At 30.8% G+C, this 72,089-nt stretch overlaps 5 protein-coding genes across 9 annotated transcripts; 2 read left to right on the forward strand and 3 right to left on the reverse strand.

The window, feature by feature from the left end:
• The first annotated feature begins 2,660 nt into the window (after window positions 1–2,660).
• Window positions 2,661–2,981, forward strand: LOC137824707 (secreted RxLR effector protein 78-like). Its single transcript, XM_068630378.1, has one exon. The coding sequence runs from the start codon at window positions 2,661–2,663 to the stop codon at window positions 2,979–2,981; it is 321 nt and encodes a 106-aa protein (XP_068486479.1).
• A 19,544-nt stretch (window positions 2,982–22,525) lies between these two features.
• LOC137824106 (E3 ubiquitin-protein ligase PRT1) lies at window positions 22,526–31,554 on the reverse strand. Its single transcript, XM_068629563.1, has 7 exons — window positions 31,376–31,554; window positions 30,783–30,811; window positions 30,519–30,698; window positions 25,050–25,394; window positions 24,739–24,945; window positions 24,001–24,095; window positions 22,526–23,263 (listed from the first exon to the last, which is right to left on the reverse strand). Exons 1-7 carry the CDS (start codon window positions 31,459–31,461, stop codon window positions 22,949–22,951), a joined length of 1,257 nt encoding a protein of 418 aa, XP_068485664.1. The 5' UTR covers window positions 31,462–31,554; the 3' UTR covers window positions 22,526–22,948.
• A 3,409-nt stretch (window positions 31,555–34,963) lies between these two features.
• Window positions 34,964–37,730, reverse strand: LOC137824708 (uncharacterized). The gene is made up of 7 exons (XM_068630379.1): window positions 37,572–37,730; window positions 37,273–37,321; window positions 36,902–37,099; window positions 35,910–36,483; window positions 35,695–35,823; window positions 35,425–35,464; window positions 34,964–35,344 (listed from the first exon to the last, which is right to left on the reverse strand). The coding sequence occupies exons 1-7, from the start codon at window positions 37,728–37,730 to the stop codon at window positions 34,964–34,966; spliced, it is 1,530 nt and encodes a 509-aa protein (XP_068486480.1).
• A 7,733-nt stretch (window positions 37,731–45,463) lies between these two features.
• On the reverse strand, window positions 45,464–54,042 carry LOC137823483 (transcriptional corepressor LEUNIG_HOMOLOG-like). 4 transcript variants are annotated; one of them, XM_068628647.1, is made up of 19 exons: window positions 53,792–54,042; window positions 53,615–53,672; window positions 53,268–53,354; window positions 53,032–53,129; window positions 51,537–51,646; window positions 51,162–51,451; window positions 50,971–51,046; window positions 50,762–50,870; window positions 50,173–50,225; window positions 49,830–50,081; window positions 49,290–49,361; window positions 48,963–49,178; window positions 48,243–48,384; window positions 48,058–48,167; window positions 47,690–47,839; window positions 47,369–47,524; window positions 47,092–47,208; window positions 46,481–46,678; window positions 45,464–45,946 (listed from the first exon to the last, which is right to left on the reverse strand). In XM_068628647.1, exons 3-19 carry the CDS (start codon window positions 53,315–53,317, stop codon window positions 45,803–45,805), a joined length of 2,343 nt encoding a protein of 780 aa, XP_068484748.1. In that variant the 5' UTR covers window positions 53,318–53,354; window positions 53,615–53,672; window positions 53,792–54,042; the 3' UTR covers window positions 45,464–45,802. The 4 variants fall into 4 exon arrangements, with proteins under 4 accessions (XP_068484748.1, XP_068484747.1, XP_068484749.1 ...); XM_068628646.1 differs by having other exon boundaries at window positions 51,162–51,445; window positions 53,792–54,007; XM_068628648.1 differs by having other exon boundaries at window positions 51,162–51,445; window positions 53,838–54,003.
• Window positions 54,043–64,064: 10,022 nt separating this feature from the next.
• LOC137825695 (protein root UVB sensitive 4) lies at window positions 64,065–68,522 on the forward strand. Of its 2 annotated transcripts, none has more exons than XM_068631431.1 (10): window positions 64,065–64,731; window positions 65,438–65,584; window positions 65,791–65,937; window positions 66,388–66,450; window positions 66,546–66,622; window positions 66,727–66,832; window positions 67,131–67,233; window positions 67,326–67,474; window positions 67,565–67,630; window positions 68,087–68,522. In XM_068631431.1, exons 1-10 carry the CDS (start codon window positions 64,288–64,290, stop codon window positions 68,324–68,326), a joined length of 1,542 nt encoding a protein of 513 aa, XP_068487532.1. In that variant the 5' UTR covers window positions 64,065–64,287; the 3' UTR covers window positions 68,327–68,522. The 2 variants fall into 2 exon arrangements, with proteins under 2 accessions (XP_068487532.1, XP_068487533.1); XM_068631432.1 differs by having other exon boundaries at window positions 67,568–67,630.
• The last annotated feature ends 3,567 nt before the right edge of the window (window positions 68,523–72,089 follow it).

The raw sequence follows: 72,089 nt of genomic DNA on the forward strand, positions 1-72,089 counted from the left end.
AAAAGAAATATTTAAATTCATTACTTTATCGTTAATTATATTGTCATTTGGCGATGTCAGAACATTTACGTGACATAGGGCATCCCTACCAATAGTAGCAGTAATGCATGACTGGATTGTTTAGTACGTAAAAAAATAGAGAAAAATAAAATAGAATTCTTTTGAAAAATCATAAAATTTATCCTATTACCTTCTATTTAGTTTTTATTTTCTCTTCTACTTTAACACTTTATTTCTTAAATGTTTTTATTTTCATGTTTGCTATTTTTTTTATTTCGTATTTAGTAAGTTCATTCTCCTAATTTTATCTAGATTATTTTTTAAGGTTTATTAATGTTGATTGACGTAAATAGTAGAAGTTTGTTTTTTAATAAAATGATTTTAAAATTTTATAAATTATGATAATATCAGTCTGAAGATAGAATAGGATTTGGAAAATAATTTTGTTGTTTTGTAACGTATGCACGTGGATGGCATGATGTCACCTAAAGAGGGTGAGATTAATATTGTACTTACATTTCAATAATGGCTTCTGTCTTGGCATTAAATGATTAAGCTTTGCATGATGTAATTTTGAAATGCAAGCTCATTTTCAATTGAATAAAACTTTGGTTCGGGGTTGGTATTAATGGAATTTGAACAATAATTTTGAAACTAAAATAATATAGTTAAATTAAAGGTTATTTTAATATCTGATTTTTCTAATGGATTTTTTATCAATAACTTTATTATTAAAATAATATAATTAAGCAAAATTTTAATGTTTAATATTCATACAAAAGTCTTTAAAAGCTGACTCAATTACAATCACTTTTTTTTAAGAAACGATAATGTTGAGGCTGCTACAATAAGAAATTTAGGAAAAGAGTAAGATTTTTCGTTGAGATGGAATGAAGATGGTTTAATTGATAAATTATAAATGATATAGGCAAGAGAGAAAGAAAGTAAGGAAAAATAATGTCTCATGATCATGATGAAGATAATTAGTATGAATATCTTGTCATGAAGATAATTAGTATGAATATAAGAAAAATAGAGAAAACATTAAAACAAATATATTTAAATGATTTACTAGGAAAGGAGAAAACGGGTTTCATATGTATTTAAGAAACAAAGTGTGATCAACTAAGTGCAGATAGTTGCTATCTAATTTGGGGGACAAATGAGATAGGATGGGTAGAGAATGGGGTTGTCAACAATGTTGGAGGCTTGATCACAATGTGGAGTTATAATTTTAGTGTGATCGAAGGGAGTTTGAAGGTAGGTTTAACAGTAAATATCATAGTAATAAATGTGTATTGTTCTAGTTCGTTGGGTGAAAAGAGGAGGACTGGGATGATATTTGTGAGATTAGAAAGAACCATGTCTCAAAGGTGTGGTGTGTGGTTGAGATTTTAACTCCATTAGGTTCAAAGGGGAGAGAAAAGGTAAAAACTCATGTAGTATATATAGTAGGGAAACACGGAGCAGGTTGAATTGGTGGACATTCACATGGTTGGGAAAAGATATACGTGGTACAAACTAAATGGAATCGTTAAGAGCATAATTGATAAAATCTTAGTCTCACTTAAGTGGTTAGAGAGTTGTCCAGACAACAAACAATATGTGTTGGGTAGGTCTGTGTCAAATCATTATGTACTGGTACTTAAAGTTTTAAATAAAGACTGGGGACCTAAACCCTTTAGATCTTTGGATGTTTGGCAGAAGGATAATAACATGGTTTTTGTAGGGGAAAAGTGGAACAATTATGAGATACAAGGTCGTGGGTGGTATGTAATGAAAGAGAAGCTAAAAAAATTAAAATTTGACATAAAGGTGTGGAATAGAGAGGTTTTTGGAAATGTAAATCAGAAAGGTCAGGAAATGGAAATGAGGTTTTTGGAAATGTAAATCAGAAAGATCAGGAAATTGAAATGGAGATTCAGACATTAGAGGGGAGGGATAATTTAAATGTATTTGATGAGGATGGAAGAGATGAAATGAAGGCTTTATTGGCTGAATTAAGTAGAATCAAGTTTAAGATAAAGGACATTGCTAAACAAAAAGCTAGATATAAATGGCTAAGGCTAAGGGATCGTAAAACAAGATTTTTTCATTCAGTTATTAAATGGAGAAGAACATAGAATGGTATTAATGGCTTAAAAGTTAGCAATCAATGGCGTGAGGATTCAACAGTTATTAAAGGCAAAGTAAAAGAGTTTTTCAGTGAAAGATTTAGTATAAATGAATGGATGCAGGTACGGTTAGACGAAGTACATTTTGATACCATTTCCAAAGAGGATAATGAAGGATTGATAAGAAATATAACTGATGAGAAAATAAAAGAGATTGTTTGGGAGTGTGATAGTAGTAAAAGTCCAGGGCTGGATGGATTTAATTTTGGTACAATAAAATTTTGCTGAGAAATTATAAAGGGTGATATTATGAATGTTGTACAAGATTTTGCAAAAGGAATGGGTTGGCCAAAGGGGACAAATACATCATTTATATCTTTGATCCCTTAGGTTGATAATCCACATAACTTAAATGATTTTAGGTCAATTTCTTTAGTCGGATGCATGTATAAAATAGTCTCGAAGATACTATCAACTAGGATAAAAAAAGGTGCTTAATAAAGTAATAGATTATAGACAATCAACATTTTAGACGGTATAAGGCTCATGAATAGTGTTTTAGTGGCTAATGAGTCTATAGATGACTTGAAGAGAAAGAAAATAAGGGGAGTCTTCTTCAAAGTGGATTATGAGAAAGCTTACAATTCAGTTAGATGGAAATTCATATATTACATGTTAAAAAGGCTAGGATTTTGTGCAAAGTGGATAAAAGATTGTCTTGAATCATCAACAATATCTGTTTTGGTAAATGGAAGTCCAAAGGAGGAATTTGAACCACAAAAGGGGTTGAGGCAAGGGGATCCATTGGCCCCTTTCTTATTTCTAATAGTAGCTGAGGAATTGGCAGGGGTGGTGAGACAAGCATAAGGAAAATAGTTATTGGAAAGTATTGAAATTGGCGAGAGAAAGGTCAAAGTAAGTATGTTGCAATATGCAGACGATACACTATTTTTTTGTACAAATAATTTTAAGAGTTTATTTACTGTAAAGTCAATCATGTATTGCTTTGAGTTGGCTATAGGATTGAAAGTGAATTATTCTAAGAGTAGAATTAGAGGGGAAGGTGTTAGTTTTAGCAGATTAAATAGTTTTACATCTATCCTTAATGGTGAATTAATGAAAATTCCCTTTACTTATTTGGGGATGGAAGTGGGAGGAAATCATAAGAGTTGTAAATCTTGGGAAGGAGTGCTAGGGAAGGTAAAGAAAAGGTTGGACAAATGGAAAGGGAAGTGTTTATGTATGGGTGGTAGGATTTGTATGCTAAAGTCTGTATTAACTTCTATACCTTTATTTTAACTATCGATGTTTTATGTTCCCATGTCAGTGATGAAAGAGTTAAAAATGGTTCAACGGAAGTTTCTATGGGGTTGGGGTTCTGATGTGAGTTTATTTTAGAATTGGAAATGTTTATAGGATTTTCACTTAGATTATGATTTTTTATTAACAAAATATGGTGAAACTTAGTGCAGATTTCATTGTACATTAACTTAACCAAGTGGTTAAGTAAGTGTGCATGTTCTCTTCAAAAGAGGAAAGGAAAAATACAATATACTAAATGATGGATGATAAGTACGAAATTAAAGAGAAGATAATATAAATGGCGAAGTATAAAAGAGACATAACCAAAGAATGGAAGAACCTAAGCGACAATGAAAAAGGAAAACAAAGGAAAGAGTAAAGATGAAGGAAGCTTATGGAGGTGAAGAAGTGGGGTTGAATCAGGCCACTTGGGGGAGAGAGCTCCAAGATGAGTGAGGGAGGAGTCACCACTTGATGTGAGTTTAGAAATTGGAAAACAGAAACTGCAAAAAATAGAATTTATTGATTCTAGAACCAACAATTAAATTTTCATATAACTTTTCACAATTATGCAGAAAATGAAAGCAGTAAGTAGGAAGGGCCTTAAAACACACAAATATTTATATTGGTTCACTCAGAACTGAGCTACATCCAATCTCATCTCACACTAAGATGAATTTTACTAAAACACAAGAATACTTTTACAAAATATCACTCATAAACAGCTCTTAAACTCCACAAGAACTGAAAAACTCCCTGTAAAAATCTATTACAGCAAAGCACCTCTTCCAAGATACACTATCTTAGAAGCAAAACCACAGAAACTACAAAATAGTAAAGAGTATGGAATGAAAATACCTTTTTGCAGATTTAGAAGACTCAAAAGGTACCTCCAAACAGCAGCACACTTTGAAGAATCCTTGACCTCAAAAAGTGATGAAAGTAAAAGCACCAAGAACTTTCAAAGACTTAATTCTCTCAAAAAAAAATTTACTCATAATTCTCTCAAGCTTGAAAACAAGTATGTATGTGTATAGTGAAGAGAGATCTATTCAGAAATCAAACCTTCATTTTTATAGATTCAAAACTGCACCAGTTTTTAAAACAATTTTGAATTTTGTTAAAAATTTAATAGGTTAAAAAAAGAAAACAATAGGTTGATTTTTTCAAAAAAACACTCAGTTTCAAACAGATTTTGAATAAAAAAGAAATAGTTGAAACTGAAAATTTGGAAACAAAACTAACTCAAAACAGTTTTTAAGAGATAAACTCATAAAATAATTAAATCATTGTTTTTCCAAATAATCAATTGAAAAACTGTACTTATGAGGTAAGAAGAATTTTAAGCATTTGATACCAATTTCAATCAATTGAAAAATTTGCAGAATTTTAGGAAACAAAATTTTAATCAGGTGAAAAAAAATTTAATTGATTGAAAAACCTTATAGTTAACTAAAAACAATTTAACTAAGTAAAAATGATTTTGTACTTGAACCCTTCATCATATGCTTGAGGTAGAAGATAAATCAAGACACCCAAACACTAGACTAAGCTACCTAGATCTTTATGAGGCAACAAGTCTTCTCTTCAAGGATTATGGCTACATCAAACATATTTAGTTGAGTAGCTTGAGATATCCAACAGTCTCTACTGGTCAATAAGGAAGTGGTCAAGGAAGATGCTGAACATGGAAAAGATGATATACGGATTTGGAAGGAGGGAGAATCTGGGAGGTACACGGTAAAGTCAGCTTATACACTTTTAAGGATAGCAATATAATGTGAAGATAATTTAATCTTTGAACAGTTTTGGAAGATAAAGACCATCTCATTTTCATAGATAACTGCTTGGAGAGTGATATAAAATGCTTTAGTAACAGAAGATAATTTGTCTAAACGTTGTGTTGCTTTGCTAAATAATCAGTGTGTTATGTGTGGTGTAGAGGAAAAGTTAATAAATCATTTGTTTTAAATTGCAAAATTTCTTGGATTATATGGGGGATGTGTTATAATTGAGTATCTTTAAAAATGGATGTATCTTTAAAAATAGTTGAGTCAACCACCTAGAAGTTTTACTATTGCACATATGAAGGTTTCTTCGTGGATAATGGCAAAGGAACACATAACTGATTTTTCTTATTCGACTGGTGCATGGAACCTTTGGAATGTATGAGATATATTACAAAAGGTAATTTATAATTTAGGGTTTAGGGTTAGGGTTTAGTAGTAATGTTATGCTAAATAAAATGGATTTTTTTGAGTTGTCGTAAACAAGATCGTGTTGAACAAGATGCTTTGATGTCTCCAAATCCAAGAGGAAAGCTTGAAGACCTTGCTGCTGGGTGTGTGTGTGTTGTCTAGTTGTTTGAAACTTGTTAATAAATTCCTTAAGATGATCCAAGTTCATTTGATTATTTAACCTTTTGAAAAGATGAGTTTTCTAAAATGCTGTTAAAATTTCAGAGTTTGTTTTTTTAAACAACGGGTTGTTTTACCTTAGCAGTTTTTGAAAAGGTTTTGAAAAGCTTGACTTTGCCGTCAAGTCAATTCAACCTATTGTTTCGACAAAACGATCGATTGTTTTTCTAAAAACCTTAACAAAATTATATTAAGTGGTTTTAATATGTTTTAAATGATCCTAACTACCTTGGCTCCTTTATTAAATGCTTTTGACCACTTGGTGGGTCTATATAAAGGTGGTTTTACGCTCCTAATCTTGGAGTAAGGGAAAGAGTTTATCAATATAGTTTTTCCAAGATTTGAAAGAGCTTTAGATCATTCTTAAGTGTGTGGAATAGGATTGAGTTGTAATTCTGAACTTTATGCTTTGTAATACCCAGATGTATTCTATTCCCTTTTTCCTTGATTACTGTATTTATGTATTTATGTTGCCAAGGAGTGTTGTGTGTTCTTGAGGTGTTCAAGATCAACATTCTTGGTGTGGTTTGCAAAGGTAGTGTGTTTCTTGAGGGGTTTAAGGTCACTACTTTGGTCTGTGGTGTTTGTAATCTAGTTTTGCTTGCATAGTGGTTTACCCAGTGGTTTCTAGGGACTGAATGTAGTTCTTGGTGTAAGAGTGAATCAGTATAAATTGCTTGTGTACTTATCTCTTAACCTTAACTCTTTAAATTCTGTTTTTAAGTTGTTTAAGTTCTAACTAATATAAACAACCGATTGTTTTTCTGATATCATCTTAAAACAGTTTTGGGTTATAATAACCTTTGGTAAGAGAAGCACTTACCTAAGTGAGTTATTTGAACCCGTAAGAAGTCTTAGAGGTTTTTTTAGAAACTGCAGCAAAGTATCTTACATCCCATAATATATTTTCACACTCTTATATTCTTAAACACTTCCCACAGTTTTTCACAGACTTATAGGGTTTCGTGATTTTTATACACACAGTAGCTCTTTGCTCTTCATCTCTAATTCTTCTCCATATATTCTAATCTTCATCTCTCATTCGAAGCTACTTCATCTCTCAATTGAAGCTCCATCATCTGTTATATTCTAAAGTTTTAGGATTTAATTAGTAGTTTCTATCATTTATCATTTATCTTTAGTTGGGATTTAGTTAGTTAGAATTTAATTAGTAGTTCTATCATTTATCATTTATCTTTAGTTGGGATTTAGTTAGTTAGGATTTAATTAGTAGTTCTATCATTTATCTTTAGTTGGGATTTAATTAGTTAGGATTTAATTAACAATTTCTATCATTTATCTCTATCATTTGTAATCTTTAGTACTCTATAAATAGAGTATTGAACTATTATTTGAGATATGAATAATATATGCACCTTGTTTCCTTTTCTCTATTCTTTATCATTGTTATTGTTCTTGGTATAATCGGAAGCCACCTAAAGGTTCCCTTTGTCCAAAGCCTAATCATTCTTCGAAATCTCTTCTGAGAGGACTTAGACGCTTCTACAAATGATCATTCATATCAATTGGTATCAACTAGGACCTTCTAGTACTTTCAATGGCAGATTCAACACACTCCGCTCAAGCTGATAAGGAGATGAGAGATCAAATCTCCCAAAGGATGAATAATATGTTTATGGAACTCGCGACTACGTTGAAGGAAACCTTGACTCTTTCTATGAAAGACACCATATAAGATTTACTTACTCAATCTCGAGGTCAACGCTCCCGTAGACCCTCACATGACACAATGTCGCCCGGACCTCGACCGGGGTCTTCTTATGTTTGTGGCACGCAGTTGGCACACATCGACTTTCCTCGATTCAATGGCGAAAATGTTAACCAGTTGATTTATCAATGCGAAAATTATTTTCTCATTGACAAGACTCCAGAGGAATTCAAGGTATTGTTGGCACTCGTGCATTTAGAAGGCAAGGCCTTGCAATGGCATACCGCACTTATGAACTTTGATTTAGATATGGATGCACCTTCGTGGCCAGGATTCACCAAAAGTCTAAAAGATCGGTTTGGTGCAATTGGCGATGATCCCATGGTTGCGTTGATGTGTCTATGACAAAAGACTTCAGTTGATGCCTATCATGAAGAGTTCGATTCAATCATTACAAGATTGAAGTTAGCTAATGATCATATTCTCAGCTGCTTCCTTGGTGGCTTAAAGCAAGACATCCAAATGATGGTACGCATGTTCCAGCCTATGTCTCTACAACATGCATTTACTTTAGCCAGGACGTATGAAGCAGCCAATTCCAGCAAGTCGACGACCAAATTCCACAGGGGAGTCTTAGGTCTAGCCCCAGTGCCTCTATCATCGTCAGCTCCAATCAATGTGGTCCCCAAACCTAACTCCACACGCCACTTAATGCTGGAGTTCATAGCAGAACGCAGAGCCCAAGGCCTTTGTTATTTTTGTGATGAACCATACTCAATAGAGCATAGTAGGGTACACGAGAAATTACAACTTCACGTCATGGAGATGGAGGAAGAAGATGACGCACATGATAGTCCTCCCAGTGACACGACTAACTTATTGCAATGGAAGGAACCACAAATCTTAGTCAACGCATTAACAAGGGTGGCTAGGTTTAGAACTATGAGAATAACTGGATATCATCAAAAACGACCTTTACATATTCTCATTGATAGTGGAAACACTCATAATTTCTTAGATACCCAAATGGCTCAAAAATATGGGTGCATAATTGAGACGATTGCCCCTTTGAATGTCGTGGTAGCAGATAGGTCAAAGATCAAGATATCTTCCGTGATCAAAAATTTTTGTTGGGATTTAGTTAGTTAGATTTTAATTAGTAGTTCTATCATTTATCATTTATCTTTAGTTGGGATTTAATTAGTTAGGATTTAATTAACAGTTTCTATCATTTGTAATCTTTAGTACTCTATAAATAGAGCATTGAACTATTATTTGAGATATGAATAATATATGCACCTTGTTTCCTTTTCTCAATTCTCTATCATTGTTCTTGTTCCTGGTATAATCGAAAGCCACCTAAAGTTGTCCAAAGCCTAATCGTTCTTCGAAATCTCTTACAAGAGGACATAGACGCTTCTACACACAATCACTCATATCATCATCTCAATCAAAGCTTTTATTTAGTATTCGTTTTCATTTTTCCCCGATTTGGTTTCTTAAAATTGCTTTTCATTTTCCCCATTTCTCACGCCCTAGATCTCCAGTCTCCATTTTCTAAACTGTGGTGCATTTACTTGATGTTTAATCAGAATGAAAGAGTTTTAAGGGAAGTAGATATAGAACTAGCCAATGTTGTTTGAGTATAGAAGATCACAGCGAATGATTGATTTTGCCTTATTTTCTATTTTTTTTTTTTAAGTTTCTCTTTTAGCTTGTGTTTTGCAGACTATACCAATTATTCCCAAACCTGTCTTGAATAATTTGACCAGGAAGCCTATAATTGTGAAACTCAAGTGGAGAATGGAGTAAAGGATATGATGATTTGTTATGGATCATTTTCTCTATTGTTATTTTGTTTCAGTTTCCTAAGGTGGTCAAATACTGCATGGATTTCATTTTGCTTATTGTCTTCACTTGGTTTTTATTTTTTTCAGGATATCTAGTTTGTGTTAATTCGTATATGAACTTACAGGTATTCAAGTTAAATTTTGAAGTGTTTGTTCTTGTATAATAATTATATTTTCAACATCTTTGTTTAGTTGATATTATTTTATTTTATTTTTTATTATCTATGAATTTCAATTTTAATTTTAATTTTAGTTTCTCGTATATTTTTAGTTATTATTATCTGGTGTTGCTTTGGTTTTGTAATATAACTATAACTAAAGTAAAATAATAAAAAAGGCAATAAATTCACAATAGCCAATTCAAAATTTTGAACACCCATGCCAGTATCACAAACTTTACCAGTGACAATAGTTTTGGAGTCGTATGGTCCTATAAATGATAAGGAATGACATAGATAATAGTTGAAGCTTTATTTCATGTTTAGTTTTCTTAATAATAATGAATCTTTTTGTTAGACATTGGTGTGTTTCCTCTGCCACCATTCTTTGCTTCTGATTCCATTCATATTATTTAATATATAACTATTATAAACTAGATTGAATATGAACATTGCTGCCAAGTGACATTTTCTCTACTTACACCTTTCAATTGTGTCATTTGGGTTTTCTCACCAACTATTTCCCATTATAGCTTCATAGGTTAAACCTAATACAATTACTCTCATGCTTTCCTGATTCACTTCAATTCTACTACCTCGGTTCTCTTTTTTTTTTATTTCTTTGTTGTAGTGGTAGATTTAGACCCTTGTCAATATTAAACTGTTCTTTCAGTAGAGACAACTAAAGGTAAGGCTAACTTTCATGTAATGGTTATTTTCAACAATAATGCTTTTGTTTTTCTAGATGTAGTTTTGATTATTCTCATTGCATTTGAAGCATGTATAGGTTTTGCATCCCTATTGCACCACGTCCCTCATTCAATAAGTTTATATCCTGCTTTAACATTGGCTTAGTAGTTGTTTCATACACATTTCCCCTTCCATCATACTGAGGCCATGCTTCATATTACATGATCTGTAGACCTTATTTTCTATAGTTCCAAATCTCAAACCTGCTGGTCCATGCCATGGGGAAGCAGTAGTACCCCCTTAGGCTAGCTTCATCCTCCCAGCTACTATGAATCTGATCATGTATATAATTCTGCAGGTGCCAAGTTCTATAATACGGAGTATTGTGCTTAAAATACTATCATTTAGTTCATGCACCTCCAATGTTCTAGATGAATCCACACTTGTTTAGTTGAGCTTTAGTTGGTTTTTGGTGTAAAGCTTACCTAGATTAATTTAACATGTTTCCCTACACAAGCCAAAAGACCACTTTACTGCTCTCACATTTGAGGTTTCTGTTAGCTTTCAATTATCATTATAGTTTGAGTGTATTTTTGATCCAGAAGAAAGAGAGCCATTATTAACTGTAGGTTCATTGAGAAGTAAATTAGAATAAATATCTAGAGCTAGTGCTACTACATTGGTGTTCTCATTAGCCCTATTACAATGTCTCCATATGTAATGACTATATTGTCTCCATATGGAATTGCTGGTATATTTCACATAATTGAGTTTTTTGAAGTTGTCAATTTAATCAATTTTCTATAACTGGCGTGTTTTTTTTTTACTTGTGTCTATAACATGATTCTCTTTGTGACTTGTTTTTATTTGTGTGTTTAACTTGCCTCTCGCCACTAGATTACATGGATGTCGTTACCGATTTCCTATGATCCTTGCAGAGCCTTCTTCAAAATCTCAACAACAAAGAGAAAGGTATTCTTATTAAAAAAAAATTGTCTAGAATTATGAGCTCATCTTAAAGTGTCAGTACGTAAAATTTGGATTTTATTATTGCAGGACAACAGAGCTTATGTTTGAGAACTACAAGGCACCTACATTATTTTTGGTGAAGAATGTAGTTCGTGTGAGGCATCCAGATTTTTTTCCTGTAGTTTTCTTTAAAATTTGAACTTGGGTACTCGGTAAACAATGTTTGAAACTTGGTTTTCCAATGGGTTAGGGAAGGATGATAGGGTGATAGTTCTAAATGACATGAAGCCTAAAGTTTTCAAGGAAGCATGTGCTACTTAATTCAGTTTTAATGTGTAATCTCATACCATTTTTCTTCATTATCTAATTATTTTCTTGTGTCTATTAGGCCTTGCTTCATTTTATATACAAAGACACTCTAATGGAAGATGAAGAACTCTTTTTGTGGTAATCATGCTCCTATTTTTCAATATTAGAATCATTTCCGGCAAAGTTATTAGCTGCAGTGGAAATGTTTGACTTGTCAACATTTAAGCTCATGTGTGAATCAATATTTTGTAGTGACATATCTATATATTATGTTCCATATATTCTGGTTCTTGCAGATCGTTATCGTGCTACTGAGTTGAAGTCCATCTGTCAAAAATTTTGTGCTGAAAACTATGATGGTGAGATTTCCTATTTAACTACTCAAATTGAGTTTTCAGTTTAGAATTTTTTAGCCTAAAACATGGTTTCTGCATTATTTGTTAATGTTTGGAAGTTGATTCTCACATTCTTTCATCATTATCCGTTGCAGTTGTGAAGAAATCTGGTGGTTTGGAGTATCTCAGGAAAAATTGTTCGTTGGTGCGGGCAGAGCTGCTAAGTAATGCAGTAGGCTTGGACAAATTTATTGTGGCCGATAATAAGAAACAACCAACCTTAGAAAGAGGTGAAAGTTCAAAGGTTCACATTTCTAATGCTGATAACAACATCAATAATCCATTAGGGATTACTTTTAAGATTTTGAATTATCAAGGAAATTAATTGATTCTAAAGACAATGTACTCTTGATAAAAAAAACAAAAAAGATAGTGTATTACTTATAAGTACCATGTTTCTTCATTATATTATTTTGCTGGGTAGTTAGTTGTATTAAATATTAATTTCTACTTTCCTATTTAGCAAAAATAAATTGAATAAACTTGCAGTGGATTTAATACTTTTACTTTTTGATGCCAATTAAATGAGTTTACAATGTTTATGATATTCTCTATGAACTTAGATCCATGAAGGAACAAGAAAAAAAATCACAATTAGAGGTAGGTACAAAACTTTTGTCCTGCACGGAAACATTTTCTGAAAATATATAGGATTATTATGAGTCAAGTCTCGCACAATTATTTGAGGTTCAGAACAAACCCTACAATGTAAGACTTGACTTGATTATTTTCATTCAAAAATTATCTTGGCGATGATATATATAAGTGAGATGTATCACATACTAATTAAAATCTAAAACACAACCATGACAAGCTAGATTTAGCTTATGATATAAACATTTATATGCCTCGGTTTCATCAATACTTCATCTCAAAATATAGATTTTTTATTATAATATTACTCATGATATGAATAATAATAAAAATAATAGTAAAAAGAAAAATTGAAGCGTTATTTTGTTCAACATTTTTATTATTTGTCACATATTTTTTTATATATGCACCTCCTAGAAATAATAGGGGTTTTCAAATCGTCGGGAATAGTGGGGGTTTTCAAAACCACCGAGAATAGCACGAGTTTTCAAAACTGGCGGGAATAGCGAGGGTTTTCAAACTGCCAGGAATAACGAGAATTTTTAAACCGTTATTCCTTTAGAACTGCACCAAATGTTCTTTCAACTCCCTTGCAGCCCTTTGTCTTTAAGAAAAATGAATTGTGAATCAAAAGTTTCATAGGAAATGTCTTCCGATACTAGTTGTTTGGCACATCTAGGAACATATTCATTGTTAGATTGGCTAGATCAACTAACGACCAAAAACATCTTGCATATTAAATCAATAGCATAATACAACAGTAGACAAAGAGATAAACACATAGACAACACTAAATAATAAGGCACTACCTAGCTAAGGCTTTGATACACATTTGGGAACAAAGGAACCAGTCAAGCGTATGTGTAAAAAGGTCTTTTGATAGTGAGTAGTTGTCACAAATAAATATGACATCACAATTAATAGACAAACCATATTTAAAATTTCAAAATAAAATATAAAATATTCATTACATTCAAAATGACAAAAACTAAAATATCCAACAATAAATTCAAACATGCATATATGAGATGAGACTTAATTCTACTTCAGAACATTTAAACTACACAAGTATTTGAAAAATAACAATAAATCAAGGATTTCGATCCTGCAAAATAAATAAAATAAATCACTATCAATAAAAAAATTAATTAATAATATTTTAGAAATGTAAAATGTAATTATAGACATAGTATTGGAACAACTTAAATAATAACACAACTTACTGTATTTGAAAAAACATTTGAATTGTTAAATGTAGTCCATATTAGTAAAAAAAATTAATTAATAATATTTTAGAAATGTAAAATGTAATTATAGACATAGTGATGGAACAACTTAAATAATAACACAACTTACTGTATTTGAAGGAACATTTAAATTGTTAAATATAGTCATTTGACGTTTCATCTCTCTTTCAATTTCTTGCTTCATTGGGTCATGTTCAGTTTTCATAGAACGTTTTTTATCTTCAATTAATTGACCTTGAGATTGTAATTCACTTTGAAGTTGAATGTTAGCCTTTTCTTGCTTTTGGATTATGCTAGTCAAATTTTGCACTTTTAACTATAAACCATGTTCTCTTTTTTGTGCATTCTCCACTTTGTTGAACCAAGTGGTGTTCAAGCTTTGAAGAATCCAAACCCTTTGAAGGATATTGAAGGCTTGGTTGTGCTTGTTGTTGCTGAGCTGTCTTAGATAGGATCTGGGGTAGATTGTTTTGTAATCCACTCTTGATTGAATCCAAAGCATAGGCATTCTCAATCTTTTTAAAAGAAAAGTTTTTTTCAAACTAAGTGAAAAACAACCGATTGTTTTGTCGAAACAACCGATTGTTTTATACTTAGGTGTTTTGAGAAAAGATTGAAAACTGTTTTTCAAATGGTTGAGCTGTTAAAACCAAAACAACCAATTGTTTGTTTTGGTACCATAACAGAAAAATGGTTTTTGTTTTGACTGAGCTTTAAATGATTCTAACTGATTACGCTCCAGTCTTTAATGCTTTGACCAATCTTTAAAGGCAATTAATAGTTTGTTAAGATTTGATAACAAACAACAATCTTTGATATAAAACAGTAAAACAGTTTTGAAGTTTTTAACAAGATTCTGATTTTCAAAGAGTTGAGATTGCTTAGAGATTGAGATTGATCAAAGAGTGTGAGATAGGATTTGCTTCTGTAACAAGTGTAATCCTTGTATCTGTTGAACAAGTTTCTTCTGTGTGTTTGCTGAGAAGTGTTGTGTGTTCTTGAGGGGATCAATATCAGCATTCTTAGTGTTGGTGTGTTGGCCAAGAGAAGTGTGTGTCTTGAGGGGATCAAGGTCACTTTCTTAGTTGTGTTGTAAGTGATCTAGGTTTGATTGCTTAGTGGAATTCCTCAGTGGTTTCTGAGAAGACTGGATGTAGCTCTGGGTTTAGAGTGAACCAGTATAAATCTCTGTGTGCATTCTCTCTCTCCCTTAATTCTTTAAATTCAGTTTTAATATTTGCAAACTGGTATAAACAACCGATTGTTTCTGCGAAACAACCGATTGTTTTTCTGGTACTGTGCTTTTAGCTTTGTGTTTTGGCAAACTGAATTCCTTATCAACTGTTTCTTGAGATAAGTTCATTCTAGACTTAAAAGTTTTTGAAATCCCTTTTTAAACCATTCACCCCCCCCCCCCCTCTAGTTTAAAGCCATCCATTCTAACAATTGGCATCAAGAGCTTGGTTCTTGAAATTTATTCAAGTGTGATCCTAAAACTGTTTTTGATGGCTGACAGACTACCTTTTGGGGAAGGTGCTTCAATCAACAGACCACCTTTGTTTTGTGGTTTGAACTACCAATTTTGGAAAGTAATAATGAAAATCTTTATGGAATCACTTGACAAAGGAATTTGGGATGCAATTGAAAATGGTCCTTTTGTCAATAGCAATTGAAAATATTATGATCATGTAAAGAGAAAATTAAATTTGAATCCAAATTACTTTTACCCGTCAACTCTATATTTTCTATGTCGGTACCTACATGAAATTGTTTCCATGACACCATTTTTTTTTAATAAAAAGGTCCTTCACTTTAATTCATATTAATATTTCATTACCCATTTTTAGTGCTTTGAACATGTAACAAAAAGGAAGAATGGGCTTTGGATTTGGTTCTACTTTTATATTGTATAAACATAGTGGTCACTAAAAATAAATAGCTACCAAAATTATTTTAGAAAATTAAGAACCAACCTCATTATTGAGCATAAAATTCAAGCTAAGTCCATGAGCCCAAAGCTTTAGTGAGATATTTAAACATTGAAAAACAAAGTTGTTTGGCACCACATGCAATCGTAACATATAAAAAAAATTCAATGCATAATTAAACTATGGTCCTTAATAGGTGGTGAGGAAGAGTAGAAAATTCTTTAGTAAAGATGTTGTGATAATATATATATATATATATATATATATATATATATATATATATAACATTCCATGCAGGTTAACTTTAAGGAAAAATAGACAACACCTATTTTCTTAAAGCAGAGCTTAGAGGCCTTTTTAAATTCTCAAATTTGGTGAAAATAACTCAAATTTGCACCTGCACTTACTCTACACAAGATGAACAAAAAACCAAAGAAAAAACTAAGAAAAAGTTTGTGAAAACTGAGATCCAAGGAAGATAATAAGTGTTCACTTTGCATGAGGTTTTGAGGAACGTGCCACAAAGGTGGGTATGGCATGTAAGAACTCAAAGGTGGTAAATTAACTATTATTTAGTTAGAATACAAAGCTTGAAGATGATAATATATATCATAGTGGTTCATAAATTCAGTTCACTTAGTGAGATAAAAATAACTACGTACTTGATGCAACCATGTCTTACAAAACTTCAAAGATATAAAGTTCAAAGATAAACAATAATTACATAAGAGTAGCAAGTGTTCCAACATTCCCACTTATTATATCCCCATGTAAGTTATTTTCATGTTTTCTCATCTTTCAATAGTTAGCTTGATATATAACTAATGTTGTTCTGACATCATCCTATTTATCCTTTTTTAAGTGTTAACTAATGACAAAATGAGATCTTAAAACCTTCATTTCTAAAAGAAATATCATTTATATATAAAAAGACAAGAAAGAAATTTTTTTATGAACAAGTGTACCCTGAGCCAAAAGTATAAGACTAATCCCTGAAAATATTGAAATCTATTTAATTTCAGGAGTTACCCTCTCTCAACAAATATTATTTCATACTCACAAACTTAAGTATCTAATTCTTAACCACATGGTAAGCAATATTATCATTACAACAATATTTTCATTGAGTAAAAAATTGAGGTAGTAAAAGGAAAATTCTTAACTTCATAAATATGTATGATAAAATCCTTCAAAAAAAATAAATAATTACAAAAAATATGATTAAAAACTATAGATTTGTTACCTGTGTCCCAAATAGTGAGCTTCAACCTCTTACTACCAATTGTAAAAAAACTTTATCTTGAAATCCACACATATTCAAGAACCAACAACTCAGTATGTAACAGTGTGATGACACAACAAATTACTTTGCAATTCCTTATGATATGAAGCACTCAATCATATAGGAAGAATGAACTTCAAAGTCAAATGCCTCAAAATTATAATAAACCATAACCAATCTAGTGTAAAAGACAAATAAAAGACCATGAACAAATAAGGTTTAATATATCATCTCCATCCCTATATCTCTCTTTTGTCTTCTATTCTGCGGCACATTCCCTCCTTTTTCTACTCACACTACTCTACCAAGCACCACTTTTGATTCGACCCTTTAATATGTGTGTCCTACTCATTTTTTATTTTTACAATAGCTTCATTTTAAAATTAATATAGCTTAAACAAGTTGCAGAGATAGAGCTAATAAAGTGTATTTAAATATTTTTTTCAATTAAACCTATTACACCCTTAAATTGGGTTGTTAATTGATTTTCCAAACTAGTTCACAAAAGATTTCTAAAATATTTTTCTAATGGTCAAAAGAAACGATGCACGAGTAATGTAAAAAGATAAGGAACAATTTGTTTTTATAATGGTCATTCCTAACTTGTCTTATATTTAATTCTCCAATACAAACTATAAATGGTTCCACTAAACAGAAAAATGCTATAAGTATTTGTCACTATCATTTTTTGCTTACACAAGTACACAAAGCCTCTCCACATTATTTGTTAAATTCTCCTTGAGTTTAAGCACGAGTGTATAACATTTGTTTAGGCTAAGTACACAAAGTCTCTTTAGGCTATATAATAATAAAATATTATTTACAAGGTTTCACACAAGTGGATATTGTTGATCAAGAGTGATCATGTGCTTTGAAGAATCCAAATCCAAGGTGTTTGATGAAAGGCTGGTGTTGTTGTTGTTGTGTGTGGGTGTGATCTGGGTAGATTAAAGTGTGATCCACTTTTTTGTTGAATCTAAAACAAATGTGAATTAAAACCTTTTTGAAATTATATGTTTTTCCAACTAAGTGAAAAATAACTTGTTTTGTCGAATCAACCGGTTGTTTTGTTCTTAGATGTTTTGAAAAAGGTTGAAAGTTGTTTGACTTGGTTGACTAAACTGTCAAACCAAATCAAACAGTTGTTTCGTGGTTTCAACCGATTGTTTCTTTGAAAATCCTAACAGAATTCTGTTTTGATTGGTGAATCTGTTTTAAATGATTTCTAACTGAATACGCTCCTTCATTAAATGTTTTGACCAATCTTTGGAAAATATAAATAGTTTGTTATATGTTTCTAAAGAGTAAGAAACAGTTTTGAGAAATTCAGTTTGATATATTTGATCTCAAGTTTTCAAGATTCACATCAAGTTTTGGATTTTCAAAAGAGAGTGAAATCGGATTGCTATTGTATTCTTTTCAGATTGTTCTTTGATCAGGTGTAATCCTTTCTCAATCTTCTGCATTTCTGTTGTTGTATTTCCAAGGAGTGTTGTGTGTTCTTGAGGTGTTCAAGATCAATACTCTTGGTGTGCTTTGCCAAAGGTAGTGTGTTTCTTGAGGGGTTCAAGGTCACTACTTTGGTGTGTGGTGTTTTGTAATCTGCTTTGATTGCTTAGTGGATTATCCAGTGGTTTCTGGGAACTGGATGTAGCTCTTGTTGTAAGAGTGAACCAGTATAAACTGTTTGTTTGCATTTCTCTTTCTTTGAATTCCTTTAAATTCTATTTTTAAGTTGTTTAATTTTTAACTAGTATAAACAACTGATTGATTCGAAGAAACAACCGATTGTTTTCAGTGTTTTGCTTTAAAACAGTTTGTGTTCTTGCCTAACTTGATTCGTCTTCTGGATCTCTATACAAAATTTCATTAAACCTTCAACCCCCCCCCCCCCCCCTCTCTCTCTTGTTTAAGGACATATATTCTAACAGATATCAAGTACAATCACACCTAATCTAAAGAATAACTTCACACGCATGTGAAGGGTTCATAGAAATGAACACTCTTATTACAAGTTTCTTAGAAGATGATTTCTCTAAGCGCTAAAAGCTTTTAAAAAATGAAATAATATAAATGTATGCACGAAAGTACTTTTTTGTTGTTTTCCCCATCAAGAATTCATGAGTTCTATTTGTAAGTGTCACAAAAAGATTCATTATGACCTACTGTTTTTACGTTGTCATTTATGTCAAAGCTTTTCAACATGGATGTTTGACAATAACCTTATACTTCATTGTAATACTCCTTTTGTTTGAGAAAAAGGACACACTATCCAAGTAGTTTTGTTCACATTACTAACCACATTAAAAGGAGATTACAAAGTCTAAAGAGTAGGTCGTACACATGTTAAACTATTCTTTGATGTATATGATATTAGTCTTTCGAATAGGTACACGGTCTTGTAGATTCAAATGTATCGTTAAAGATGTTTGTTGATCGTTTAATGAATCTTCACAAGTCATCTAGAGTTGGGTTGTCTAATGAATGACAAATTGCATATGTTCTTGATTAAAGCAACTCAAGTTGATTTTCACTTAACAAACTTATTTGATATATCCAAACCTAGTATTATTTATTATCATCAAAATCTTGGACGACTTCTTGACAATCATGTAGACTTTTGTCTAGTCGTCTATGCCTTAACAACGGAAACAATTATGTTGGCAATGAGAACAATGTTGGTGGTCATGGGAACAATGGTGGTGACAAAAAGTGAGAGGCACAATAGTCATGGTTGCAGGAGGGAGGCTTAAGAGTTTTAGTGATGATCTCAATGGGAAGGTGGAAGGAAGGTATTTTTTTTGAAGTAGTGGAGGAGAAAATGGAGTGAGCAAGTGAAGTGTTAAGGAAGGGCTTTTTCAGAAGAAAATTTCAATAGCAACGCAACAATGGAGAATGAAAAGTAGAAGGCGTGTAGTTATGCCTTATTAAACTACATATTCTACCTTAAATCTACATATACTTGACATAGAAGGTTCTTAAAGTATTTACAACTATGCCAACAAATTCATTTTCATATTGATTTTGCATAAATCGATATTATTTTAACAAAATAAATTAACTTTTTCTCACTAATAAATATATGTATTATAATTGAAATGTTTCACCTAGCATGATCCAAATATGCTATTAATGTACTAGATTTGCCATTAGCTTTATAATGTCTTAATAGTGACAAGTATATTGTAATGAGTTCATGAATGGAGATAAAGAAAATAAGTAAGTATGAAATTTCAAAAACATGACGAAACAAAATACTTTTATTTCCAAAAACACTCTTAATTCTTTATTTCATATTTCTTGAACTCAAAATTAAGAGACATTTTTTCTTGTAATTTTTTAGTACAATTAATAATTTGTTGAACAGTTGTTTAGTGGGCTAATCCAAGCCCAATTACTTCAAGAAATTCAATCAAGAAAAGGTGAGTGAAGTTGGAGCTTCAAAGTGCAAAAAGAAGGCAAGAAAAGTGTGACTACTTGGAGCAAGGAAAACATGTACCAAGCACTAACCATGCCTTATTATTTTTGGCACATTAGAAGGGAATTCAAATTTCAAATTTCAAAATTTTCCTCCTTATATTTTCGACTAAGATTTTAATTTAATTTTTCATGTATTTACGTTTGCATTTGAAGATGCATCATTATGTTACATAGCCATGCTTCTTCTATGTGAAAACACTTTTGAGATATTGAAATATTGAGATATTTTGGCATTTGTGAGTGCGAAAGAATTTCTTGGAGTCTTATATATTGCTTTATAGGAACAAGTGGTGATTCACTTAGAGTTTATTTTGGAGAAGCATGAATTCATCTCTTTTTTTTTCTACAAGTGGCTCGTCATTTTTCATCTCCTAACGCTCTCATATTTTCTCTTTTCTTCTTGATTTTATCTCTGCTTGACTTATTTGTGTTCTTATGTTTCTTTCTACTCATAAATTTAAACTTTAAGACTTATTTAATCATATGATTTATATTTGTATTCAGTAATGAACATATTTAAATTCCTTTATCTTTGTCTAATTCATTTACCTTTGTCTAATTCATTTATCTTTGAAATATTTGTATTCAATCATAAGTTTTTAGTCTAATTCAAAACTTAAAAACATGAATCTTATCATATTGACCCGTTTTTAATTTATTTTAGACTCTCATGAAATATATGTTAATTAGTACACATATAACTATCAAAATTATGACATAAGTTGGACTCGTTAGTCTTTGTTCAGTTCATTTAACATATAATTTAAATGAGTTTAGGTCGATCAAACTTATTATCTGTTTCATAAAATAATAATAATATTTTTTTTTTAAATATTATTATTTTATTAAAGTATACATATATGTTATAAGTTTATCAAATTTTAAAATATATTTTTAATTTTTAATGTTTTAAACAACTCAAAATAGTTGGTAACTTAACATAAGTTTGAATTGGTGATTTTTTTTATCAAATTTCATGTTAGACATTATTATGATATTTATCATTCCAGTTAAGTTAATATCTTAGAATACAACAACTATATGTGATACATTAAAACATGTTATTAAATAAATAAAAAAGATAAACAAGTCTGGAAGATTATGTTAAAATCCATACATAAGTAAAAACATCAAATCTAAACTAGGAGGTTTATCCCCATTATGAAAAAACTCAAAAAAAAAAAACAATAAAGCAAACAAAAGTTTTTGGATCGATGATTTTAAATACAGGTTAGACTATAAACAAAATTATTTTCCCATAAAGGAACAAGTATTTCTAGATTTCATGTTTCCATTAGGTCTTCACAAAACAAAATGGATAAGTTTACTCAAAGTTAGCTTTTAGGCCACTTTACAACAACACGTGGTATCTTGAAATTTCAGTTAATATATTTACTTTTTTATGTTTAATGTAAACCTCTTCTTACATATATAAACGCCACAATGTAATTCTGGAATAATAAAAAGTATATGGTGTAATATTTTCAAATGATTAAGGAAAAAGTCACTGTAAATATTGAAAATGAGAGAAGATATCGTGTGAAAATTTAAGAAACCACAGACATGTCGATGGATTTTTTTTATATCCTGTTAGGGTCATAGTCCTAAAACACTTATAAAATAAAATTTACACACTCTAAGCCACACACTCTTTAATGGAAATTTAGACATACAAAAGTTTCTTCTTAAAAGACTTTTAGAAAAAAAATAAAAAACTTTTCTGTAAACTAAAATTAAGTTATGTAAAAGTTTAAAAAAAAACTCTGAACAGCTAAAAAGCTTCTACTTTTGATTTATTTATGAAAAAACATAATCCAACTTTTACTTTTCTCTTCTAACTTTTATCAAAGAAATTGTTCTAACCAGACCCTTTCATAAAAGCTTCTTGAATGAGAAACATGTCATACATATTTTAATTGGTAAATTCATTCAGATAAGTTTAATCGTAAAACTTGTTGAAATAAATCAAAATACACTTTTTAAGAAGTGATGAGCCACTTTTGTTTTAAATTTACATTCTAAGATTCTAAAACCAACCCCATAAAAGTTGTTTGAAAAGCTCTCTGTACATGCCATCATCATTAATAATACATATATATTTATACTAAGTGCTCCGTGGTATATTATTCACAATGATGTACTAAATATTATTAATGTTACTGTAAGAAACACTTATCATAGATCTGAGACAAACTCCAAGAATATGTACATTGCCGAATAATATGTTGATAAAGCCAGATACAAGAATCAGGAATGTTACCATGAAAGGGGTAACAGAATTGCCTGCACCAAATGCAACAACAGAAAACAGCCACGGATTGCCACGAGCTGGAGACAAATTCAGCTGAACTGAGACATAAAAACAGTCAAGTTGGCATGCATTAGGAAAGTGAATACACCATGTGTAATGGAGAATTTCCCCAACCAATTCACTAGCAAAGCATTGCATTATTTGCTCCTCTCAAATCAGGAGTTATCCACTCAAACCCCCTCACCAAACACAACAACACAAGACCATGGACTTTTTTTCCTAAGCTCAGTTTCTCAATTGGTGGCTTCAGAATCACTGTGGTTATCTACTGCATCATCAAACAAAGTGGGGCCGTCTGAGGCAATCTCTAAGTTTCCTACAGACTCCAGATCAATAGAAGTGTCCCCTAACTGTGCTGTGGCCAGCCTCAACATTATGTTATGCATAATGTTGGATTGCTCAAGCTTGAACTTGTGCTCTGAGGTGTGTTGTTGATTAAATCGACCGGGAAGCTTGGATCGAGTTGCATAGCAATCACCACAAAGATCAAAACCCATCTTTTCCGTACAATCAGCGCATCTATATCTATCTCCAATTATTGGAAACATCTGTGATGAGTCACACATTAGCATACTACGCAAAACTAGAAGCATAAGAGTTAAAGACACTGCACCTTCAAGAGAAATACTAAGTTAAAAAAAGAAGTGAAATAAGGACTTGTATGTTTCCTGCTTTCAAAAATAATTTTTTTTTTTTCTAAAATTTGTATTATTTCTAAAACTGTCTCTTGAGCATTTGAATAGAGGACTAGAAGAAAACAGGATAAGAAAACATGTCCAAGTTGTTACTTGTTTTGGAAACAGTTTTTTAACCTAGTGCATTTTAGAACGACAGATTGATTGGAATTAGTGTGGAATTATTTTAGAAAACTATTTTTAAACAAAAATGTTAAAAGGGAATCAAACAGGCCTAAATCTTCAGGTTGGCATCTGAACACTACAAAATAGTAAACTCTTGCCTTCCCATATAAAAGCATCTATAGATAAACGTGAAAACAACAACAAAATTGAAATTAGTTATCAGATAAATATCTATGAAGGCGTCATTAATCTAGTGTAGTGTAGGTTCTTGAACCATATGAAAATGCACAAGTATTCTAAGTTGGCAGTGTGCAGCAAATAAGCAAGTTATAATTATACGTTTGTAGCTTGAACAGGAACCTATGACCTACTATAGGACAATAAGTGAAAAGAATATAAAAGGCACAATGAAAACAAAAGAAAATGGAAACAGAGCAACAGAACGAACAAAAAAAATGGAAGATATGATGGAATAGAACTTTTACCCCGCAAAAATCACAACCAACTCCAATGTGAACTTTTGAGTCAGGATCTGACCACCAATCTTTATTTTCTCCTTTGTTACCCTTATCCAATGAACCTGAAAGAAAACCATAACTAGAAGAACATGAAAAAAGAGAGAAAAATATTGAAAGAAACACCTTACAACAAGAGATCAACCACTTAGGAAATATAAAGAAAATATAATAAAATATTTTAGAGTATTGTAGATGATAACATAAGAATGACTTCCATTTTGTAATATATTTCATCCGTTGTTTGTTTGTTTAAGTAAATTAGGATTCGAATATTTAGTATAAAATAGTGGTTATGCTGGAATGCTCAATACTTAAACAGGCCAAACAATATAAAATATCCTAGGAAAAAAATGTATATTTCTAATCCCTATACTTTCGGTCATACAAGGGCAAGATTCCTATACTCTTATATTGAGGAATTTGGTCTGCAAACTTAAAAAATATGTGAATTTAATCCTTCCGAACTTTAAAAAACATGATAAATTATTAGAGAGAGGCTAAATACACATGTTTTTTAAAGTTTGAAGAGCACAACCTTTCTACCACGCTCAATTGAGAGTATGAAAACTAAAAGACATTTCCCAATATTCTATCATATTCTTAATAGAAAGCTGAAAGAAATACACATATATTTCAATATTTTCACCCAAAGCTGTACGCTTCAAGACATCAGTCATGTAATAAAATTGAATGCAATATACATACAAGAAGGGGTGGTCTCAAGTTTGACTTTGATCTGTTTTAGTTCAATGGCATCTCTCCGCTGTCTATATTCTTCAGGAAGTTGTTCCTCCAAAAAGTGATCTAACTCCAAACATACTTTTGGAAACCTTCTGGGATGTGGACTTTGACAAACTCGGCATCTGAGCGTGTCGTCATCTGTGTTGTTGACGACACAAGTTTGACAGTATACTGATGGGAATGAGGAAAAGTATAACAAAATCAATATACCATTTAAGTGTTTTATTGTTAATAAATCCAATCAGTTATAATTGAAAGAAAAATCCATTAAGTACCATGCCCACAATTAAGAACTACAGGACGAAAGAGCATTTGCTTGCACATTGTACACGTCACATCTGCAACTGATAATTTCTGTTGGAGAGAAATCTCTTCCTGAGTTTGAGCAGGAGTTCCAGCAATATCAGCCTCTCCATTGGAATAGACTATTCCTTCGTCTCTTTCATGGGTGGTGGACCCTGATTGCTCCGTACATTCAGAAGTTCCCACATTACATGAGTTGGATGTCAAATTCGTAACAGAGGAGGAAGAAGGGATACCAGAATGACCAAATTTAGCTTGTGATTCACATGTATCAGGATCAAATTGAGGAGAGTAGAATCCTGATTTCTTTTCTTCCTCTGAAGAAAGATGTCAATAAGAATGATTGTCAAAACTAGCCCAACAAAGTAGACTAAAGGATTACTTCTATGCTAAATACAAATTTACTAGATAGTGGCATCAAAGAAGGAGAAAACTGCCTTTTATAGAAGTATACAAGGAAAACCAAGAATCATAATGCAGTAAAAAAGAAACAAAATCATATAATAAAATTTTGGATATCCATAAGAACCTGAGGACATAAATCAAAAACAGAGAAGAAAATTTTTATCAGTGAAAGAGCTATTGTATATAAACTTCTCAATGAATACCATGTAACAGAAGAAAATGAGCTAAGATGGATTATTCTTGCATAAGTTAAAATTAATTTATGCACTTTTGTGTTTCTTTTAATTATCTCATCTACTCCAAAAGCTAAGGTGCATAATTTGATTCCAACATATGCGACATGTTTGGTTCCTTTTACTTTCCTACTTCTTCTCCAATGTATTTTATGAGAAGTTTATCCAAGCTAAGCTAAATTCTACTTAATTCAAGACAGATGGATACTTCTAATAGTTGCCAGTATCAAGTACCTATTACAGTATGGAATCCGTATTTGAATTACACAGACACGGTGGAATATATTAATTATAATAAGTGACAAATACGAGAACTTACAGTTACCCTACTATAATTACAAATACAGCATGAAATCAGACTAAAACAATTTACATCATTTTAACATTTCTCTTCAAGTCGGAGCATATAAATATGTGCATAATCTTTAACACATATAACTTATTTGAAGCCCTCTACTAGTTGATCAATTGAATTGGAAATCTAGTTTTAATGTCTCCAGATAAGATCTCTTAAATGAAACACGGACTATCTCAGTGTAGGGCTATTGACTATGGTACACAACTGTAATTGTTTACACATCACACATGCATTGGTGGACTTCTCATAGTCCATGCTGTTGTGCTTGCAGCTATGTTTTATGGTAAAAGATTAGGATCCCACTATTCAACACAATGATGAGCATTTAAAATAACTACTGAATTACAACTCTATTGTGCTACAATTAGCGCATTGGTCTTTGCAGCCTTGATGCCCTCTCAACAACTCCACGATTTGTCACTCATTAGGCCCTAGATACCGTGTTTAACCAGCTCGTGGTTAGTGCCACGGTATTTCTCTTTTCTACAAGCATTTGGAGAGGTTGTTTCACTAAAAGTATTAAAGTGGCTCGTGGTTACAAAGATAATAGAGAAGATGAATTCTATGAAAAATCCTAGACAAGTAAAGTTAAAACAAATGTTCAGACAGCTTATGAGTGATAGTGCACTAGAGAAGAAAACCTAAACTGACATAATAAGTGGAAGAGAGCAATCCAAGGGAAAGAAAGGAAAGGAGATGGCTGGCTACTTTAAACTGCTAGGATTAGAACATTTTTTTTTCTTAATGACCAAACTTCGGTTATTATGTGCCCTGTCACCCTGCATGTTGATCATAAGAAAACCCTCTATCACAAGAAAAGAAACCACCACCTAGAGGAGGAAGGTATAATAATATCATAAATTAAAGTTATTTCAAAGTTAAGTATTTGTGCTCGCTCTCTTTTTGGCTTATGGTACAAACTTCATATTGATACAGTAACAACTTTTTACTTCTGATGTATTTTCTTGCAAGATTCCTGCAGTATGCCTCTTAGTGTTTAGCTGTGCAATAATATCCATACGACAAAACTCAACTGACCAATTAGAAGTAATTCATCTTATGTTTAGTTGTCCAAAAACAATTCAGTATCAGATCCATTTTGTGGTCTGATTTTATGTGTAGTAAATAATAGATTCTTAGGATAAAAGAATCCTCAATATCTCCATAGTTTGATTCAGAGAAAATTTCATCAGAATTTTTTTATTCATTTAAGCATATTTTTATTTACTTATTTTAAAAAATTTGATTGTTACAAATAGAGATGATGAAAATATAATTAATGAAAAAGTTATCAATAAAAGAAATTATATAATGGTTAGATTCAAAGTTACTTTGCTTTTATAGCTCAATGGTCGAAGAATTATGAGCACACAACCCCAAACTTACAAAAGCTAGGAATCAAGATTTTAAGTTTGACATGAAGTTCATCGGGATGTGAGTGCAATTGGAGTGTATTTGAGCAAATAGTAATTATTGTTCATGACATGACTCATTTCATTATCATCTTCTCTATAGAATGTGAAAGAAAATAATTCACATTTTACTTATTCATTATGCAAATTCATTCAAAAAAATGAGAATAGGTTGGACCACAAAAGATTGCATGATTTGGTTTACATGAAGTATAGCCAATAACTTGCTCAAAGATACAATATTAAGGATGAAATAGACCCAATTGTACTCAATGACATTGATGAGTGTAATGAGTGGGGGGGGGGGAATGAGTTGGTTTTTTATGACAATCTCACTCTTAATTGGGCAACTGTTTTGGAGAACCAATAATTTATACAAGGAGACAAGAAACTAATAAAACAAAGCAACCATCAAGTGGTGGTTTCATTATTGGATCTTCCCATGCTTCTAAGAAAGGTCTAGGTGCAACTTCACCCCCAACAAGAAGGAGGGGCAAGGGGTTGAGAATGAATTGCATGATAGCTCTGATTCTGAGTTTTAATAATTACTTAACTTTGACAAGGGTTTCTTTGAAGGGGGAGAGGAGGAGGGACATGCCCCCATTGGATAATATTGAAGACAATTATGTAGGGATTGAAGAGACAAATAATTAGAAATTTAAGACATTTATCATATGTTTTGTTGTTATTTTAAGTTTTGAACTTGAAATCCGTGGTGCTTTGATTTGATGTTATTACTATTTAAATTTCTAGACATAATATTATATTATCATTAGTTATGGTTGCCCCTTTCATTATTTTTGCATTAAAATTATATTTCTATATTTTTTTTAAAAATTATCTATGTGTATATATTATATTTCTTTGGTCTATAATGTTTCTGTAATAACCCGTTATAGTTTTCGGTACTCCCACATTCCGAAGAATGAACATCTCAATTGTAGTATTAGATATTTGTGGATGATCTAGCAGGAGCCTAATAGCGGTGGCACAACAACTCCGATGAACTTAACTAGGATAGGTTTTGAATGACTCTAATATCATCTTAGTAAGTGGGTTTATGCCTAACTCAACCTCACAAAATCAACTTATAAGGTGAGGTCTACACCTCACTTACATATTATAATTTGACCTAATTCCTAGTCAATGTGGGATCTTCAACAAAGATATATCTACTAAAGAAGGGGTTATAGGTTTTAATAAATCTCCAAGAGCATGGTTTGCGAGATTACAAAAGCAATGGTTTCCTTAGGATACAAGCAAAACTAATGAGATCATACTTTATTCATAACATACACTATTATAGGTAAACTCGCTATATTGTTGGTCCATGTGAATGATATAATTATTGCAAAAAATGATGAAACAAAGAAATTTACATTGAAGGAAAAAATTAACATCCCAATTTGAAATGAAACACCTAGGGAAACTCGAGTATTTCCTTAATAAAGGTTGATTATTCCAGAAAGAGGATTTTCTTCTCCTAAAGAAAATCCGTACTTGATCTCCTCGAAGAAACAAGTAAGATGGGATGTAAAACTTCAAAAGTTCATATTAATTAAAATCATAAAATATATTTCGAAGTGAATAGAATCCTCCTATAGAAAAATGTCTATCTATCACACACAAAATCAGACCTTGCTTGTGAAATTAGTATGATAGAACAGTTTAAGCATAAACCAAGATAAGACACATGCAAGCAACTGAACAAAAAATTTCAATACTTAATCCGAAGAAGGGGCTACAATTCAAGAAAGAAGACACCTTGACCCTGAAATTTACCTCCGGGTACTATATATTTCTTGGAGAAAGTTTGGTAATCTAAAGAAGTAAAAAAACAAGATAGAGCATCTCATTCAGGAGCAAAAACTGAATTTCGAGCTCTTGCTCATGGTGTGTGCGAAGGACTCAAATAAAGGTTGGCATCCCAATGCAATTGTACTATGATAACAAGTCAGCCATGATCATTAATCATAATTCAATACAACATGGTAGGAACAAACATGTTGAAATTGACGGACACTTCATCAAAGATAATCTTGAGATCTTCTGGTTACAACCCAATTCCCTATAGGACTTCAAGTTGCAAGCAATTTCACTATAGGGCTTCCTCAACCAATTCTAGAATCTTGTAGGCAAGTTGGAAATGAACAATAGATTTACCAACTTAAGGATGGGTGTTGTAAATAACAAATTATTAGATAAAAATGTCTCCAATATCTCCATAGTGATTAGAAGAAAATAATTTTAGAATCTTCCTATTAATTTCAACATATTTTTATTTCCTTGTTTTAAAAGGCCTGATTGTTACAAATAAAGGTGATGAGAATGTAATTAGAGTGATGGTTATCAATAAAATAATTCTTTATTTCCTTACATTGTTCCAAGCATATGAATTCAAGAACATAGAAACAAAACTTTTGAATGGAGGAGGGGTACGTAGCCCAATTGAAGCTTAAATCCATGAACTGATGTTGGTTATGTGGACTAATTAAATGACAACTTGCACCACTAGGATTTACTAAAAAAGATTTCCAGTATTTAGATCAAGGTTTCTTTAATGGTTTCTCTAAGCCTTTCGTTAACTCATGCTCTATCATTTTGAATTGAGCTACCTTCCCTTAAATAAACTTTTCTCACTAGAATCTATATAGATCTTTTTCCGCAGATAACCAAACAACCTTAAGTGAGTTTCCATGATAGATGTTAACCAATATTTTTCCCTTAATCATCCCTCCATCTTAGCATTGGGATATGTAAAATAGAACAAGGAATCCTAAATTGAGCTCCCGCCAGTCCAGATAAAAAATAATGGACGACAGAAGTAGTAATAATAACTCATAATCAATCATGTTGGAATGTATAGATGACACAGCTTGTTGAACGGATCACTATCAATAGAAGACCATTGCAATTTTAGAAACACCATTATATTCAATGCATTGCACAATAAATCATTGAGACTTATAAGAATCATTTCACACATGTATATTTAGCATGCTCGTGCATAGGCCATTAGGGAAAGTGATATACCAAGAGTTTGGTCTTCCCTTCTCTTGTAAGCAACAGTATAAATCTTAAGAAGCAAAAAGTGAAGCAATTGGCAGACTGTTGGGAAGTGATAGTATTGATGCCTACATACTGGACATTGAGACTCGCGCAGACAATTCATTGAATTGTAGACACACCAGAAACAGCATATGTGGCCACATGCTGCAAATAGAGAGGAAAATATACTAAGAAATTATCAAACTGATAACATATTCACACGCACTCTAGAAAATAATGCTGCCTTACATAGCACAATGGGCTTGTATAATAGATCCCTGCATAATGAAAGTAAAACCAAAATCAGTACACACAATTTGAAAAAGGGAAATATGGTAGCTCACACACCGACTTCAAATGACAAAATAAAGAATCCCTTGTTTCATACAATAGATTAAAAATTTCAAAGCTCAAGAATATGCAATCCTTAATCCAGCCCCAAGAGACAAGATTTTTGGGTTTTGGAGTCAAATTTCATTTGACATTTTTTCAAACAAAAATTGTAAAAAATTGAGGAACTATTACTCTGATTTATTCCTTTTGTTAGCGTTTACACCACTCTCAACGAATTTGGCATTCAATTGAAATTCGAATGTAAAATGCAGGTGTACCAACTTCAGATCGAGAAGAAGAAAAATAACCCCGGAATTGTCCACATCAACTAAACTTGAATCAAGAATAAAATTCATGTTCTTTAAGAAATAACGGCATCCCTAGTGACCCTCTTGAAATATGAATAAGAATCAGAGCACACAATTGAGGCTTGATGAACAACACAACAAAGGGCGTTCCACTTTGGAAACAAAAGAACTCTAAACAATATGCAATTGGAAGAGACTTACAGACAAACGCAGCATACGAAGGATTCGGGGATTTCTTCGTGTTCATCATCCGCAAAGTTTCGATCTCTGAATGCGTTGTTCTCCATTTCGTTAATGTTCCAACAACGCAGAGAGAGAATGCGGTGGTGTCACAGGGGAATCAGGATAGGAACGAACAACAAGAGAACCTGGTGTTCTACCATATATTTTTAATATTTAATATTTAATTATTAAATGCATTAAAAAAAATTGTCTAATTCTCTTCTCCCAAAGGAAAAGGTCACACTAAATTAAAATATTTTAAAAAAATAAGAGACTGAATTTAAAAAATTATCAATAAAGTAAGAGAATTAAATTAATATTTAAATCTTAACATATTGGAAATCACGTTATATAGTGCATCTCATTTCTTATTTATTTAATAAGTTTAGTTCATGGTTGCATACGTTTAATAAATTTTAGAAAAAAAATAGTTTTTATATTTTTATGTTTCTCAACTTTCAAAAATCCGTAAGTTTAATATTTATTTAATTTTTAAAAAAAATAGGAAAAAGAGACTAAATTTATATTTTCTTTTTAAGTTTGAGAACTCAACTGAATATAGGAACTTTAACTATGTTTGACCGTATAAGAACTAAAAATATTATTTCCTCTAAATTTTAACTATTAATAAAAAGAGTATTACTAATAGGATTGAAAATAGGTGAGACTTAAAATAAGTTTGACCTACTTTAAAAAATTAAATTCAGGTTTAATTTAATTTTTATGGTGATTTTTATTTAGGTTTGATTTACTCTTTTTGAGAGTTTAATTTAGTGCATTATCCAACTTAAAAATCTAGTTTTTATTAAGGTTTTTTGGAAGACATGACTTATTCTTATATTAGTTGTCTAAATCAATGTGAAAAAACTCTATGAACTATGAAAAAGTAAAAGGATAAATTATATTTTAAGTTTCTTGTCTAACCAAAATTAACTGTGAAAGTTAGTTTTGTCTATGCATTTTTCTGCTTCTTTGAGTCCCTCTGATATCAAAATAAATTTAGGATTAAGGAAAGACTCCATTAATTCAGAAAATACAAGAACTTTATCAAATGTAAGAACTAAAGCTAGTTTAAATGAATTTTGAGAGAGGTAAAACACATTTTATTCAAGTTCAAATACTATCTACTCAATACATGAAAAAATTATGGAAATAGTTACCTTAGGTTTTCTAAGAGGCGAGTATAAGTTATATAAAAATATATTTTGTAATAAAATGCATTAAATTTATAGTATTTACTTTATACGTAAATATGTTTGATATTTAAAATGGTAAATAAATAGTTTATTTCAATACATTATAAAATTGTTTTAGTATAATAAAAATACCGATTATAAACTAAGGAGTTTTTACTTCTAATCCATTTTTTTCATAAAATTTACGTAATTTATTAAAATTGGATTTGGCCCGCACTTAGACTAGAACATAAATTATGTATGTTGTCATATTTTTGTTGTTGTTAGAATATAGGTTAAATTAAATAGGATTCAGTTAGTTGGAGTATGAAAATTTTCATAAAAACATTATAATTTTTACTAAACTGATTTAAATAAAGTTGTAAAACAAGTTTTATAAATATTTAAAGTATGATATTAAGGATTCTTTATTTTAAGAATAACAAATATATTTATTTTAAGAATAACAAATATATCGATTGACAATGTACGAGAGAAGAGATAAACACACATAGATTTGTATTGGTTCACTTTATCACAAGAGAAATATCTAGTTATTTAATCCGATTAGATTAATTCATGTTATTTTCAAGTTTTAAGAAAATTTCTCGAGAAAACAAGAAAATACAACACACAACATACAATATTCTATCATTACTTGTGAAATCTATCACAAACAAAATTCTTAACGACTCTAACTAAGATCAAAATAGAAAAAAAAATTGTCCAAAATCATAATAACAATATCACATGAAAAAGTATGAGCATATATAATAAGGATACATATCACATGAAAAAATATGAGCATATTTAATAAGGATACAAAATAAAGATGACTTTAACTTCTTTAAACAAGGTTTGAATCAAAATATTAAACCAAGAAAGTAATGATTTTTCTCAGGCTAAGTTCCCTCTTAATAGTAAAAGAATTCTTTGAATGAATGAGATTGATTTGGTATAATTTCAATAAAAAATGAGAGAGATATGAAGACTTTTATGGTTGATGATTTTAATCAATTAAAATCAGTTTAATGGATTAAAATATATCTTAGATTTAAGTTTTTAGGTTTTTAATATGTTAAAATAATATTTTAGTATGTTAAATTGATTAAAGTATGAGATTTAAGTGATTTTAATCAATGAAAATAAACTTATGATTCAAGTTAATTTAATGATTAAAAATTCGTTTCAATATATTGAAACAAAGCTAAATACACAAATTTGACTTTTCAGTGGTTTTAATAATTTAAATCGTCATTCATTGAAATGGTTTTTCTTACTTTCCAGCAAATCTAAGAACATTTTAACTTATTAAAACATATTTTAATCTATTAAAATGTAACTTAAACCCATAAAGGAAATCAAAACACATCCAAGGCTTTCTAACTTAGTTAATAATAAAACCTTGATAAAAGAACTTAAAACATGATTAAAACAAAAAATTAGAACTTAAACCCAAGATTAAATGCATGATCAAAATCTTCGATACATACATCATTATCAACATAACATATTGGAGTTTGAAGCATCAAATTTTAAAAGTCAAACTTATATATCAACAATTTTCACCTCTAATATTTTTAACATTCTTTCCAATTTCAATTAGCTATTTCCAACCCTATTGCTCTCAACCAATTTAAGGGTTATCAATGGTGTAAGCAAATATCTACCCCTAATGAGAAAATAGAGATTGCATGAACCACTTTGACAAACCTTGAGACTCCCTTGTGTTGAGATCTTATTCTTTCTCCCATGCATTTTCTTTGGTCACAAACCAAGAAAAGCTTGTTTAGTAATTCTCCTTTGGAGGGAAGTAGCATGATTGAACAAAGTCACATTTCCTATAAAATGTAGGTTTCAGAAGAGTTAGAGACTAACTTTAACCTAATTTATAAGATTGCAATTTCAATTCATAATAGCTACTTCCCAACAGAGGATAAAAAGGTATAACAAGTCTAAAGTTCAATTTAGAAATTGGATCGAGTTGAGTTAGAGGTACTCCTACTTATTATGACTAGACTCTTTTTGCTTAGTGTATCCTTTAATTTGGAACCTTTGTATATTTTATTTTGAATATGATATACATAGAAACCCGGTGGTATAAATTACCTTCTCTATAATAGTTTACCTATTTCATTTTATATTATTGAACTCATAGACATCAATATATGTCACTTGCAAGGTTATCAGACTTGATAGTCTACTCATACTTGTGGGAGCCCTATTAACCCGACTCGTAAACCCGACTTGTAGACTCGTAAGAGTCTACTTCAGATAAAAAATTTAACAAAAAATAATAATTCATGATACCAAATCCATAATATTGAAATAAACAAGTTCATACACCAACAAAATAACTAAAACAACACAAATGTTATCAAGTTTAAAAGTCTCATTCATCTAATCCTCTAAGGAAATCATCTCCAAGATCTTCATGATCATCTCCATCATCATCTTCATCACCATCTTCATCACCATCAACATCATCATCAAAAACTATATTATCAAAATCAGATGCATCTAGAATTGAATCATTTAAACTTGTTCCTCCATCTAAGTCAACATTCACACCATCACCTTCAACTTGAGTTTGCTCAAGCTCAACAACATCATCTCCTTCTTCAGTTATCCATTCATTATCGGACTCGATGTCTTCAAATGGGAGAGCAACAAATCTTCTAATTTGTTTGTTTCTCAACTTTGAGTTATACATTACAAAAACCAAGTCATTCATTTTCTTCTGGTGCAAACGGTTTCTTCTTTTTGTATGAACCTATAATTAAATATGAAAATTTTGTCAATATATAAATCAAATCAAGAAAAACCTTAAATAACTTCAAGAACTTGAATTACCATTTCAAATGAGCTCCAATTACGCTCACACACTGAAGAACTACAAGTTAAACTCAAAACTCAAACAACAAACCTCTTTAGTTCTGAAGTTCTATCCCCAAACATCTCCCACCAATCTCCACGTAACATTCCTTTCCTACTCAGCTATGCATTTTCCAAAGAAAATGTTCCTCTTGAATAGTGAAAATCAGTAAGTTGCAAATTGATTTGTGTCCTTTCTGCAACATCTTTAACCAATCTTTTCATGCATATGTACAACCCCTCCTTCACCTCAGCATCATCATTTCTAAAGTTTGGTTTATAGGCAATTGGGGGTTTAGATAATAGGCAGTTGCATGCAAATGCCTATGAAGCTGATTATTCCACCTCTGATCAATGATTTTCCAAACAGGTTCATAACTACATACCAATTATGTTATATTAGAAATAATTAAACAAATAAATAAGTATTTGAATTTAAAATGGAAGAAAGTTAGAAATGTTACCTTTTCTTGATATTATTAAAGTTGTTTTTAATCTTCTCTTCGGCACAATCCATCTCCTCATATATAAATCTCATTGCGGGTTTTACATCTGAATCTACCAATCGAAGGACCACCATAAGAGGGGCAACAACTTTTAAACATATAGTTACATTCTTCCAAAATCGACTATCTAATACCACATTTTGAACTTTCTTCCCTTCCTGTGAAATTCCAAACTTCCTTATTTTCCATTCTTCAAAGTTAAACATGGTCATCAATGATGTTTTCATTTCATACAAACAAGCTAGAGTCAAGTATGATGTGGCAAATCTAGTCATTCCAGGCCTTATCAAGTCCCTTCCATTTGTAAACTTTTTCAAAATGGTAATTAGCATTGCTCTACCATAAATGTAGGTAGTGATCCTTCTTCCCTTCTTGATAGTAGTTTCATGGACCTTTAATTGCTTCTCAAAATCTTCAAAGATTAAATCAATACAATGGGTAGCACATGGAGTCCAATATAAGTGCTCCCTTTTTTGCATCAACAATTCTCCAGTTGCCTTGAAATCTACAGCATTATCAGTAACTATTTGCACTACGTTTTCCTCACCAACAAATTATACTGCATCATCCAACATTTTAAATACTTTTTATGCAGTTTTTTAGATGTTATAGGTATCTAATGAATAGAGAAACACAGTTCTTTTAGGATTGTTCACCAAAAAATTACAAATTGAACGTATTTTCTTGTCTATCCATCCATCAAACATAATGGTACAACCTATTCTCTTCCAATCTTCCTTATACTCTTCAAGTTCTATATCAATTGTGTCCACAACTTGCTTCAGAAGCTTCTCTCTAATATCATGATATGTTGGAGGTTTATAGCCAACACCACATCTATTAATCATGTCACATATCTTTGCAAAAGTTGGATTTCTAATAACATTGAATGGGATGGCACTTGTGTAGAAAAATTCAGCAATTTGAGCATCAATTTTTTTCCTTATCACCTCTCTTGTATATTTGATTCAGAGTAGCTTGAGCATTATCAGGAGATGTAGATTTACTTTTAAACATCATGCTAGTGATACTTTCACTCTCTTCCTCACCATCAGTTTGTCCAAAACTATTGAACTTTCTTTTCTTCAATGAGGCATCTTTAGCTTCCGAGACAACTTTCAACATTAAAACTTTGATTTCTTCTGGTACTGATACACAAGGTTCAGAGTCATATCTTGTTCCAGCAAGATGATGTTTGAATCTAAAAATTCCTCCATTAAATATTTTTTAGCAATAATAACATTTCATTTTTTTCCCTTCCCTAAAGCATCAGTTTCATGCTTCCATCCAATATTTGTTCTATTTCCTGCAACATTCTTACTTCTATGTGGTAGTGGTGGAAATGTTGAATTTGAATCACTTCCAAACATCTTACAATGTGCAAAAAAAAATTAAACAAAATAATCAATTAGGCAAAATTTTAAAAAAATTCCAATCTGCCCTAAAATTAAAAAAAAAACAAATATGCCCAAAAAGCTAAAAAAAATCAATTTGTCCTAAATCCAATCACCAAAAACCCCAACCCTTTTTTTAAAAGTCCCAACCTAATTTAACAAACCCTAATCAAAAACTCAACTTGTCCTAACCCTAAAAGTCATCGTAGCAGCAAGCACGACGTACCTGGTTGAGGCGACGACTGCGCGATGCATTGCGACTAGGATGCGCGACGCGATGTGGTGCAGCGAGGATGTGCAGCGCGACAAGCTGCACGATGCTACGGGCGGCGCGGTGCAGTGTGACGAGATGCTTAGACGATGGTGGCAGAGAAGAAGATGGCATAGTGAGAAGAATGGAGCCAGGTTAAAAAAACCTAAAAACTAACCTAATCAGAATAAAACGCATCGTTTTGGGTTTTTTTGTGCAACTCGGTGACTCGACCTTAGACTCACGAGTTTGGCCGAGTTTGACGGAGTCAACTCTGAGTTTGCTTCCGAGTTGACTCGGCAACCTACACCTGACCCTTAAACTCGTAAGGGTTTACGAGTTAACCCTAGAGTTTGATAACCTTGGTCACTTGTTTATGGTATGTAAATATCTCTATATTGTAAATCTTATTATTCTTTTTTCTAATATATGTTGTGACCATATTTTCTTTAGAGCATTACAACCTCACCCACTTCACTAGACTCCATTGTTTGAGCGATGACCAAAGAGAATTTATTTGACATATCTCTCGCTCAATATATACATCATAGCTTGATTGAGAAGGTTTATTGCTTGAGTGTCTGCTTACTCACTCAAGCAATAATACTTCGTACCTAAGCTCACTGCAAGAAACAATTATAGTAGAGTCCTCGAAAGAGCGACGCAAAGAGCAAGAGAAACGCTACATGGGATTAATGTGGGTTTAGCGTCCCAATAGAAATGAAAGTTAATCTTGTAGTGGTTATGCATTAGAGACAGTTTTCAATGAGACATAAATTTACAAGGTAGTGTTGGCAAAGCCTACATAAAAAAATACATTTTTTAACTATAGCGTAGGTTTGAGGGACACTAAAATGAATATAAAATTAAATAATTATTAAGAAGTAAACTTTAAGTCTAATTCAACCTCATAAAATCGGCTTATAATGTGAGGTTTGCATCCACTTATATACTATGAAATGTTCTAATCTTTAGTCGATGTGGGATCTCCAACACACCCCCCTCACGACGAGGCTACCAACTCGTGCGTGAGACTATATATTATGGGTGGTTCGATAACGGTCTAATAGCGAGTGGCTTAATAAGCCCAACAAACAATCGCTAGGATAGGCTCGAAATTACTCTGATACCATATTAAAAAGTGAACTTTAAGCCTAACTCAACCTCATAAAATCGACTTACAAGATGAGGTTTGCACCCACTTATATACTATGAAATGTATTAATCTCTAGTCGATGTGGGATCTCCAACAATAATTAAACTTGGTGTCGTCGTTGGGATCACTACGTGAGAAAGCAAATGTGAGTAAATTGTCGCCATTTGAGACACTACCTGGGAAATAACTATGATTAAAATGAACTTAAGGAGAGCGAAATGGCCACGAGGACAAAAACGATAAGTGAAATTAAGGAGAGCGAAATAGCCACGAAGAAGGCGTAGGGTTTTTGGGAGGAATTTTGAGATTATGAGTTTGAAAGTGTGAGACAAAAATGAGAAATTGAAAGTGTGAGAAAATGAAAATGTGAGAAAAAAATGTTTTAATGTTTTATTTTTTTCTCATTAAATAACTTAGCGTGGGCTAAGGTGACAATAAACGTCCACATCACCTTAGTGTCACATTGACCTACGCTAAATGTAATAAAATATTAATTTGCATCCACTTTGTGTCCCCATTCTCGACGGAGTATCATTTTGCAACTTATTTTTTTATTGCATCTACTTTGTGTCTCCATTTTATACGCTAACTTATTATTATTATTTTAACAATTTTTAACTTGTATCCACTTGTGTCCCCATTCTAGACTCAACATTATTCTATCACTTAATTTTTTTTCATTGTATCTACTTTGTGTCCTCATTCTAGACGTTAACTTATTATTATTATTATTATTATTATTATTATTATTTTAATATTTTTTTAGTGTGAGTTAAAGGTCTCCATTGTGAACACAATATTTGACATTTACTTTTGTGTCCAACTTGAGTAGAATTCACCCATGCTAGTGACTTCTTTTTTTATATCCCTCACTTTCTCTTGGCAACTAAAATGGATTTTTCTTATAGTGGTTGATAGTCCTCATTTGAGCATCACTTGAGGGATAACTTGACGCTGAAGCAAAATATATAGAAACAACAATCTTCATATATTTTCAAAACATATTTTCAAGAAATCTCTAACCAGTTTATCTACTCCAAGAAATCTCTAACCAGTTTATCTACTCCAAGAAGCTTAAAATGCATATTTTCACTCCTATAATAAACATTTTGCCTACTATAACTAGTTTTTTATTTTATTTTGGCCATTTAAATCAAGTTCAAAACCACAACTTAGGAAACCAAAGTCTTTTCAAACATTTCAATATACAATCTCGATAAATCCAATACTAATAACATTCAACAACCTTTCTACAATCATAATAAAATTCAGTTATAATTCAAAATAGTCTCCATTAATTGGCATATTCTTATTTTTTTTAGCAATAAAAAAAGAGAAATTGAAATTGTACTACACTCTCAAGAACCTAATAATGAGATATAATAACATTTTTTAACTAACAGAACTAGTGAACTTGTGAGATACTGTTATGCATAAAGTGAACAAAATTAATGATAAATGGTTTAAAACAAATGAAGACTTATTTAAATTGAATTTTGATCAATGGTAAAAGTGTTTGGAAAAGAATAAAAATAACTTCGAAATTTTAAAGAGATAGTAAAAGAAAAAAAAAAGAATTAAGGGATAAAGAACAACACAAAAAGGGGAAAAAATAAAAGAAGGAAGTAGGAAACTTTTCATAATATACCTATTAAAGTAAAAGAAAAGAAATAATAATTCTTTTTGTAATATTTTGTAAATTGAGATAATATTTTTTCTTAAGAAAATTTAGTTTAATGACAAGAAACAAAACGAAATAAAAAAAAAGGAAAATATTGTTGTGCGAGCATTTATTGATTCCTTTTATATTTAGTTATATTTATATGATGATACGAAAATTCAAATAATTTTAGTATAACATTCTCACAATGGTATTCAAATACATGTTTATATTAAATTTTTTCATTAATAAATTAAATGTCAAAACTGAAAATATAACTTTTTGGAATAGGGTGTCTCAACCAAAAAGAAATAAACAACTCCCAATCGAAATATATATCACATTATTCTCAAATAAAATAGGTCCACAACAAAGAAGAAAGATTATTAAGGTATAACTACGAATTAGACAAAAATAAGACAAGACCCAAGGTACAAATATTAAAAAAATATCAACTAATTAATTTTCACAAATACAAATTTAAAATAATATTTATATAAACAATACTTTTTAAATCAAAATTAAACAATAATATAATTTTTACATTATTAATTAGTATATCTAGATTAAATTCATATAAATTTGGACTGCACGATGCAACTGTTATTTTCCTATGTTTTGTCATTATTTTCCCTATGTAAACGTTGTGAAAGTGAAATTGTTACTATCTTTTTTATAAAGCTTCAATAATTGAGCAATGATTGTGAGAATACTGATGAAAACGACACATTTTTGTGCTAAAAATATTAGTCACTTTTTCTCTCTCATTGTACTAAACGACATTATTAGTGAGAGATGTGACAGAGAAAGGTATGATGTGGAAAATCAGACACTGTAACAAAGAATTTACGGTAATAACATGTTTCTATAAAAACTATTTATTAAATTATAACTAAGTTATATAATGCTAAAAGTTTAAGTTATCATTTATTTTACAACACTGAATTATTTATTTATTCACATTTTTATTCTCGTATATATACAACATATAATTATTTTTTAATGCATTTTTCCAAGAAGATAAGTGATTTAATTATGATAGTAGTAAGAAAAAGTGTAGGCAAACCTTTAAATTATTTATAATCTTGGAATATTTCCTAAAACATTACTCTTGGAAAATGTACACAGTTATATATAGTTGTAAATATGTAATGTACTTAAACATTCACTCATAATAGTATTTTAATAATATAAAGTTATATTATAATTAGATTCATTGTCTTAAAAACACATATTAGGAAATATTACTGATCCAGCGAATATGAAAAGTTCTATTCTTATAAATGGTAAGTAATTCCTCTTTTAATTTTGAAAAATAAGTACTTAGAAAAAGGATAATATTTTAAAAAAATATGACTGTTATGAATATTTTTGTTATATTATGAATTATTTTTTATGATTATTTATTAATATTATTTATAAACTATTTTACAAATTTTATTAATAATAAAAATTATTTCAGACAATTAATTATTTTAGTTTCTAAAATTAATTTATATGTAATGAGATTTTTTAATGATATATGATTATTCTTAATTTAATATTTAATTTTCTTGTCATAGTTATGAACTTATCCAATCTTGAAAACTTAAATTTTTAGCTCTTTATATTAAAAAAATAATTATTTAATTAGGATATTAGATGTTGAAACATTTAGATGCAATAGGTCTCAATGATGTCATTAAAAAAGAAATTATGTATTTGAATAAATTAAGACTAAATTTATGATTTTTCTTTGTCACCACCTTCCTGAAGGGTTAAAATTTGAATATATTCTTATTTTATGGAGAAATTTAAAAGAAAGATAGGACCACCAAGAAACTATAATTCTGCCAAAAGCTCGTTAAGTTTGGATGCATTTATTGTTGCAGTAGGACTTTAAAACTATTAGTGAATATAATTCTACAATGTTTAGAATTACCTTCTATAATTAAAAATTTATAGAAGAAAAAAATAATAATGAAGATATGTTAGAGAAGACATTCTCCACTTTCATGCAACTAATTTGCTCCTATAACAATATCGTAAAAAACGTTTTAAATAATATTTAAATTAATTTTATATATTTTTATGATTGAACAAAATAATTAATTTTAAATGAAAAGTCATTATGCATGTATCATTAGTTTTGCTCCATTCTTATAAGTGAATGTAGATTATCTCATTTTGATCCTCATATAAATATGAACTAGAAGTTTAAAAGATAATTTATCTATAAAGATTAAAAAATCAATGACAAGATCAGTTTGATGACATAAAAATGATAACTAAATAACATATTCCAATTGTTAATGTCTGAATAGACTTATCACTTGGACAATCTAATATAACAAACAAGTCAAGGAACTTAAAAGTAAGAAGATTCAATTAAGGAGTTGAAAGTTTCAAATGATTCATTTGATGAGGTGGAAATTCCAAACGATTCCTTGAACATAAGATATGATTTGGAGAACTTTTAATACCTTAAAATTGTTGAAAATGATGACGTTATTGTTGGATAAAATAAAATAGCATGGATCCAAAATAAAGTCATTGTTGAATAACACAAATAATGGAGAACTACAATGTCCATTGGAGATTGTCAACAAATAAATGTTGACCAAAATGGAAATTGTAATTAAAGTAGAATTTGATTTGTTTATTAAGCAAAAGATTTTTGAACTTGCAAGAAACCTAAGGATGTAAAAACTAATTGGGTATAGATGGGCTTTGTGCAAAAATCAAATGAGAACGGTCAAATTCTTATATATAAAACACGATTAGTTGTTCAATGTTTTTCACAAAAACTTGGCATTACTTTTAAAGAGACATATTCACTTATATTGGATGCAATTTTGATATTTGATTACTCTAGTTGCAAAGAAATGTTCGAATTTACATTGAATGGATGTTGTCACGACCTAATTATACGACTATCTTGAAAATGACATTGAAATGAAATCTATTGAAGGATTTAATTTATTCAACAATGCAAATTTTGAAAGGATTATTTAATCAAATTGAACAAGTTCCTTTATGGATTAAAGTAATTTGGACGCATTTCTTATAATCACTTCATTGAGCATTTGTCCTTATATTTATGTGAAAATATCAAAAAATCAATTTATCATAATTGTTATTTTTGTAGATGACATAAACATTATTGGAACTCCTATAGAGTTTACAAAGACAATTGATTACTTAAAGAAATAATTTGAGTTGAAAGACATGGGAAGGAATTTATTTATTTGAGATTACAAATTGAGTATTTAAATAAAGGTAATTCCATATATCAAGAGATTTACATAACACAAAGTGTTTAAGCATTCCTACAAAGATGAATTATATCCATTATGCACTTCAATTATTGTAAAGTCTCTAAATGTAGATAAAGATTCCTTTGGACCTTAAAAGAAGGATGAAGAACTTTTTGGTTCCAAAGTATCATATCTTAGTGTTATTGGAGCACAAATGTATCTTGCTTACTATACTCAACCTGATATAACATTTGTTGTAAATTTTTTAACAAGATATAATTTTTCACCTACAATAAGATATTGGATTAGGATAAATCATATGTTTTGTTATCTTAAGGATACTATGAATATAAACTTGTTTTATTCAAATATTTCAAAATCATATTTAATTGGTTATATAAATACAAATTATTTAACAGATTCTCGTAATGATCAATCACTAATACGATATTTATTCACATGTGGTGACATAATTTCATGACGATCTATGAAACAAACCATAATAACAACATTTTCTAATCATGTAAGAATTTTATTATTACATGAGGCAAGTCAAGAATATGTTTAGTTGATATTTGTAATTGAACATATGTAAGAATATTCTTAGATAAAATGATATCAATATTGTATATGAAGACTAACCATATTGTTCAATTGAAAAAATTATATACTAAAGAGTATACAACTAACCATATTCTTCCAGATTATTTTTAATTAGTGATCTTCATAAGAATGTTATAGAGGGTTTGCTCATGTGAAAATCTAGCAAATTTATTTACAAAATATTTTTCAAAAAAAACCTTTGAGCAACTGGTCACATCATTGGACTTTGTTATCTTAATGATGATAGTTTACAAGTTACGGAAGAATAAATAACACATTTATTGAAGAAAGATATACTCTTTTTTCTTCACTATTTTTTTTATCTGTAGTAAGAATTTAATGAGGCACATTCTTAATGCACGTTGATGAAGGGAACTATTATGAATTATTTTTGTGGTCTTAAGTAAGGCAATTTTTCCCTCTGCTATATCAATTCCAACATACAAATCTGGTATTGAAAATGACAAAAATGTATTTTTAATGACGAAAATAACCTTATATAAAAGGAGGATGTAAATAAAAACCTTTTATCCAGAAATATTCTGGATTTTAATTTCGGAAACACATTTTTAAATTTCAGAAATTTTCATCAGAAATGTATTTTTAATTTTGTATTCTGGATTTCTTTTCCAGAATGTTTTTTTTTTTAAATTTTATTTATTATTCTGGATTTCCAAATTCAAAATAAGGGTAATTTTAGAAATTTGAAAAATGACAAGGTGCAGGTTAAAATTGCAGGAAGAAATTGCACTTAGATAATTTGTAAAGTTGTAATTTTTGAGTCTTTTGGTAGTTATACTACAATACACCAGGGCCTTAAGGTTTCTTTATCTTTATGTTGTGACGTTCAAAAAGCATTTTGGTGCCTATCCATTTACTAAGATATATTATCTTATAATCTTACGTTCATCCCTGGCACGATTTACATGACATATTATATATATATATATAACATCAATTTTATTCTTTGCTAATAAAATATCAAATAACTTCATATTAATATGAAATTTGGTATTTTAGTTTGAGTTCTGAAAAATATAATTCAATTAAAAAATATGAAACGATGTAGTTAATGATACATGTTATAGGAGTGTATTTTAATTTCTCGAAGTAAACAAATTAAACTCCAATTACAATAATGATTTCTTAAATGCGAAAATAAATTACCTTCAATTTTGCTGGAGCTGCTATAATAGTAAATTACACAGCCAAATAAATGTAATATCACACTATGGTGTTGATAAAATTCCACTAGTTTTCACAATCCACATAAAACATGCAGCTGAGTGCAATGTCTCCAAGTACACATTGCTAAGGATTCTAAATGCAAAATTGTATAAATATTTACGTACTAGTATAGTAGAGTCTAGTAGTATACCTTATTACAACATCTACGTACGGAGAAGGCAACTAAGATTAAGGTATGGTAAGGGGTTGGGATTGGCACTATTATATGAAAAAGATAAAAAAAAATTCAGAGACCCCTTTTTGCTTTGAGTAAGGTCTCTATTGATAAAGAATATAGGTGATGTTAGGATCTAAAATGTGGATTTTATTTCCACAGCTTTACATAGTTGTCAAAACTTGCAGAGGCAACCATTCCAGTGACAGAAGACTGAGCCATGCAAGATACTACATTTTCATGTGCAAGGATTGTCATGCTTTTGTTCTCGCTCATGTTCCATAACTCTAAGCACTGCAAGACCACAAGGAAAAAATATATATTAGTAAATTAGCCGCTGATTAACACATTATGATTGAAGACCAATGTTAATTATCACAGTAAATGAGAAGTGTGGTTACACGTCTAACAAAACTTCTCAAGGTAAACCTTTTCTCTTTTTTTTTTTTACTTCTAATCATTTGAGACTAAAAAAACATATTTTCAGGATTTAGCTGCCCTGAGAAATGATGTTATAGCTGGTGCATGGAAGACATATGACTCAATTTAAGGAAGTGAAGGGAACGAAACCAGAAGATTTAGTGTTAATGATGTGATTATAAGAGTCAGAGGAAGACAAAGAAAGTTTGGAACTATGAAGACCATAAATAAATGGATTTATTGAATTTCTGGCTTTTGATGGAGCCTAATGATATTTTTGTTATCCATGAGGCCAAACCCAGTGTAGTGGGATGTTTTTCCATGGTCTGATGCATTCAAGTCCAAAAGAATGGTTTTTGAATCCATGTGTTTATTACAAGTTGCAACAGGTAATGAACAAAAGCTTACCGAATATCCTCCAATCACCAACAAAGTTGAATAACTTGGATGAAAAACACAGGAATGAAATTGGCTTCCAGTGGAGGTGATCTCTTGAATGCATTCTCCTGAGTTCAAACTCCAAATCTTTACCATATTAAGACTCACAGATGCCAAGGCTTCACCATTCCCATCCCAGCAAATATAGTTCACTGGTTCAGGATGACCCTACAAAGACAAAATGATTTAATTCAAACTACAAAAATCCATCAAAGATGCAAACTTCCAAATAAGATCGTAATGTTCCATAACAAATCTTCAGTTCCTCCAACAAATTATTGCGTCTCATCTGCTTTCTGATTTTCCAAGTAAATTTTTTTCATCTATACTGTAAAATAGATAATTATAACTGACGACCATAAAAATAGAAAGAGGAGAAGAGAGAAAATAGAACAAACTCCATCAAATAATTAGATATTAGCATATGAAACTTGTATAACATAAGCAACCCTTAATTTATTAAGGATGGGTTTAAAATTCATCCCTTTGTGATTATACAATTTGAATAATCTTTGTTTAAAACAGATTACATTACAATACTACATTATAGATACGCAAGCAAATATGCATATAGATTTTACCTGCAGGGAGTACATTTTTGTGTCAGTTTCAACATCAAAAATTGACACTCCTTTATCAGAAGGTGCTGCTAGGAACTGCCCCAATCTAGGCTGAAACCTCACTTGTGTATTACCTCCCTAAACAATGGTGAGAAAAATATCAGAGACACGTCACAAAATATTCAGAGGAAATGGTAAAATGTGTTTACTCAACAAAAATATTAAGAGCAAATGATATAATGCGTTTACTCAACAAAAATATTCAGAGGAAATGATATAATGCATTTACTCAACAAACCTTAGTTACACGGGAGCAGTTGGGCGAATTAATATTCCAATACCGAATTTCATTTTCTCCATCACAGAAACAGAAAAGTTCAGTCTTCTTAGGATGGAAATCAAGAGACATTATAGCTGAAGAGTGCCCACTATATTCTTGTACACAACGGGTAGGCTGTGCATTGAAAGAAAGAAAGAAAATAGTTAATTGCAGCTAGTAGAATATAAATTGCAAACGCAAGGAACAAGGCCTGAAGCAGCTAGAATATAGTTACAAGTTTTAAAAATCCTATGTATAAGCTACACATAATTTATAGTAAAACAGGAAAAAGTCCATTACATTGGTTGTGTCCCATAACCGCACAGATTTATCCATTGAGGCAGTTGCCAACTGAAGTGAATTTGGTCTAAAACGGACATCTGTAATAACTGCTTTGTGTTCTGCAGGACTGTTCTCTGTCTGTAAAGTGTCCATGCTCCAGAAGACAACCTAATGAATACATCCCCACATAAAAGAAACATAGAATGAATATTTTGCTCACAGCAGTTGTTTGGAAATTAGCCAAATAGTAGAGACCAATCAGCATAATCCTATTATCTATATAATAGAAAAAGATAATTCACAAGAAAAAAAATTATAATATTCACCACCAAATGTTCCTTGAATGAGGCACACGCACACTATCATTATTATTCAAGTGAATTTACCTTCATGTCATCTCCAGCACTGGCAAGCCACTTTCCATCAGAAGAAAAGTGACAACAAGTAACCTTGCTGTTCCTTGATCTAATGCTACCAAATTCTGCAAAGGTGAAACCTGAAATGAAAAATGAAGTTAGTGATACTTTCCAGTAATACTTAGATAGAGAAGAGAGCCATATATAAAGATTACCTTTTGAAGACTCTTTCTGTTGCTCGGCCGGGCTTTGTTTCACTGCTCCATAGAGATTTCCACCATCTCCGCCATCATTTGATAGAAAGGATTCTACATTATCATCTAAGGCATCAACATCTCCAAATCGTTCCATGTCCTCCTGGTTTATGAAACGATAGTGTCCAGAGCTCAAAAAAGTCAAGCTTATTAACTCAGTATCGCAAAACGTGGACACTCGTATTCTCATCAAGATTAATGGTTATTGTGACAGTATATAAACAGTGTTCTAGTTAGTTTCGGTTCTGTGCAACTGATAACAACAAAATAACAACTAATGACAGCTATTAATATATTAGAATCTGATTGGAAGTTATGATCCAGTTAATTCTGCAATAACTTGATGTATCTTAGTCTACTAATAGATTCTACTTCTTTTACTCATGTGATTGACTAATAACAAAACATCATGCAGATTTTCCTTTCTCTCTCTCTCTCTCTGAACTGTTTTTATATTCTACTTGTTTGCTGCAATCTCAATAGCTAGCTAAATAGAAGTTTTCAACGTATTACTACTGAAATAAACAAATGTAATGATAGGTCAGAGAGCTGCAAGTACAAAGTAAAAACATATGCCATACAGGTCAACAATCAAGATAAGCACAACAAATGTGAAAAGAATACATAATTTATATGATCACACAAACACATAAATAAACTAAAATTATTGACAAAACTTACCAGTAAATTTGACGATGATGCAAGGCCTCCTGTTGCCTCTGTACCATACATCAGCATGCTCTTTTGCACATTGTTAACATGCTGCATGTTGTTTGCTGTATTTAATCCATCACCAGGTGTATGAGTTGATGGTGGTGAATTAGGTGAAGGAACAGCAGTGTTACCAGTACCAGTGCTATTGGCAGCTCCAGAATGTTGTTTTCTTTTTCTGTTATTCTGATGTCAAAGCAGAAACACTATGTTAATTAGCTTTAAAATTGAGACAAATTTTGGGTGGGACAGTTGGTCAAATTCCACATAAGAAAAAAGTAAGACATTAAGCACAACCTGCTGCAGTTGATGTTGCTGTAATTGTTCCTGCTGTTGAGATAATGAATGTTGTGACTGAGCCATCTTCATCTGCCACATCCATTAAAGATAAAACCAAAAGGGAATATTAAAATTGATCTTCAATTGTGTACTCAGTTTCCATTTGTATTATACAAGGCAAATACAATATAAAACATTGATTATGTTGGAAAGAGTTATAGTGAAGTCATTAGGAATGATGTATCAATCTAAAGATTGGAATCATATGAAATATTTTAATTTTTTATTATGGCTTTTAAGAATAAGATGTACTAATTCCTCTATTTGTTTATGTCTAGTGGGATAAGGCTATGTTTTTGCATGTATAGAACTATCAACTACCAAGGAAGCTTCCACTCAAGCAATTCTTAGAACTTCAGTTTAATTTTTGCAAGTCTATTCTTAAAAGTTTTCCACAAGTGCTGCACATTGAATTGAAAAATATTATACATGTTAACCAAATATTGATGTTTTAAATTCTAATTGACATTTTAAATTTTTTTAAAAAGCTAGTCCAACCTTAGGTGAATCAGACTGCATTTGGGAGCAAATAGATCCATCATTTCTGCTAGACTGACCATCCTTTGCACTTAAGCTACCTCGAGGAAGACCAGAAAGCCTACGAGGATCCATGTCACCATAACTAGAATTTCCAAGGTTATTCTGTGTCAAGACATGTTGCTGTTGTGATGACATAACAAATTGGTTCGGGGTTGTCAAATTGGGCTTTGGAACTTGTACACCCAAATTAGGCCTTAGTTGATCAATTCCCTGTAAAGGAAATAATTGGTCTATAATTCCACTCTCAAGGAGTTCAACAGATAAAGAGAAACAGCATTTATGAAGATACCATTCAACTTACAGATGCTAGAGGCCAACCCTTCAATGGAAGACCTGTAACTCCTTGATTTAATCCTGAAAGATAATTTAATAAACAAAATCATAACAGTCAATAGAAAGATTCCACCATGTCTATATTCTGCACTGTATATGGAAGACAAATTTAAGTAGCAGTATCTAACAAGGCCATGAGGAATATCTCTGCAAGGGATTAATATTGAAACTACAAATAAAACCCACACTACCTATGCATGGTTGAATCCATTGCAAGGTTAAAAAGCTTACATTTCCAATGAAGAATTTCTTTCATCACTAAAGAAGATAATTGGGTATCATAATTTTAAACTTGAGAAAAACGATTATTAAGGAAAACAACAGGAAAGAAAAGTATCTTTCATTTTTCACCACTGAAAACATGTCACATGATGCAGCAGCACCGTGGCCTTCTAAACCACAGCAATGCATAGAAGAAAAAGAGAGTGATGATGAAGACAGAGAAAGGACTGGAACACAGAAAGTTAATTATGAAGACGGAAAGTTAATATTATTCATACATAGTCATTAAGGTAGAAATTTGATGTAACAACATGAAGGTGGCACGTTGGTAATACCTGCATTGCCTAGCCCTGATTTTGATTGTAAAATTGCTTGCCGATAAACTGATGTATCCATAGGCACACTCTTTGGAGGGGCACCTAAATTAACTTCGGCTTTGATGTCCTGTAAATTTAATTTATCAAGGTACTTGTCACAGGTAGAAGTGAAAATAGTAGAAAAAGCACGAGAAATGGCTAACTTAGAATATGGTTGAAGTAGTTACAGTGTTCAAAGGAGTTCGCCCAGGAATTTGCTGCAATGCAGTTGACATATTCCCTGAATTTCCATGAACCAATTGGCTGAGGCAGCAAAAAGAATCCAAAACATTAGCAGCCCAATCCAAGTTGTTAAGATCCAGTTTTAAAAGTAGCACTCTAACCCACAGTAACCAAAAACTTAAGTAAATTTATTTACCTTTGATGACTAGCTGCTGATTTGAGTAAGGCCATCCTATTAGCATCCATAAGAGTTGGAGATGCCTCTGAATCCATTGGTTGGGGGTGTTTCATTCGATCTTCATACATTTTCATTGCCAACACACTTGCTGGTTGCTGCCCCAACATTCCTTCCGTGTTCATAGCATTTATGGAACTACCAAGGGCAGGATGATTAGGATCTCTTCGCTGTAACTGTGCATTGCGTTGCTGCATTAGTTGCATTTGCTGCATTTGAAGTTGTTGTTCTTTAGCTTTTGTTTGCTGTGTCTACCAACATGCAAATATATATTCAGTTTGCTAACAATAATAACTAAGGAACAGAAAAAACATAGATTCAACATGATAAGACCACCTCAATGTAAGCCGCAGCAGCCTCAGAATGTTTCTCATTTGTCCTTGAGATGAAGATGTCCCAAAAGACAGACCACCACTCGTAAAGAAATCCTCCAGGTGCATCAATAGCTGTCAAGGACCAAACAATACAACTCAAACATACACTCCATTGTTCCACTGCCTTCAACATATATACTATCATTAACTAACAATAATGTCCCCTGTGTTTGAACAACAACGTTTAAACAAAGCTGAGATTTTCCAAGGTAAGAGAAAGGAAAAAGCACAAGCTCAAAGGATAAGTTGATCTACGAGAGAAACCAATTCTCTACTGTTCTCGACAAGGAGGAAGAAAAAAAATGAGAAAGAAAGAAATAGGAAAGGTGTAAATAAAAGGGGAATAGAGTAGAAAAAGCCCTTGTTTGGATCGATAGAAATAAAAACAAAAAGTGAAAAATTTTCTCCCTAACTTTTTAGATAAGTGAAAAGAAATGTATAAATGATATAAAAAACTAAACAAATTAAAAAATTCTTTAAATGAATGTAAGTAAAATACACTATCAATATATAATTTTTGTACACTATCAACTCATCTTAGATTGTAATATTATTGAAAATCATTGTCTATTATGATAATTACCTTCTTGTTCTTTACCAATCCTCCCCAGGATACAACCCTGGTAAGATTACTATTGGCCACAGCATTTTCCTTCCATGTATAGAACACAATTCTTCAATGTTATCAAATTGATATTTGAATCAAGAATTGCAAAACAATTTTTTGAATCACAATTCATGATTTTGTATCGAATTGTATGATACGAAATTACATAGATTAATTCATGTATAATAAGATACAAAGTAATTTAAGATTTATCTTGTGATACATATAAGTAGAGATAACAAAACGTACCAAATCATAGGATTCTATTAAATATGCAATTCATACCCAAAACTCAAATTTGGACCATTGGATAACCTGGAACAACCCCACAGTAATTAATCTAAGTCCCAGTGACTATGATAACTACTTTAAAATTCATACTTAAGATGATATCTTACTAGATGATAGTATAAATTTTTGTACCGTATATCAAAAGTAAACTCTTAATAATATTATCTTTTTCTTGATATAAAATTATTTTATATGTTAATGTTATAAACGTTATTAAATTTTTCAAACATTTAAAAGCAAAAAGAAAAATAATGCACTGCCCCTTCTTCCTTCCCATTTCGCAGTAGTTATTGGAGAAATTCTTCTTGATGTGGCCCCACTCCAAAATTTCTCTTTGCCCTGTATTTACAAATCCAATATATTTCCTTTTCCCCTAGTTTCCCACAAACAAACACACCGTACATGTTTAACAAAGAAACCCAACCCCTAAAGCAATGAAATATAGACTAATAATAAACTATCCCCCCAAAAACAAGACAAACATTTTGACCCAATTCATACAATGACCATGGTGGTAAGGCAAAACATTAACATTGTAAAAAATAATCAGCAATCTTACCTACTGGATCCGTGGCAACTTTTCCTTCTGCGACAAAAGCTTTCGCAGTGGCATGTAATTTTCTTTTCATTAAATAATCATAAATATAAACATCAAGCCTGCAGAATAACATAAGAAAAAAATAGGGAAGCAAATAAACAAACAAGTCAGGATCAAAGCATAAAATGGAGAAATAATAATAATTATAATTATAATTAAACAAAAACAGGGCAAGAATAAAGCAAGAGACAACATACATTTTATCAGCTTCCCAATTACTCTGATTCTGAGCCATAGTAGGCTTCATCAGGACAAACCCAATTCCAAGAGACTAGAGATCTTCTCTGTAAAGAAGGAAAACTTAATTTAGGGAACCTTAAATATAAAAATAACTCATAATACAAGCAATCACGCTCCATTCATTTTTTCCTTGTTCAATTCAACCTTCTAAATGCCACCGTGAATTGAACTCTCAATTGTTGACAATTTTTATTTCCTTTCCTTCTAATTCCCTCTTATTCTCAAAAACGGCACAGACCAAAGAAAAGTCCGCAGTCAAATTCAACTCTCCCAATTGAACCAGAAAGAGATAAAAGGAGCATACCAGTCTCTCGGATCAAAGCTTAAACCACCGCCCCAGAAGTTATCCACGACACAAAAACCTGTCACGAGCAAGGAAAATTCAGAATTGAGCGAAAATAAAAGGCATGACGCAATTCAATTCAAGGGTGACCCATAAAAAAACACGTATTTTTATTAATTTATTTCACGTTCTTGCAACCTTGAGACGGTGTTGGACTGAAACAAGACTGATCAGAACCTCTTACAGGAACGCGCGCAGAGGATAAGCTTGTGTGAGCCCAGAAAATCTTGGATTTTTGTGGAGAATAAACGCAGAAAAAAAAAGGAAAAAAGAGAAAAGAGAAAAGCGTGGAACTTGTTTGAGTGTGAGTGAAGTGCAACAACCACGCTTGAGTTTCGCACAAGTGGAGTGAGCATCGATGAAGAGATGAGAGATATTTATTAGAAGGTGGAAAGTTAGGTTATTTTTTAAATATTTGTACTACATACACAACAAATGTAAATTTATCATTTACATCTCTATCTATCTATAGTACTTTTTTATTTTATCATTTATATATTAAAAATTAAATAACTCTTACACATTTATATATAAAAAATTATTATTTACACATTTATATTATTACTATAAATTTATAGTTCATTTAATAAATATACATATATATTAGAAAATAAATAAAAAAATGACTACAGTTACTTATGTATTGTAACACGACAAAAATACATCTAATTATTACAATACAAATCCTACATGTTTATATACAAGTTTAGAGTTTTTCAAAACATTCATAATATATGATTAGGACTTCAAAATTTCAAATATTTATAATATAAGGTTCAAAACAATACTCTAAAGCCTTTCAAGCTCTCCTGCACCTGTATGATCATCATCTACTCGTGTACATAGTACCGTTATCGCAATTCAAACACAACAAGAAAAGTAAGGGTAAGTTAGTCCATTCAATCAAAAGAGTAAACCAAATTACATGGATCAATTTCTCAATCACAATCATTGGATTTCATTTCAATCCTAGTACTTTGATTTCATTTCAATTACACAGACTACACATGAAGTCATGTCTTCCGGAAGATTCATTAAGTATGTCCCTACCAGAGACTAACACCTAATCCATACATCAAGGATCAAGGTAAGTTCAAACATCGAATATTGAATGTCTACAGCAGGATCCGGTTGCATGAACTCCCTCATTAACTTCTCACCACCTGATTTCTTAGTTTATATGACTTAGATTATCAGTGAAACTAGAGGATCTCTGTTAAGCATAGACTTTTCATACTTAATGTCATCAAACAACAACTCGTATATTATCCCAAATGTATGACATCAATTTCATACAATTCTCATCATTAATATATAATACATATCATTCAATCACATAACATTTAAAAATTCATACCATTCAAGAACTTTTCCAACATAAAAAACAATATTTAACTTTCAAACTATTAAAATATAATATATATACATATTCACACAACATAAAATCAATTTTATCAAATAACATGCCTGCAAGAGAAGTTGAAACTTGGGACCACGTCCCTTCCACATTCAAATCTTCTAGCTTAGGGTACTATTAAAAATTAAAGTTAGCTTCCCTTACCTGAAATTTCTTATTCTGATGGAAATTCTACATCAAACAGGGGCATCACTCCAAAATTTAGGAACCTAAAGCAAGTTATCCAAACATTGCCAAATTTTAGTATGAGCTTAATCAAGTTCAGAGATACATTTTTCTCAACTGACCCCACTAAGATTGATGACTAGGTCATAGAGAAAAACAAATAATAAGGGATCTTTATAGTAAAAATAAACTTACTCTGTTTGAAAATCTGATCGGGTAGAAATGTACCCTAACTCCTCAGCTACAACATGGTGTGATCAGATTTTGTAATAGATGAGTTATGGGGGAGAAATTGAAGAGAGAAAGGAGAGAAGAGAAATTGGGAAAGAGAGAAAGAAAGTTACGTAAAGGAGGGGGATTTTGCTCGGCTTCTTTTCTTCTACTTTTTGTTTACGTTGTTACATTATCCCCACCTTCAAAAAATTTGTCCTCGAAAATTAGCTTACCAAGAAATATTAGGATATGATTATCTTATCTTCTCTTTTATTTTTCAAGTTGAATCACATCATATGGCATTTCACAATACTTTAACTATATCGATATTTCTACCATGAAGTTACCTTACTTGAGAACCTAAAATTTTAACTAACTTTACTTTAATAAAGAGATTTTTTATTTAACTAAATTAGACTTTAGAATATATATACACGAAGGACATAATGATTGTTGGTTAACGGAAGAGATAAATAATTTTATAGGCAGTAGAACCTATTCTCTTGAGAATCTAGTAAGAACCTATGAACTTTGGAGTCATCTTCTTAGATATGATTGCTCTCCTTACACCAAGGAATGACGTAACTCTCATAAAATCATGATTATCCATAGACAAATCTAAAGGTCTTCTTTATTTATCAGCTTCAAATTTTTTCCTGATTGAAGATGTCTTTAATCATCATAGTTCTCAAAATTTGGCTCACAGTTGCTAATAACTGAAGCGATAAAAAAGAATTGCTTGACTAGCTTCCTCTTGGTGAAGATAAATGAAGGCTTCGATATCTTACTATAGACCTCTGCTTAGAACTAAGAGTAAGATCTACCACCATCTCACTCCATCCAATACCATGTGTTAAAAGATTCATTCCTAACTTTATGAAAAGGTAAGAATAACCCAAACAAACACAAATTTCCTTAACATTAGTTACAGTACCCAATATCATCTTTTCACCACTTTTGTCAAACTGAGACCTCCTATCTCACCCAATTATTGGCATTACCTCAAGCATACCATTCTCTTCCATGAATAGAACATGCATAGTCTTCATTTAACCATCCCATATTACTCATAAAGTCATTTTTCTTCATTGTATGTGACAAGTAGGTGACAAAACTCATGGGAATATTTTTCTTTAACTCTCATCCCATTTATGTCAAAACTATATTAACATACCTCCAAGTCATTATTTGTTTGGTGTTTGTTTTTTTTTTTTTTTTTTTGACAAGATAAATGAGTAGCTACATACTTGACTATATTTTCCTTCATACCATGTCACCAAATAAACTTCCTTAAATCTTGATACCCTTGTGTCATACTTAGATGTAAACTGAGTTTGCTTTCATGACTCTTAAATAACCCATCTAATTCAATTTATCATTCTCTAGCACACATATTTTGTTTCTAAATTTCAAGATACCATTCACCTCCCATAGAAAAATCTTTATTTTTCATAATTTAGTAATTTTAGAATATTCTTCAAATTGAATTTCACCAATTTCCTTATTCCCACTTTTTTTTCTAGAAATTCATTAGTTATGACAAATGTACTACAACTTTCAAATTTAAACGGTTGAAACTTCCACTCAACTCCAACCATATAATTATGTCTCCTCGTGACTTTAACCATCTGCAACAATATTTCCTTTCCCAGGATAGTAATTCCACTAAAATTAATAATCTTTCAAAACTCTCTCCATCTTCTCCAAAAGGAATTATGCATCATTCATTACTCGGTCTATCGCAATCCAGATTCAATTATGTACTTTCATTGTTTGTGAAAAAGTAGCCACACATAAGAAAACAACTTTATTTCTACTTAGTCACGTCCAATTTTGTAACATTATCCTAGGTCTTTGATACCCCACTTCAGTCTTTTATAGGTCAGACAAACAAGGACCTATGGAGCCACTTCTTCTTATGTTCGCCCATTCTTTGGTTATGTCTCTTTTATATTCCACCATTTATATTGTCTTATATTTACTTTCGTGCTCATCGTCCATCATCTAGTATATTGTGTTTTTCCTTTGCTTTTTTTAAGAGAACCTTCACACTTACTTAACCACTTGATTAAGTTCGTGTCCAGTGGCAATCTTCACTGAGTTTCACCATATTTTGTTAATCAAAAATCATAATCTAAGTGAAAATTGTAAAAACATGTGCAATTCTAAAATCAACTCACATCACCCTCCCTTTACTCACAAACATCAATTACAACTTCATAAGACAAAGGCCAAATTAAGGTTTTGCAAAGATTAATCAAAACATAGAAAGAGAAATAGAGGTGAGAATGGAAGTATGTTTTTACAGGAAAGAGAAAATAAAGTGGAAAGTAGGGTATGATATTTAAAAAATGTTGTAACTGGTAATTTTAAGAAAAAAGAAGAAGTTATTAATTCATTGTATGTTAGAAGTTATTAATCCATTATACATTAGGATTTGGAGATAATGGTGTGAAGAGGATTGAGGTTTATGCGTATTGAATTGAAAACTGCTACAATAGTGGCAAGTAAAAAGGAATAATAATTGCTCCGTAAATCAAATTGAGAACTAATCCATTGAAAGAAAAATGACTAAATGACTACATAGTTCTTTTGGTAATTTTAAAATGAGATATATCAAATGGATAAAATGGGAAAAAAACTGTGTACACCAAAATTGCATTATCAAACAAGTTAAAGTTAAAGAGGAATCATTTTTATATATTGGTATATATATATATATATTCACATTTTTAATTTAAATAATATAATTGTAAAAAACTATAACTTAAAGAATATTTAGAAATTTAAAAAAAAATGTGTTTTAAGTGTGCAAGTAACACAATTATATCTAGTGGAGAAGTTAGAAAGTTATACTTGGAGGGAAACAATGCAGTGAAAAATATACCACACTATTTGAGAGTTATTTGGAAGGAAATAATAGGGTGAAAAGTATACTTATATTTGATAGTTATCGAACATCACCACCTAACTTCCATTGAATTAATAAACATTCCAAAGAAAAGAGAGAATTTTTTAAGGTATTCATAAAGCAATTTGGGAAAATGGTGCTAAACATAAGAAACTTGAAGTCAAAATGATGGAGGACCATCCACGAGTTCCAAGTCCCTAAAAAAATAGGAATAAGAATAGAAGAACATACAATATAAATATTTTTCAGTCTTATAAAATCTGTAAAAGCATAATAGTTATTTCAGGTCTTGTATTTTTGGACCATTTTCTATAGTAGAATTAAATAAAACATTTAAACTTTAGAAACCCTCACTTGACATAAAAGCAAGGGTTTCTAAAGCACAAGTGAATAGAATAGTCATGACACCTCTAATGGTTAGAAGCTCCAAAGGCTCACCATTGATTAACTAAGCTAACGAAGGTTAAGTTAGCTTAAACTCTAAGCTACCTTCACCATGGAAGCCTATAAATAGGTGTTCTTTCCCTTTTGTAATCAGAATTGATATATTTTGAATGAGTAATCTGAATTTCATAATTCATTCTCTCCCAAATCTCCTTTTATTAGAGAACCTAGAGGCCTAGTGAAACCCTAGGGAGTTGGCCAAACCTCTCCCTACTTCAACACCTATTTCACTTCATATCTTCACTGAAACTCCTCCATTCACAGTGCAATTAATTCTTCTTTTGTTGCATCTCCTCATCATTTCATCCAAGGCACACCTTGGATTACATCACAAAGGTATCCTTCTATCACATGGTTACAACTTTCAAACCCAAACCCAAATACTTTATTCAAGAAACCAATATCCAACCTAAATGAGTTAAGGCATCGAACCACCAAGTTCATGTAGTTGGAGGAACCAAAGACTTTTGCATTAAAGTTTGAGATGAAACGACAATAGTCTAGAAAAAGGTTTATAAGAAACAATGTAGTCATTGTTTGCAATTTACACCAAAAATTTAGGAACCTCGTGGTTTGATATTTAGGCTTTAAACCTCTCTCAATGTTAATTGAGCATATATCCTAAATAAAAATCTCACAAGTGAACTAGTTCATACACCTAGGAAGGTTCCAACTCCACCAAATGCAAATCCCAATTGCTATTGTTGATACCATCGCAATTGTGGTCATGTGACAGAGGAATGTATAACTCTGAAGGACAAGATATAATAATTTATTCAAGTCGACCACTTGCAAAGGTTCATCCAAAGGGAGAACGACAAAAGTTATCAATAAAAAAGAAGGGGTAAAAATCATCGTTCAGAAGAGTGTCGACAATATCTCTCTCCAAGATAGTAGGTGTTGATCAACTTCGGTATATGAAGGTCTTTGAAGATTTTGACAATGAAGAGTTGACAATTGTATTATGCGTGATGACCTTTCATGAATGCATGTGTGTGATCAAGCATACATCAAATGTTGTATGTATGGTTATCAAGCATAAGTCACCATAGCATACAAATTGTTTTATTATTTTTAAAAACTATTTAACAAAAAGGTTTCATGAAAAAATGAATCAATTATCACTTATAATAATAGAATATCATTATTCTACATCTTTATGATTCATCACTGTGAGGTAATATCTTTCTAAATTCTTGTAATATCTTGCTTTATATCCGGTTGGTGTATTTGTTGTGGAGTTTATATACATTGCTTGATATTTTTCTCTTAAGGGTTATTCAAGGACAATATTGATTTATATTGCAACAAACCATTGCGTGTTCAACAATTAATACTAATGAATGCTTGGAAATCGAACAATAAAAGAGTTGGATGAAGTTAATAATTAACTTCTTAGAGAAGTGAATATGTTTTAAGGGTTTTGAAGAAAAAATTATAAAGAAGAAAGAATCTCAATTTGTGTTTATTGGAGGATAACTTTTTAAATGAGGTTACTTAACACCTCCACTAAAGTACATTATGATGACATAAGTCAAGTACATCTTAGAAGAACTACACAAAGACATAAATGAGATACATTTTGGAGGTAGTTTTGTGTCAACAAGAGTATTGAGAGTAAGATATTATTGGTTGACCCTGAGAAGGGATTGTATCAACTACGTAAGAAGGCGTAACTGTCAAGAGCAAGGTAATCTAATTAACTTTGTGTTAGAAGAACTAAATCACATTGTCTCACCTTGGTCATTTGCAATATGAAGAATGGACATTATCTACAGAGTCCTACCTACCAATGCACAATGAAAATTCCTCTTAGTAGTTGTCTACTACTTCACTAAGTGGACCGAAGTTGAACCATTGGCTAAGGTAATTACTAAACAAGTTTAGAGGTTCATCTAGAAAAGTATCAAATGTCAATATTGGGTTCTTTGTGCAATTGTTATAGAAAAAGACGACAATTCACTAACAAATTACTTGTTGACTTCTATTAAGGACTCCATATTTGACAAGTAGCCAACTTGGTGGAGCACCCTCAAACCAATGGATAGTAAAAGAAAACAATTAAGGTTATTTTCACGAAACATAAGAAGAAATTGGGGAGCGTAAAGAGGAAATGGACTGAAGAGCTACTAGAAGTCCTTTAGACTTATAGATCTAGACGACATTCAGCTACACAAGAAACTCCATACAATTTGACTTACGACTTTAGCGTCATGATCCCAATTGATATAGGCAAGTCATCCCATTGGCAAAGATTCTTTGACATATATCTTAACAAACAATGCTTAACATTCATTGTTGGAGATCCCACATCGACTAGAGATTAGATCATTTCATTGTATATAAGTGGGTGCAAACCTCATCCCCATGAACTGGTTTTATGGGGTTGAGTTAGGCTTAAAGTCCACTTCGTAATATGGTATCAGAGCCATTTCGAGCCTATCCTAGCGAGTATTTGTTGGGCTTATCAGGCCACCCGCTATCCGGCCACTATCGGACCACCCATAATATATAGTCCCACGCACGAGTTGACAGTCTCGGCGTGAGGGAGGTGTGTTGGAGATCCCACATCGACTAGAGATTAGAGCTTTTCATTGTATATAAGTGGGTGCAAACCTCATCCCCATGAACAGGTTTTATGGGGTTGAGTTATGCTTAAAGTCCACTTCGTAATATTCATCCTAAATTTAATCGATGAAATTTGAGACAATGTCAAAATCAGAAAAGTATGCAAACAATGTTGACCAATAAGCTTTGATGAATCCAATATGTCATGAAGATTTGAAGTTGTGTGTGTGTGTTTAGGTAGATTTTGTTGTATATCTTTGCATTACATTATGATCAAAGTCACATCAAATTCTATCTTCTTAAAAAGTTTTGTTTTCTAAATCTGCTCTATTTTTTAATTATTTTATTCAAGTTAATCAGTTAAAATTACTTGTATTAAAGTATGATAACTATAGTACTTTTAATAGATTGATTTATCGTATCAACAGGTGGAAAATACTTAAAAGTTTTATTTAAAGATTTAAAAATGTTTTGTTTTTTATTTTGTCTTTTCTGTTAAGTGAAATCAACAATTTATTTCGATAAAAGAACCGATTTAAAGTTTGTTGCTTTCTTCTGTTAAAAGAAAATAGTCAGTTATTTTGAAAAATTAATTAAATGTTTTTAACAAATTTATGTTATACTAATCAATAAGTTTTAAATTGATACAACTGTTTTCATTAAATTATCAAACTACTTTTGCAATCATTATTACCTTGTACAAGGATGTAATACGATAATTTAAAGCAACAAAATTCATAAGAGAGAAAAATATAAAGGTTTTAAAATCATTATTGGAGATTAATTTTTGCTTCTTGGATCATTCTCTTGTTGTAAAGAAATTTTCCGGGGTTTACATTTTCTCTGTTCCTCATTTATAAAAGCCAAGTGTATTCAAACCTTTATTCTTTCATTGTATTTTATTCAAGCAGATTTAGATAGGGCTTCTGAATTTCTATTGTGTGGTTAAGAGTGTGTGTTCTTGTAAGGTTCAAGATCAATACTCTTCATTGTATTTGTGTTTGGTTTAGTGAATTCTCTTTGGTTTTGTTGAGGAGTTGAGCTCTTGGTGTAAGAATGAACCAATATAAATCTCCTGTGCTTTTCTCTCTCTCTGATATTTGTTTTATTTGTTGTTTCAAGTCTTTTGCGTTTAATCAATTGGTTAAATACACATAAAAATTGATTTATATTTTGATTATATGCTTGTTGTAATTTTTATAATTGGTTGAATGGAGAAATAAATTTGTTGATTTTATTAAGTTTTCAATTTGACTCCCGCTTTTGCGAAAATCTTTTGAAAACAATTCACCCGCTCTTGTTTTAGGTCACCTATTCTAACAAACAAAAAGTAGCAAAAGGATAAAACTGGAAGTTCAAACCTAAAAAGTTCCACTACGGTGGTATTGTCTAACACATATCGATCTTGAAGGAAGAGAAGAACAAAACATACAAGCTAGAATATTTTTTTGGAAAAATGATACCACAAACATGAAACGCCGCACACCTTTAAGTTTTACTTTAACTAATCCATGTAAGAAAGTTGTACTCTTTAAATGCACCAATCTTGTGATGACAACATATTGACTTTAAACTACAAGCAACTACAAAAACTCAAAATCATCATTAATTGAAAATCCAATAGATGTGGTCCATATAATCCTAGTCTACTCCATACATATGAGTGTTTATGAGATGGTATCACATGCATTTAAAAGAATTAGTGCATTGTGACAACTAAATCAAATTGTGATTAAGTATGTGTAGGTGTGACATTTATGTGTTCAGTTATACTTTGACGTTCTTATATGTGTTTATAACATGCATATATTCATCACTCTTCTATTTGTTTTGTTTGGATTGTCCTTATATGTGAACATCATTTTGATAAGCAGGAAAAGATTGTGGGTAACAAAGCTTAGACTTTCATTATTTTACTTTATAAGATGCTTAGATTAGATAAGACATTGGGACATAAAGATTAGATGTTTATTACACCTTTAATATTGAAAAATTGTAAATGTAATTTAGTTTCTGAAAGTATTTTATTTTGAAATTTTTATTTCTTTATTTCTATTAGTTTATATAGATAAGTGATATATGCCTCCTTTAACTTTTAACTTTTCATATTTTATTATTTACTAAAGAGAAAACATTTGTTTTAGTAGAAAGGCTTCATAATCATTATAAGAAAAAAAAAATATTGTCTGGTCATTATTATTGTGAACATCAAACATTACCAAAGATGCATTTGTGGTCATATGTATACGTAGAACCTTCCTTTTATACGCATCCTAAACTTAGATTTAATCTTATTTTAAATTAATATATAGACTCAAATTTATAATTAAAAATAAGAAATATTTTTTATATTTTTAAGCAATATTGTTAAAGATACAAAGTTTATTTCTAAAATTCTTTCCATGTAATGCAAATTTGTTCTAAAGAAAGTGACTGAAACATTCATCTATATACCTCTAATTTAATTTTGTTTTTTATATATAAAAAATAATGTTCTTTTTTTCACACGAGTTTGAAACTTGGGTAACCCTTTGCCGGCTCAATATTTCTCCTCAACTAAAATATTATTTTTATAAGTAAAATTATCACATTGAAAAAGAAAATCATTATATAGACGACAAAAAATGTATTTATGATTTTTAACCTAATTAGAAAATTTGTGTTAAATAATAATGTATTTTCACCATTTCTCTGCTCTTAAAAGAATGTGCTGTAACACACATCTTCTCTCTTTCTCTGCTATAATATTCTCTTCCCTTCATTTCTCAACCTTTCTTCTCCAACTCAAGCTCAAACACTCTTCTTCTTCTTCTTCTTTATCATCATCTTCTTCTTTTTCTGCTTCTTCTTCTTCAAAACAATAGCAAAAACCGTGGCTGGAATCTTCAAACACCACGCTTTCCTTTCCAAACTCTCATGCCATTCTCTCTTCGCCTATCCACCAACCTCCACACACCATGGAACCTCTCAAATTCCAACGAACCAACCCCACCCACTAACCAAAATCTCTCCTTTAGGAGATTCTCGCCCCTTTCCTCTTTCCGAACCTCCCTGGACTGCGTCTCTGATGGAGGGGTTACGAAGGAGGTTCCGGTTCGGCTTCCCTTTGTGGTTGTCAGGAGACCCAACGAAGCATCTAGATTCTTCTGGGTTGGGAACTGCCTGCAGGTGGTGACCGTCGACGGTGGCGCCGCTGCGGATGCTGACGTGGACTTCGATGATAGGGTGTTGAGGGTGTGCGGGTCCGTTGTGAGGGAGTTCTTTATTCCGAGAGGGGTGACGGGGAACTATGTGGAGTATGTGAAGTGGAAGCTTCTTCATCGGGTTTTCAGCTCCGCGCTGCAAGTGCTCGCCACTCAGGTATGTCCTTGTTTGATTATTGTTAAAAAAAAATCTGTTTTTTGTGTTCTAAAAGTTGTTTGTCTCTGCAAGAAATTTGTGTGTGTTTGGTGTGTGCTAACTATAAATCAAACGCTAGCTTCTGGCATGTTTGGATAAAATTAGCTCACACATAAATTAGGAATTACTAAGATGAGAGTGTTTCTAGATATTAACTTAAACACCAACCCATATTTAGTTTATAGAGATATTTATCTCATTTTTTTTTTCTTATTTTATTCTCTTATTACAAATGCTTACTGGAAAATTTTCTCCAAACATGGTCTTTTTCCCAGCTGCACATTTCAGTTTTCTAGAAGTTTGTTCCCCGAGTACTTGAATGGAGCATTTGAAAAATTAAGAAGGGGAGGGGGATAAAACGTCTCTTGGGTGTTATGTTTTTCAGTTTTTAAGATACTTGTTTTGGAAACAAATAATAATTTTCATAACTTAATAAAATTTGGAGGGAATTGATTGTTGAGTAGCGTGGAAGTACTTTGGAAAACGGTTTTTAAAATCCGAAAAGAAGTGAGAAGAGAGAACTGAATATGGTTCTTTGTATCTTTATCACATAATGAATGTATTGCACATTTATCCTTCTTTTAACTGTGATTAAATTTCTTGTAGGTCTAACTGTAGCTGTTTGGAATGCATGTGAACTTACTGTGTTGTTATGGATTGGTCTCAGGCAATGTTTACAGCCATGGGAGTTGGATTCTCAAGTTCTCTTCCATCAGCTGCTGCCCTTAATTGGGTCTTAAAAGATGGCATCGGACGACTAAGCAGATGCATATACACTGCTAGTCTAGCATCTGCTTTTGATACAAATTTAAAGGTATTTTAACTTCCATTTTGAATTAAACTAATTTCCCGGAGTTACAAGCACTTTATTCTTATATTTGATTATAAAGTCACCTGAACTTAAGTACAGTGAGTTGAAGTGATGATGGTGATTGAAACTGCATTTTGACATGCACCAATCATATATGAAGGAATCTGATGAATCTTTCTCTTTATCTTTTTGGTACCTGCTGTACAAAGAGGGTCAGGTTCACTACATCTGTTCTTTTTGTTGCAAGCATTGGACTTGAGTTACTTACTCCCACATTTCCTCAATGCTTCCTGCTCCTTGCAACTATTGCCAATATTTCTAAACAAATAAGCCTTGCTTGTTACTTAGCAACTCGGGTAAGGATCAAACCTACAACATATAGTTCTCTATTAAATTTTTTCTTTTCTTACTCATGTTTGGAGCATTCTTTGAATGATTTTATACTTTTAATGGAATTTCTTTTATGTATATCTTCAATCTGTAGTGTTTTTTAGGAGTAGTCCATATGGTAATTGTGATATATGAAAAAAATCTGTATGGCAGAAAAATAAAGAAAGCTGTATTCTAGCTAGGCATTGAATTTATTAGACTTCCTAATATGAAATTGTCTAACAAGGTTGGGGATTAGAAAGAGATGTCCAATTCTTGTACTGCTGATGGTTGCAGACTTATCTTTTACCCAACCTCATGTACAAGAATGTTCATAAATTAAGGACGTATCTTCTGAAAATTCATGCTTTTGTCTTGTTTATAGTGATTGATAAATTCTTTTGACCATAATTGATGTTTTAACATTTTTTAAACAGTCAGCTGTTCATCAAAGTTTTGCAATAGGAGACAACCTTGGTGAAATATCTGCCAAGGCACAGGTGAGCATGTGTTGCATTTCTTTCTTTCTTTCTTTTTTTCCATAATATGTATCTTGAACGGGCTATTTTCTGATTTTTTTTTATATATATTTCAGATCCAAACAGTGTGCTTCGACATCCTTGGTCTTATGCTTGCTGCAATTGTTAACATGTGCATAGAGAGCCATCGAAGGTTGTTGTCCACCTCCATTGTTATTCTTTTTTATATAAAAATGTTAATTAATGTTCTCATTACTCATTTGGCATATAACTTGAAATTATTTTCTGGCTTGCAAGGCAACAAGCAGGTCTGCATTACCTTATCTATCCCTTTTTTGCTGCAATGGATCTCTTTGGGATTTATCAAGGATTAAAGCATGTACATCTGCAAACCTTGACTAAGGTAGGTTTTCTGTGTTGCAAGCTAACAACTAACTCTAACAGAAATATGCTCTAACAAAATAACAGAATGCATATTAGCCTAATAGAATATGATATGCAAATCTAACAGCAATCTTCTAGATTCCTTATTTGTAATAAACAAGTTCTGCTCTGAATTTTTTTTTGACACTCCTTTTGCACTAGACTTGGGCTTCCACATTGCTGTCTTCTACCCTTTATTTCACAACATTATAACTTTCTGGTTTTTGGTTATTGGGTCAAGAGTATTTAGTTTATTGCCTTGTTGGAGTGTTATTTAGGATAGGCTTGAAATTATTCTGAGCACTTGGATTGAGTGTGGATATGTGCCATCCCCTGCAGAGGTGAGTGATAAAGAAGGAGTTAATCTTCTGGGAGTTAAAGGTGATATGCCAGACTCTTCTATTCTGTTTAATGTCGGAGTTGTGTTCTTCAGTAGTGTGCTTACACTCAACTAATACAGTTCGTTGGTTTAGGTGAATGCTCGTGGCCAATTAGAATAGGGTGCTTAAATCCCAAGGACCAAATACCAAAGTGGTCTATGAAGACAATACAATGTATAACTAATGAAGATTATTACTTTGTATGCGTGGAGTTCTTCAAAGGATTAAAAAGAACTAGAAAGGTGAGCTATATTATGAGGGTATAACATCCTATGAAGTAGTGTTTTCTAACTGTTTATTTTGTTTTTTTCTTTGGGTGCTAAACCTTCTAGCAGTCTATTCTTGTTTCTGTTCGTGAAGGAGCTGAAGCAGTACATATAATCATGGGTTTGTTGCAGGTAATATGACTATTCTTGTTAATGGTTTTTCAACTACTATGATTCATCACTGCTAGCTTATTGCTTGGATCTTCTTTTGTCAAGGAAAACACAAACAATTACAGTTTGATTGGGTCCCTTAAACTTGTTTTTTTGTATCTTTTCCTTTCCATACACAAAGAGAAATGCTAGCAATACATTCATTCAAACACAACCTCTAATATTGACCGAAATCTATTAGAAATCACAAAATCGTGAGTCTCACTTATTTGATGAGTTTCACTCTGATTTTGTAATTTTTATTAAGTTTTAATTAAGTCTGTCAGAGAGGACTTTACTAGCACTCCTCTGACATAAAAGTATCCAAATTCAATAAATTAATTTGGTTTAAGAAGATGCAATGTTTAGGATGAAGCCAGTTTTCCTTATTTTAATGATCTTTTGATGTGGCCTTGAAAAACAAAAAACAATGGTTAGGCTTGCTACATCAGAAGGGCCGTACTTATGAACAGTACTAGGTGGGAGATTATTATAGAGGAAAGCAATGCATCAGACTCAACAATGGAGGATTGGTCTGTAATTGTTGAGAATGCCAAGAGATCTGCAGAGAGGGATGTGTCTAATTTGATTGACCAAATGGTGGAAATGGGTTGGATGGTGAAGAACATTCTATTGTCAACACAAGAGCAAATTCGATACAGTTTTGTGTGTGATTAAAGATAGTTTTCAAAATTTGGTTGGCTCCTTATTTAAATGGGAGTGTTTGGGGATACGATACCATTCATTTTAAGAATAGACTAAAGAATAAGGTCAAAATTGTGTTGTATACTGTGTAATACACATTTTTTGTTGCAGGGTATTATTAAGCTCATGCATTGAATGTATACATGTATGCCTGAATGGTATTATTACACTTTCACACTAGAAAAAGGGCAATGCTTTTTTTATTAAATGTTTAGACAAGCTTTATAACATCGTTCATTAAGAACCGTATTCTAACATCCATCAAAAACTTATTCTAACATAAAATTCACAATAGACAAAAAAAGGATGAGGTTGATAAAAGAAGAAATACAAGGAAAAATGTCAAATTGAGTGAAGATGTGTTCCATGAAAGAGAAAGATAAGAATTATAGGGAAAAAAAAAAGGAGGAAATCAAGCATTAGAAGAAGGATAATCAAATATAAAATTTAAAAATTGAATAAAGAGGTATTAAGGTAGAGAAATGCTGAGAATATTTGTTTAATATCTTTTATTTAAATTAATTTTTAGGAAATCTTTTAGTTTTTTTAAATATCTTTTAGATAAACATAAAAATATATTTATTTATTATTTAAATTTAGAAAGTTATGATTGAGATATTGTTCATATTTGATATTCTGTTATATTTTTACTCTATTTATAGAATATGTAAATAAAATAAATCACGAGTTTCTCTATGTAATATATCTCTTATATTTTTAAAATATATTTCTAAAATTCAAAATCTCAAAAAATTCTAGGTTTATTTATGAAGTATAAGTTGGATTTTGAATGGGAGGTTAAATAGAGTTTAAGACTTTTTTTTTATCTCAAGTAATATAATTCTGATAGTTAATCAATAACTCATCCATAGTTTAGGGTTTAGGCTCTTTTTAAGAATCTTGTAGAATTGTATTACTAATAAAAAAATTGATTATAAATACGAGCACATAAACTACTATTGCTCATGGCTTCTTAATTTTTTTCCTCATAACTTGAATATTTTTAATTACCTCTCTTGAGTACAAACACATGTTATAGATGATAAGAGAAGTAACTTTCAAAGAAAGAAAATAGCAAAAATTGATTATAAATAAGAGCACATACATCACTATTGCACTAATAATTTGAATATTATTTAATTATCACTGATAAGAAGACTAACTTTCAAAGATAAACATAACAATAATTATCATAGATGAATAATTTCATAAAATGAAGAGTATAAATATTTTACACTTCTCATAAAGATAAATATTTTATAGCATATAAATTACTAGTTACTTCATTAACTTGTAATTTATTTAATATTTTTCTATTACTATCCTTTATATTTTAATTTTTTTTTTATCTTTGATTTCTATTTATTTCAATTTTATAAAAATAAATAATTATTGCATTATTTTTAGTATATGTTGAGTTACATTTTAATGTTTCATGCAGCTCAAATTATAAAAAAAATAACATTCTAAATTAGAAGTAACTAATGTTTTATTAGAAGATGTTATATAAAAATTACACATAGTAAACATCGATGTTATGTAAATCCAAAACCCTATATCCTAAAAATTACACATAGTAAAAATTATAAACAATGTAACAATAGTTTAAATTGAAAATTAAAAACAAAAATTCTAAAAATAAATCAAAATTAAATTTGATTAATACTCATCACACCAACTCATTTAAATAAAATGATTTCTTCAAATAAAAAAAGCCTATACAACTTAAAAAAAAAAGTGCTAAAAAGTTTAATAAGAATTTAATTAAAAATATATAAAATTATAATTACATAATAATATATTTTGTCTAAAAAACCATAAATTTCATTTATATAATAAAATTTATGTAGTTATATATTTTTATGTTATTTTACATATACTAAATAATTTATCAGCTAGTTTATCAAATATACGTTATGTATTTGAAAGAGTTTCATTGAGCAAAATCAATTATATTTAAGAATATCAAAATTTAAACATTTAAAACCATAGATAAAAACACTCAACCGATCAATCCAAAATCAAACAAAAAATTATCTTAAAAATTTAGAAAATAAAAAAAATAAAGTCCCAAAAATTAAATTGCATCATTGAAAAGTAAATAAATTAAAGAGAATAATGAATCAATTAAAAGTAGAAACTAATGCTCTAGAATTAAATTGCAAAAGATTTGAAATGTTTCACGAGTATTTTTTATAAAGTCTTTGTAAAGAAATAAAAAGAAAAGACAAAATTCTTGTTCACAAAACTATATATTTTATATTTCTTACACTTATAATTTGAAGATTTAATTTTAATTTCATTTGTAGAAGACTTTAAATTAAGTTTTCATTGAGACTCATTCAAGCTCTTTTAATAATATAACAAGTTCTTCTTACAATAAACTTGTAAGATAATATGAAAGTTAGTTTGAAATTTGTGTTATGCATGGATTCTCGTATGTTGATAGTAATGATGCTGTTTGACATTTTTTGCATTTTAATTTGAGCAAGGTTTCAAACTATGTTAATGTGGCTTGGGGAAATATATGGATTGCAATTATTGGAGAGATATGGAGACATAGGAATAAGTACATCTTTAAAGGAGAAGTGATTGATTATCTAGAGATTTTCTCTTTTGCTCAACTAAAGGTTTGGTGTTGGTTAACTTCTAGTTGCGATTATACTTATTTTTCTTATTTTGATTGGTGTTTTGCTGCTTGTTTATTATCAAGAACAATTGTTAGTTTGAGTATGTAGTTTTATGATGTGTATTTTAGTAGCTTTGAAGTATCCCTTCTGTTTGGAGTTGCGTAACTTTTATGAAATTTTACATAAGCAATAAGTTTAAATAAAAAAATAACTTTGTCAATTTAATATATATATATATATATATATATATATATATATGGGGAGGTTAAAATTGAAAAATACACTATAATAAAATTTTTAAATAAAAATTAAATTTAATAATAAAAAATAATTAATTATTATATTAATTAAATTATATATTATTTCAAATATTAAGAAATTATTAATATATAAAGTAATTTTTATGATTAACAAATAATTTTTAAATTAATATCTAATTAGCTACTAATATTTTTAAATGATATATCTTAAATCAATTTATATAGTTAATTAGAATAAAATCTGTTTATTAATAATAAAAGTTATTTTATATTATTAATTTTGGAATCTTTAAAATAATATTTAATTTAATCAATATAATAATTAATTATTTTTTATTATTAAAATTAATTTTTATTTAATAATTTTATGTAATAATATAAATTTTTTAAAATAATTATATTTTGAAAAATAAATACTACGTAAGTTTGGACTATACGCATGAAACATATGAATAAAAAAAGATTAATATAATTTATATGTAAATTAGTAAATTTATAAGTTTATAATTGTCAATTTGCTCAAAGAACAACGAAACATTGTCATATTCTTACGCATCATTTGGAAAGTAATTATGATTTAAATCATTTGATTCAATCTTTACTCTACTATTTGTTAACGCAAAAATAGCATGAACATTAATTTCTTTCACTGGAAATTTTTCATGATTAAAAAATCATTGAAAATAAAGTTTAATAGTTTGAATTTAGATAATGATATGTTTAGAATAATATAATTCTATTATCCTTAATTCTCTCTTTTATTTCTATAAAAAAATCAATAAGGTAATAAAATTTCAATATTAGTTGTTTTTCATTTTTTTTTCATTTTTAAATCAAACAATCCAA

This window comes from Phaseolus vulgaris, chromosome 8 (genome assembly GCF_000499845.2).
Source record: "Phaseolus vulgaris cultivar G19833 chromosome 8, P. vulgaris v2.0, whole genome shotgun sequence".
Lineage (NCBI taxonomy): Eukaryota > Viridiplantae > Streptophyta > Magnoliopsida > Fabales > Fabaceae > Phaseolus > Phaseolus vulgaris.

Excerpts from the sequence above, each read along its gene's own strand:
- LOC137824707 (XM_068630378.1), top strand. The coding sequence starts at position 2,661 with ATGAATAGTGTTTTAGTGGCTAATGAGTCTATAGATGACTTGAAGAGA.
- LOC137824106 (XM_068629563.1), bottom strand. The coding sequence starts at position 31,461 with ATGGAGAACAACGCATTCAGAGATCGAAACTTTGCGGATGATGAACAC. Across the intron at positions 25,395-30,518 it reads AAGGGAAGACCAAACTCTTG|AGGAAGAAAAGAAATCAGGA; the intron begins GTATATCACTTT and ends ATCTTTCTTCAG. Across the intron at positions 24,096-24,738 it reads ACTTGAGACCACCCCTTCTT|GTTCATTGGATAAGGGTAAC; the intron begins GTATGTATATTG and ends GTTTTCTTTCAG.
- LOC137824708 (XM_068630379.1), bottom strand. The coding sequence starts at position 37,730 with ATGCCATCTTCTTCTCTGCCACCATCGTCTAAGCATCTCGTCACACTG. Across the intron at positions 37,100-37,272 it reads TCCACCACTACCACATAGAA|TACCAGAAGAAATCAAAGTT; the intron begins GTAAGAATGTTG and ends CTTGTGTATCAG. Across the intron at positions 36,484-36,901 it reads GAATCAAATATACAAGAGAG|TGCAAATAGTTACTGATAAT; the intron begins GTGATAAGGAAA and ends AGGAAAACGTAG.
- LOC137823483 (XM_068628647.1), bottom strand. The coding sequence starts at position 53,317 with ATGAAGCCTACTATGGCTCAGAATCAGAGTAATTGGGAAGCTGATAAA. Across the intron at positions 49,179-49,289 it reads AGCAACATCAACTGCAGCAG|AATAACAGAAAAAGAAAACA; the intron begins GTTGTGCTTAAT and ends CTTTGACATCAG. Across the intron at positions 47,525-47,689 it reads GGTTATGGGACACAACCAAT|CCTACCCGTTGTGTACAAGA; the intron begins GTAATGGACTTT and ends TTCAATGCACAG.
- LOC137825695 (XM_068631431.1), top strand. The coding sequence starts at position 64,288 with ATGCCATTCTCTCTTCGCCTATCCACCAACCTCCACACACCATGGAAC. Across the intron at positions 65,585-65,790 it reads CTTTTGATACAAATTTAAAG|AGGGTCAGGTTCACTACATC; the intron begins GTATTTTAACTT and ends TGCTGTACAAAG. Across the intron at positions 67,631-68,086 it reads TAATCATGGGTTTGTTGCAG|GCTTGCTACATCAGAAGGGC; the intron begins GTAATATGACTA and ends AACAATGGTTAG.